Raw genomic sequence first — 72,089 nt, 5'->3', positions numbered from 1 at the left:
CGCAACGAAACATTCGAGACAAAAATAATTATTTGTAACTGGAACATTCTCAGCGGGCAATGAATGTACATGTATCCAGTGCCTGAGAAATAATCTCGTCCTTTTTCTTAACAATTAATAACTAATATACAGGGTGTTCGGCCACCTCTAGCAAAAATTTTAATGAGCGATAGTAGAGGCCAAAATGAGACGAAAATTAATAATACCAATTTGTTGATGGAAGCTTCGTTAAAAAGTTATTAACGTTTAAAGTGCCGCCCTTACTGAATTTTTTTCTCGAAAATGCGCAAGATTTCGGGGGTATGTGTATTCACCAAAAATGACTGTAATTGAACCCTACAACCGAAAATAATTTTTCCACAACGATTTGCAATTTTTTAATTTTCTCGAATAATTTCACACCTTCTCTATTTTTTTTTCTCGAAAGTGGGCAGGATTTCGTGGGTATGTCTAATGACAAAAACTGATTGTCATTGACCCCCGCAACCGAAAATAATTTTTCCACAACGATTTGCAATTTTTTTTCTCCGTTGAAAAATTTAGGCACCTAATTGGATTTTCAGTACAGGAATTTTTTTCTCGAAAGTGCGTACGATTTTGGAGGTATGTGTAATGATAAAAAATGATTGTAATTGATCCCCGCAAACGAAAATAATTTTTTTAGAACGATTTGAAAAATTTTTTTTCGCCGAAAAATTTCAGCACCTACTCGATTTTTTTTCTCGAAAGTAGATAGGATTTCGGAGGTATGTGTACTCACCAAAAATGATTGTAGTTGATCCCCGCAACCGAAAATAATTTTTCCAGAACGATTTGAAATTTTTGAATTTAATTGTTAATAACTTTTTAACGAAGCTTCCATCAACAAATTAGTATTCTTGATTTTCGTCTTATTTTGGCCTCTACTATCGCTCATTAAAATTTTTGCTAGAGGTGGCCGAACACCCTGTATAGTGTTTAATTAACCAACGAGAAGGACAATGCGGTATTACACGTGTTACAGTTAGCACATTCTGAGACTGATCTATAGATCGATACGAGATCCAATAGGTGTCGAGATCCAATAGATCGATTACCTACTCTGCTTTATCGACGCAAGTGAGACTTACGATTATGCTTTATCTTGGTACTCCTGACACCTCCCCGTAATCGTAAATCTCCCCTTTTTTTTTTTAATATGCGTACTCGCTTTAAACTAAGCTATATCTAACATCTTGTCTCGTAGGTATTTGAATTTAACACGGCCTGTCAGTTTTTGTAAGAATATCAGCAATTTGTTCGCTGGTAGGACAGTATTCTATTTCTATCAGCCCTTCAGTGTGTTTTTCGCGTATGAAGTGATACCTCACATCTATGTATGTGCTTACATCTTCTATGTATTATACCATTTTTGATGAGACTGATGGCACTTTGATTATCTGTTAATAGTTTAGCTTTTACCTTCTCGTTTGTTATTGTTTCTGCTACAGTTTTTAAATATAACAATTCTTTGCAGCATCCTGCTGCGGCTATGAATTCCGCTTCAGTTGTTGACGGGGGATACAATAGGCTGTTTTCGGGAGGACCAACTGATCAGATTTTTGTTATAAAAGATTATGTACCCTGTGGTACTTTTTACAAATATAGAGGGTGCTCCACGCGACTTGTGCAGCTCTGTAACATCCAAAATAGGGCGTTGCAGGGTGTTCGAAATAAAACCATTCAATATTTATAGGGTATATAGGATACATTGTACCGAGTAAAAAAGCTTTATTAAACATGGTTCGAAAGGTCAACCGTTTCTGAGATATAAACATTTTTGTTTGTTATTATCATGATTGACTTACCACTGAATTTTCGATGTTCACGGATTTTCCATGCGTCCAGCTTCCATCTTCTTTTCACATCACCGCGAACCCTCTCGAAAATTCCACATTTCTGTCGAATTGTTTGACAAAAATGGTGGAGTCGGTTACGTGATTCTTCTGAGTCATTTATCGGAGAGGAACACACTAGGCTTTTTAAATATCCCCATAAAAAGAAGTCCAAAGGGTTTAACACTAGATTTACGGAAGCCGTGAATTTGACGTGTGTCTGATTCCATATTTAAAATTGCAGAGCGCGTAAATGTTATTTTTTAACAACTTATGTTGAATTTGATTGATGCACTGAGTACATAGTCTAATTAAAAGAAAAATCGTATTTAAAGGTAATCGTCAACATGGAAGGTATCAATAAACATACATACGTGCGATCAATGACCGTAAATCTAGTAAAATATGTATAATTTTTCAGTCTTTCGGTTGAGCATCCCTGATTTATAAAGCAACCCTCACATTTAGAGTAAAGATGCAAATGGGTTAAATGCAATCCTGATAATATTAGACAAAAACGAATTCTTTCACCTATGCTTTCTAAAGGCCAGAAAATAGCGAGAATGGAATACGCCGGCGAAAACATCAGTAAAAATTTGGATTACGTAAGTCGATATTAAAAACTAATAAGCTAAGTTGGTAATAAAAATAATTTGAAAATCATAAGACTACTTTATTTTAAGTGTTAAACTTTCATAGAATTGGTTTCGAACACTTTTTCGAGCTACTGTATAATTGTCAGTGATTTGTCCTATCCGCTTCCAGTATTTGCTTCCAGTGTTTGCTTCCAGTAAATCGATGAAATCGACTCGACTTGTTGATCTCATCGCCGTTTCATCCAAACGAGATCAAATGGGTTCTTAAATGCGCAACAGATAACGTAATCATCGGCAGCTTATCGCCGTCACGTAATCGCATCCCTAATTAGCGGAGTAATTAGCTCGTTTAAAAGTTTCCCTAACTCGTTCGCGGAGTCGTTCGAAATTATATCGCGAATTCGTTATTAATTCGATTTAAGGGGGTAGCCTCATTGGAGACCTCAAAAAATCAATTTCTTATTTTATTTTATCGTTTGAAAGTATATATATTTAAGAATATACTGTTAAATTCTGAGAGATAAATGCCAAGTATTATGGATTATAGAACTTTTTTTGTATAGCTCACATTTTACAAGGAAGGAATTGATAAACTGCCAGGAAGATGGGAGAAGGTTACAGATAATAGTGGTGAATACATAATAAATTAATATAATTTGGTTATTTAATGAGAGCAAAATATATGTCTGATAAAAAAACGGAAGTTACTTGTGACTCAACCTGATGAAAGGAAAACTCGATTTTTTTAATCCCGAAAGGTAAAAAGGCCACTTAACCCTTTGCACTCCCGTGTGGAGCGTGACTCGACATCAGCTCTTATGTCAGGTGCTCCTTTGTCGAGTCCCGCGTCGACATTTTTTCAAGTTCAAACCAATAGAATTCATATGTATATCATTTCAGATATCATTTCTGATACATCTGGCAACGTATAACCATTACTGCTGGCTACTGCCAGCCTCTGCTGGCTACTGCCAGCCTCTGCTGGCTTCTGCTGGCCTCTGCTAACCTCTGCCAACATGTGCGGGCTTCTGCCTGCCTCTGCTGGCCCCTGCTGACCACTGCTGACCACACCTGATGCTTCCGACAACGTATAACGATTACAACTTGCCACTGCTTGCCATTGCTTGCCCCTGCTGGTCTCTGCTTGCCTCTGCAAGCCTCTGCTGTCCCCTGCTGACCCCTGCTGACCCCTGCTGACCACTGCTGATCTCTGCTGACCACTGCTGACCCTTGTTAACAACTTCTGCCATGATATATATGTATTAAAACATTGTATAATGTAAATCTTTGGCAATAAATGATATAATTACAAAGAATTCTATGTGTTCTCATCATTTTTTACCTTTATTTTCCTCTCCAGACCATTACCTTAGTTATAAGACTTCCTGAAACTCCTTGGTTTCCCTGAACCCCTTTGGAAGCCCTGAAACAGCTGGAAAGTCCTGAAACAACTAGAAAGTCCTGAAACTCAGAACTTTGCTAAAAATTCAAGGATTCCAAGAAATTCCAGGGCTTTCCAGCTGTTTCAGGGTTTCCAGTTGTTTCAGGGCTTCCAAAATTCCAAGGAGTTTCAGGGCTTCCCAGTTGTTTCAGGACTTTCCAGTCGTTTCAGGACTTTCCAGCTGTTTCAGGACTTTTTGGGAAATCGGCGAAATTTTCGAGCAAAAATTTCTTGACGAAAAAAATGAATTCTCGATTTTGCCAACAGGTACGAGAGTGACGGTTACAGAAAAAACAATTTTAAAGTTAATTTTTGATTTTGGCAGCAAGTACGAGAGCTGGACACTTTGGGAATCCAATTTTAACCGGAAAAACGGTCTCTTAAAACTAAGGCAATGATTTGGAGAGGAAAAGATAGGTAAAAATGATGAGAACATATAGAATTCTGTTAAATTATATCATTTATTGCCATAGATTTACATTATACAAGGCTTGAATACTTATACATCATGTCAGAAGTTGACAAAAAAGGTCAGCAGTGGTCAGCAGTGGTCGACAGGGGCCAACAGAGGCCAGCAGAGGTCAGTAGAGGCCAGCGGAGGCAGGCAGAAGTCATTAGTAATCGTTACACGTTGTCAGAAATATAAGCGATGGTCAGCAGAGGCCAGCAGAGGCTAGGAGAGGCTAGCAGTAGCCAGTCGTAGTCGTTATACGTTGTCAGAAGTATCAGGTGTGGTCAGCAGTGGTCAGCAGGGGCCAGCAGAGGCCAGCAGAGGGATGCAGAGACCAGCAGTAACAAGTAGTATTAGTTATACGTTGTCAGAAGCATCAGGGGTGGTCAGCAGAAGCCAGCGGAGGCTAGCCGTGGACAGCAGAGACCAGCAGTGACAAGCAGTAGCCAGTCGTAATCGTTATACGTTGTCAGAAATACCAGGATAGGTCAGCAGAGGTCAGTAGAAGCCAGCGGAGGTGGGCAGAAGTCATTAGTAATCGTTACACGTTGTCAGAAATATAAGCGATGGTCAGCAGAGGCCAGCAGAGGCTAGGAGCGGCTAGCAGTAGCCAGTCGTAGTCGTTATACGTTGTCAGTAGTATCAGGTGTGGTCAGCAGTGGTCAGCAGGGGCCAGCAGAGGCAGGCAGAAGCCCGGACATGTTGGCAGAGGTTAGCAGAGGCCAGCAGAAGCCAGCTGCAAACAGATGATGATGATGAATTACAGATTGACACCTCGTTGGTAGATAACAGCCTTAAAAGACTAAAAGTTTATTCACGATTTCGGAATCGTACCAAACATCAACTTCTTATTTCTCACATTCCCGGAAAATGAACTGGAACTAAAAGAGGAAGTAACAAATGGTTGCTACTGCACCTGTCGATGTGGTGCCAAAACATTGGGTACATGCGCACATATCGCAAGTGTTTTAAGGTTTTTAGGATTTGCTCGTCATCAAAGGCATGTTAAATATTCACTTGAAAGCGTTGGGAGCTGCTGGTAACAAAATTGAAATATAATTTGGAGCGCAAAGGGTTAAAGATCAGGATGATGAAAACTTTTTGATAACGAGAAAAGGGGAACCGTTCGATCCCTTCTGTTTGCCATCGAGCCGAGAGCGGTGTTCGCCGTTCGAATCGCGAGATCAAGGGAAATCGACGGCGCAGGCACGTTAGACGCGTGAAATCTAATCAAATAGTACACAACGCGGAGATGGACACGTGTGAATTCCACCGTGACTGCATACCCATAGACAACGAGGACTCGACCAACAACCCCCCATGCTCGACGGTGAATAGCAAGTCAAACACGAGTAGCGGTTTATCGTCGCGTTACCATGGTAATTATGCGACGGATATCGATAAACTATCATCGGACCGAGATAGGTAGATCGACGACAAGAAACATTTAATCGATTTCAAAACGACTCCCCTCGCGTCGTGGTTTCCATTCTCCGTACTCCGCGCTATTTTTAAATGCGCTGAGATATGAAATCTCCGTAGTTTATGATACCTAAATGCCCATCTTAAGGGCTGCCTATAAATAACGTCGAATTTTTACTTGATTTTTACCCTTTTTACCCCAGATAACAAACGTCAGGGAAAATATTCGAGATTTCTAAGGATCGAGTGTCTCAATAAGTTATAAACGGGAATAGATATATTAACATTTGTCGATAAATAAAGAAATTGCTTGAAACAAATAACAATTATAATTATACCTTGTATCCGTCACTGTGCCCTTTTTCCTATAAAGATAGTAAAAGAAGTAGTACTTTTTTAGAATATCAAATTTTTAAATAGAGGCCCTGAAAACATTTACGAAAATATAACATATCAGATTTCGCGATCTGATTATAGATATATAATAAAATTTTAGTTACGGTTCCAAATGTGCAAATAGGGAATTCTTTTATGGTAGGAAATATTTATAAAAACTAGACTGCGGATCGTTATGCAAATTCATGTTTTTTATTAATAGAATTAATGAAATGGAAGCATTGTAGAGGGTTGTTTCAACCCCTAAATATGATAATTCGTACCTTTAAGTATTTCTTATACAGGGTGTTCGGCCAACCCTGGGAAAAATTTTAATGGGAGATTCTGGAGGCCAAAATAAGACGAAAATCAAGAATACCAATTTGTTGATGGAGATTTTGTTAAAAAGTTATTAACGTCTAAAGTTCCGCCTGTACTGAATTTTTTTTCTCGAAAATGCGTAGGAATCCGGGGGTATGTCTATTCACCAAAAATGATTGTAATTGACTCCTGCAATGAAAAATAATTTTTTTAGAATGATTTGAAATATTTTAATTTCGTCGAAAAATTTGTCTACCTATTGGAATTTTTTTCTCATAAGTGCGTAGGATTTCGAGGGTATGTTTAATGATCAAAAATGATTATAATTGATATCCAAAACCGAAAATAATTTTTTCAGAACGATTTAACATTTTTGTTTTTGCCGAAAATTTGGGCATCTATTTGAATTTTTTTCTCGAAACTGTATAGGATTTCGTAGGTATGTCTATTGACCAAAAATGATTGTAACTGACTCCAGCAATGAAAAATAATTTTTTTAGAATGATTTGAAATATTTTAATTTCGTCGAAAAATTTGTCTACCTATTGGAATTTTTTTCTCATAAGTGCGTAGGATTTCGAGGGTATGTTTAATGATCAAAAATGATTATAATTGATATCCAAAACCGAAAATAATTTTTTCAGAACGATTTAACATTTTTGTTTTTGCCGAAAATTTGGGCATCCATTTGAATTTTTTTCTCGAAACTGTATAGGATTTCGTAGGTATGTCTATTGACCAAAAATGATTGTAATTGACCACTGCAACAAAAAATAATTTTTTTAGAACGATTTTAAATTTTTCTTAAAAATTCGTTTTTGATTTTTAGTCATTTTATTTGACGCCCTACAGAAAAGTTGTCTAATACTTTTTTGTAGGTACCCACGAGCTCTGATTCAGAAGAAAATTTCAATGAGATACCTTCACTATTGTGGAAGTTATGGCCGTTTGAAAATTAGACTAGTTTTAGGGGGTTTTTCTCACTTTCTAGTGCCAAAGAACAACTTTTTCAATATTGTTAGAATGTCTACATATTCTCCACTAAAATACGCGTCGTTTGCATTTTTAGAAATTAAAATCCTTCAATCCGTTCAGGAGTTATGACATTTCAAAGATTCGCATGAAATTTCAAGGAAGCCTCACATTAGATTTTCAGTAAAGAATTCTTTTCTCGAAAGTTCGTAGTATTTCGGGGTATTTCTATTGACCAAAAATGCTTGTAATTGACTCCTGTAATTAAATATAATTTTTTTTGTATGTTTTGAAATTTTTTAATTTCGTCTAAAAATTTCAGTATCTACTCGAATTTTTTTCTCGAAAGTGGATAGGATTTCGAAGGTATATGTATTCACCGAAAACGATTGTAATTGAGCCCCGTAACCAAAAATAATTTTTCCAGAACGATTTGAAATTGTTTAATTTAATTTGTTAATAACTTTTTAACTAAGCCTCCATCAACAAATTCGTATCCTGATTTTCGTCTTATTTTGGCCTCTAGAATCCCCCATTAAAATTTCTCCCAGGGGTGGCCGAACACCCTGCATAACAATAACCTTAATTTTTTATCGAAAATCAATTTGTTTTTAACTTTAAGCAACTGCAATCTCTTGTCAGTAAAATACTGACTAACCTCGATAGGAAACATGTTTTTGTTAGATCATCGAGGGGGTGCTGAAAAATCGTGGGGTCCAGTTTATGCTTTATCCTGTATAAAATATGATTTTAAATTTCTAACGAACAAAAGAAAGCCCAATGGATGAAAATCGTCGTTTTCTCCTCGTGAACTGTATGTGGATTCGATAGATTTAAATGTACGTTAACCCTAACGAGATCACCGATTGCTACGGATCGAGCTGTCCGGGGACATAAAAATCGGACGGAATCGTTCCGAGTGTCATGGCAGTTTCCCCTTTCGACGAAATTGCAAGCGGTCGAAGCGGCACGCCGATACTTTTCCCTCTATCCCCGGACTTCTTAATTGCCAGTGGCGAGTAAAGATAATTGGCATTTGGCAGAGAGTGATCCGCGATAGGAGACCGCCGGTAGCTTCTTCTCGGAAAGAATCCCTCTGTTTGTACGTTTTTCGTCTTGAATTTGCGCCGACGTCGTTGTTTCGTTTCGTCCAACGCCGATCGCAGATACGACGGGAGACGCCGTCTGTAAGACGACCATCCGTCGCCTTTCTTTTCTCCCGTACCAAAGAACGTCACCGTCTCTCTCTCGCACGCTTTGCCTTTACCCCGGAGGCCTTGATCGTTTCCTTCCTGCCTGGTCTCTATCGCCAAACGCAATAAACCCTTCTCGCGCGAGATAAGAGCATCGCGACGCGAGCCTCGTCTTCGTCGCGGCGCTATAATTAACGCGACCGTATGAAATTTTCTCTACGACGCATTTACGGCGCTCTTTCAACGATTTTTAACTCCCCAGTCTCGATTCGCGTTCCTCGAGTTCCTTCGATCGGCCATCTCTTAACTCGCGTACAAATCATATTTTAATTTCTAATTACGGACAATGTCACGCTGATTTGTTGCGGCGCTAACAAATTCCCACAAACCTATTTCAAAATGCAACATAGTTTTTATAGACACCGCCTTATAATAGTAATCTAGTTGAATCAACGTTGAGTGGATCCTAAATTGCGGATACTGCTTTGGGAAGCTTAAAAAATATGTCTGACAATTACGTCTGATCTCGTTTAAAGCACAGATTGTACTTTTACTGGATTTAACTGTTGAGGATAAAGCATTGCATCCGCATATTTTTAATAGAAATTTGTATCTAGTAGTGTGATCCTCTTCTTTGCTAAGGTCAGTACTACCTGAGGAGGACACTCGTTTATGGCATCCGCTCAGTTAGCAGAAAACCATTAAACTGTGAACAGCATTTCCGTTTTGTAAAACTATTACACCTTAATTAAATATATCTTAGATCGAAACTCTGATGTATTTATTTAACAAATAAATATTCAACATTAACACATTGACTTTTCTCTAACGTGGAAAGGACCCCAAATAAAGAAAGTATGCCAAATCGATTAAACGATGTAATGAGGCATAATGCTGGACCCAAGAGATACTAGAAAATTAACACAAAATAAAAAAGTTATTATATTATGCGATTTTTTGACGAAATGGTACGAATACTCTTGTGGATTGCTTTTGGATTACCAACCTTTTTATCAATTTATGTAGACTCTGGCTCATCGCCTCTGAGTCGCCTAGATTACTAGCCCTTATGGTCAAAGTCTACCCTTGCTCATTTAGTCAACAAGGACAGAGTTCACTTAGGTCATTCCATGACCTTTCCCTTTTCTTTAGCTTTAGTATATAAGATTTAGAAGGTATACAAGAACTATCATTATATTCTTGACCACGAGTATTCAACCCACGAGTTTCTAATTTCTTCAAACCGGACTTCAACATTGCTATTATGTACTATGCAGAGTTGTTGGATGATCAACCTCCTTATCAACGTATATTCTGGCTCATTGCCTCTTACAAGAAACCATCGCGAACGGTCCGGCTTCGATTTTGATGAAACTTTGTACACTTATAAAGCAGCCAAAAATAATCGACACGTAATTTCTTTTAGCTGCGGTAACTCGAGTTTAAGGGGTGAAACCACCCCTTGAAGTTTTGGCTCGAAACGGCTATCTCGAAAACGGAAAGACATACAAAAAAATTGTTAATGGGCGAGGTTGATGGTTTCTTATGTACAATAGCATGGTGTTAAAAAATTTAAAAAAATACAATTTGTTTATAACAAAAAAAAATTTATTAACTTAATTTTTCATTTTATTGAAATTTTCATAATGACAAAAAATGACGAGCATTTTATTCCAAATCCATTGGTATGCGATTTTTTAAAATTGCCTCCTACAGTTTTGCAGATTTTGATGATTTACATCTTGCGCGCACATCCATTATGGTAGTAGCCGTTCTAACTTTGATTTTAATGAAGCACTGTAGGCTTGCACTAAATCAAAGTTAGAACGGCTACTACCATAATGGATGTGCGCGCAAGATGTAAATCATCAAAATCTGCAAAACTGTAAGAGGCAATTTTAAAATATTACATACCAATGGATTTGGAAAAGTTCGGCCACCCTTGGGAAAAATTTTAATGGGAGATTCTAGAGGCCAAAATAAGACGAAACTCAAGAATATCAATTTGTTGATTGAGCCTTCGTTAAAAAGTTATTAAAAAATTAAATTAAAACATTTCAAATCCTCCAGGAAAAAATTATTTTCGGTTGCGGGGGCCAATTATAATCATTTTTGGTCAATACATATACCCACGAAATCCTACGCACTTTCGAGAAAAAAATTCCTAATCGAAAATGTAATTTATGGCCAGAAATGTTGTCCGAAAATTTCATGCGGATCTTTAAAATGTCATAACTTCTGAACGGATTGAAGGATTTTAATTTTCAAAAATGCAAACGACGCGTATTTTAATCAAGAATACGTAGAAATCGCAAAAATATGCAAAAAGTTGATCCTTGACCCCGCAAAATGAGAAAAACCCCATAAAAATGGTCCAATCTTCAAACAGCCATAATTCCTACAATAGTGAATATATTTCAATGAAACTTTTTTCTGAAGTAGAGCTCATGGGTACCTACCAAAAAGTATTAAACAACTTTTCTATAGGGCATCAAACAAAATTACTAAAAATGAAAAACGAATTTTTAAGAAAAATCGACAGGGCGTAGTGCCTAAATTTTTCAGCGAAAAAAAAAATTTCAAATCGTTCTAAAAAAATTATTTTCAGTTGCGGGAGTCAATTTCAATCATTTTTGGTCAATATATATACCCCCGAAATCCTACGCACTTATGAGAAAAAAATTCGAGAATGTGTGAAATTTTTCAACAAAATTAAAAAATTTCAAACCATTCTGAAAAAATTATTTTCGGTTGCAGGGGTCGATTACAATCATTTTTGGTCATTACACATTCCCCCGAAATCTTGGACATTTCGGAGAAAAAAATTCAGTACGGGCGGAACTTTAAACGTTAATAATTTCTTAACGAAGCCTCCATCAACAAATTGGTATTCTTGTATTTTTCCCGATTTTGTCCTCTAGAAGTAGTGCAAGCGTACAGTGCTTCATTAAAATCAAAGTTAGAACGGCTACTACCATAATGGATGTGCGCGCAAGATGTAAATCATCAAAACTGTAAGAGGCAATTTTAAAAAATCGCATACCAATGGATTTGGAATAAAATGCTCGTCATTTTTTGTCATTATGAAAATTTCAATAAAATGAAAAATTAAGTTAATAAATTTTTTTTTGTTATAAACAAATTGTATTTTTTTAAATTTTCTAACACCATGTTATTGTACATAAGAAACCATCAACCTCGCCCATTAACAATTTTTTTGTATGTCTTTCCGTTTTCGAGATAGCCGTTTCGAGCCAAAACTTCAAGGGGTGGTTTCACCCGTTAAACTCGAGTTACCGCAGCTAAAAAAAAATACGTGTCGATTATTTTTGGCTGCTTTATAAGTGTACAAAGTTTCATCAAAATCGAAGCCGGACCGTTCGCGATGGTTCCTTGTTAGTCACCTAGATGACAAGCCATAACTCATTTTGTCAACAAGGGTAGAGTTCGCCTAGGTCATACCATGCCCCTTTTTCCTTTCTTTAGCTTTAGTATATAAGATTTAGAAAGTATGCAAGAAGCAGCATTGCATTCTCGACTGTCTGACTGTCAGGCTCGTTGTAATGTCCGCCATTGTTCGCTTGAAATATACAGGGTGGTCCACGCAATTGTTTCAAGTCATAAGTCCGTTATTATTGCATTTACGAAAAAATGCCAAAGGAGAAAGATAAATGGTTCGAAGAGCACTACATCTGTAGACCTTTAAATTTTTTTTAGATGCAGCAGTGTATGTGCAATTAACAATTGCATCATTTCTTTAAATAGAAATGCATATTTTTTTTTACACAGATCGATTCTTCTGTTCATTCTACGTAAAAAATGATTAGGGTACCATAGCAAAAAAATTATTAGATCTCGAGATATTTTCAAAAAATGTCTTTATGTATATGTATATTATATTACATTACGTTTGCGTTGGATTAAATTTAAAAATATGGGTAACAGATGACATAATAGAATAATGGTTTTGGGTTTCTAAGGGTGTCAAATTTATCATCCCAATTAGCATGATTAACATTATTTAAGAAATAATATGTTTTTTCAAAATAAACTTTTTCATCACTTCATTAACCAGCAAATTTTCGCGTTACAAAATCTTAATGATTTAAAATATATTAGTAACAAGTTGCTTCAGAATGAAAAGATCATGTAAAAATGTAACTATTAAGGTAGCCAACTCGATTTTGTTGGAAGATGGACTTACGCCACTTTCAAAATAAGCGGCTCAAATATTGCCCAATACACATTCTTACAACCATCAGGGACTGAATGTAACATTTCAAGAAACGTCAGCCTTGAATAGTTCCGTAAAATATCTCCATATTGCGTTATTGCACGTAGTTTATGAAAAGTGTTTCGTCGATGATATTTCCAAAATTTTTTATTGCTCGTCGACGATCTAAAAATATTTTCTTTCCAGCCCGGGGGAGCAGAAAAAACGAAGGATGGAAGACACGTGAAAAGATTAGGGCCGAATGCGCGCGTGGCCTAATTTTTTCTTCGCAGCGTACGATATTGTTTTCAACGATCCGAAGCCACGATGCACCCAAATGTCGCAGGCGGCTACGTTCGAACGAGCAAACGCGTTGCAACGATATCCAGTTTGCAAATTACAATAATAGCCGAGGACATTGTAATCAGAACCGCAATTAGTCTCAGTCGGTACTGGTCGAGCGGAGAGCGGGGGTTTACATATTGTGTTCCAGAGTTATCATCGCGATTTTTCATTGCAACTTCCGATAGAGACGCGAGATGCCCATCCTTCGTGGTTACGCGATCGTAAACAATCATATTTCTGGTAGCTTTCACCGAAACACTGAATCTACTTTTTCTATTGCAATTAAGTACCCGATACGTTGAAATCGATACTATCTTGCAAAAAGTGTGAAAGAGAAATAATATTACGATTGCATGAGGACGGCAAATCGTATAACGAAATCCCCGGTCTTGTGAACAGAAGTAAGTCTACGATACATTACATCATAAAAAAGTGAAAGAATGAGGGAACACTTGCATACAAAGAACGATCAGGTCGACCAAAGAAATTGACTGGAAGAGAGGAGAAAGTTATCATTCGCGAATTAAAAAAGAATCCTACTATGTCCGCTCCTCAACTCGCAAATATGGTAGCTGATATGTTTCATAAAGAAGTTCACCCGGGATCATGTCGACGAATCTTACGAAACAATGATTTTCATGGCAGAGTACCGCGAAAGATATATTAATGCAGTAAATCGTAAAAAAAGATTGACTTTTGCGAAAACCTACATTAATAAAGATAATTCTTTTTGGGATAAAGTCATCTTTTCGGACGAGTCAAAGTTTAATGTCTTTGGCTCAGATGGTCAAAATTATGTGTGGAGAAAACCAAATACAGAATTGGAAATTCGACATTTACGTCAAACAGTGAAACACGGAGGTGGATCGGTCATGGTATGGCATTGGAAATTTAATATTTATTGACGGAATACTCGATAAATACAAGTATTTAAATATTTTAAAGAATAATCTTAAAGAAAGTGCCAGTAAACTAGGATTATTGGAAGATTTCCACTTCCAACAAAATAATGATCCGAAGCATACTGCTAGAATTGTAACAGAATGGATCGTATATAACACACCACAGATGTTAATTACTCCACCGCAAAGTCCAGACGTAAATCCGATTGAAAATTAATGGGCTGATATCGGAAAAAGATTAAATAAATTTCAAATAACATCAAAGCAAACACTGAAAAATAAAATTATAGAAATATGGAACTTCATTGAGTGTAGTTTCACAAAATCATTGGTTTATAGTATGGAACGTCGGCTAAGAGACATTATAACTGCTAAAGGTGGTCCAACAAAATATTAATATTAAATAATTTAATAATATTAGGTCGTCCCATATGTTCGTGCCGAGTTTTCTACTGCAACTTGAAGTAATATTTTAAACGTATGATGGAATTTTATGAAAAATAGTAAACCTCTTCTCGTTCAACAACTCCTTCCCCTTCTTTTGGCAAAGCCATTGTATCGTCGCTTCAAAACTTGCTGGATATTTTATTCAAATTTAGTTTAACGCTTTTCATTAAAACGTTGACATTTTCAAATTGTTTATCCACTAATAAGCCTGGATATTGTTATATTTGATATCTTATAAGATTCGGTTTTATTATATGCTAACAGAAATATTTACGCAACCAGGCTCTACCACGATCAAGAAAATTTTGTTCCATAAGTTAGTGTGGATTCCAAACTTCGAACTTTGACACAATATCTATTTGTTTCACATTTCTATGAATTGTTGATGTTACTATGTTTGAAATTTCAGAAATCACCTCAACTGACAAATTTTCTTTGTTTTTTATTTGATTACAAATTTTATCCTCATCAATTTCAGAATATTGAACGGCACGAACTTATGGGACGACCTAATACATGTAGCGTTCGAATACTTTTGTGAGTCACTTACCATGCGTGTTTCTAATAAATGTATCATAACTCCTATTTACGTTGTTGAATCTTTTTCAAATTTTACTGGCATAATCCTGAGACTTCCATCTTCCTATTGGCATCTACTTGTTTCAGCGAATTACTTTAATGTACATTATTTCGGCCATTCAAGTTTGCATATGGAAGCGTTCGAATACTTTCGTGAGCCACTGTATACTGTTTTCACGAAGGTGTTCGATAGAATTCATCCGTAAAAGTTTACAGTGATTTCAGTTTCGTCGATGAAGTAAAATTTCATAAAAATTTCTCCATAAAATATAAAAAGCAACAATCTGCCATGACTTTTTGCGAGAGAATAACTCGTGATCACTCCGAGTTGCAATGAGTTAACATTTCGCGAATCGATTTATTTTCATCTTTTTTCCTGGTCGTTCCGCGCGCTGGACCGAATGGTATTTTAATCGTTCGATAACAAGGGGTTATTCCCTGTTCGTCAACCAGCGCCAGTCGAGACAGAGTCGCGTGAAGAGCGCTTGAGAAGTCCCAGAAGGCTCCTGGCGTCCTTTTCTCTCGTGTATTTTCTCTTTCGACTCTCCGCGCCGAATTCCCCCTTTGTGTTAAGTGTCGATCCTTCGTCACCGTAAGGGATCCCTGTCGACGTGGTCGGGGGAAAAGAAGTCCTGCCGCGAGAAACTTTACTCCGACACCTCGACCCCGTCCACCATTTTTTCACCGATTCGTGTAATCGATGTTACGATCACGGTTTAGGTTCGATTTCCTATTCCGCGCCACGGATATTGTTATAAATACGCTCGATAAAATACACTCGCGAGTTATTTCCCGGAATAATTTGTATCGAAGTACAGTCGGTCCCATAAGTATTCGTACCCTCGTTGCTTGTTTGATTCTTTGATTTAGAAGGATAAACAAAGAAAGAAAGGCTCTCAAGTACAATATTTAATTCAATATTATGCTACCAAATATTGATCGATTTATATCGCATTTAGTCTCATTTTAATCAGAAAATCCCCCCCCACGTGATAGTAAAATTTTTATTAACAAAAAGTAAAAAATAAAAACCTTTCTTTTTGTACAGTAGTCACACTGACAGGGGCATTTAAACAAAGATGACGAAGGCAATCAAGATTTTTAAAGAGTCTAGCTGGTTCAAGGGGGATCCCCCTAGTGGTGGGGATACAAATGTATCATTGAGGACATTTATCGAGTTTTCACTTGTCATGAAAAATAGTGCAAAATTTGGTGTTATGACGAGTACATTCGTCGTGAATAATAAGTAGTGACAATTTTTCTCTACTTTCCATGACCTTCGATGACCTTATGTAATAGGTCGTTGAACTCGTTCTAAGATCCTCTATCATGACACCGAAGCGAAAACATACCGATCCATTTAAAAAAATGGCGGTGACCTTCAAACGTCCGAAGTACCTCCACCTGCGATAAAACTATCATCGCCACCAGATGGCCCCCCTCGTACTGTGCAATTCTATTTCAGCAAATATTCCCGTGAAACTTATAGTTTCTGAGATATCTGAAGTGCTAATAGTTATTGCCCCACCCTGTATTGTTGGAATCCGGGTGGTCAAGTAATGCTCCTTTTGTATAATCAGAGTTTATTCATGATCGTTGAACACACGCCGAACTCAACTACGAAGAATTTCCAATGGAAGTTGACTCTGGACAAGGCGTTAACACCCATAGACTTCTTGTGCAACTCTAAGGCCCTGGCCCTGCGGTCACGGGGGTATATATGTCTTAGCGATAGTAGGGGAGGAGGACCCTTAGACCTACTGACTAACGAGCCTTGTGAGTAACATCGATGACGTATCGATGTCTGGCCTATTGGTCATCCAAACAGTATATCGTATGTATACTCGTCAGAAACAGTTAACTGGTTAAACCGAACGTATTGCAGTGTATGGATACTATTTTCGTCAATTGTCCAAAATTATGCATTTGTTGATTGGACGAGGGTTGAAGCCAGTGCAGGATCGGTGAACTTGGCAGCGAGTCGGATTCGTCCCCTCTTCCGCGTTCGCGAATCGCGAATACCGCAGAGACGACCGAAACCTCGTAAATCTCTCGGCCGACCGGCCACCCGCGCTCGCCACGATCGAACGACGAAGAACGGTCGCGGAGAGCAGCGGAGAAAGGATGATAAAACGAGGAGAGGAGTGAGAGGGGGCGGGGGCAAGAGAGAAGAAGGCTCGAGGCGGGGACTTTTTGCTCGGTACACATGTGGCCAGCGGTGATTCGGGCCCGATAAAAGCTCGGCCACGCTGCTCCTCTCGGTCCGCGGTCGGAGGGAAAGGGTCCAGCGTGCTGCTGGATATCGCCCCCTCCGTGGAGGAACGGAGAAAAAGGGAATGCGACCGGACCTTGCGGCTCTCCGACCAGTTGAGCGAATCGCGTGTGCGATGGAGCGCACATCCGCGCGCCACGAAAGAACGAGACCGAGAGGAGGCTCGGGCGAGCGTGTGCCTTGGACACGTTGTGCACGTGTACCCGCTACGGCCACCAAAGAAATCATTCTTCCTCCCGCTCGAGACGTCGCCACGCGCTATCGAATCGTAAACCCCTTTCGTCGGCTCGCAACCAGTGATAATGGACGGCGGTGCACGCAACAAGGGTTGCTCCATCCTGACTTTTCAGGGGATTAGGTCTGGGGCCATTTGGGATCGATTTTTTAACCTTTTGAGACTGTTGGGGCTAGCGGTATTTCGTTGAATCCAATTACATCCCCCAAGGTCGGGCTCGCGTCTTCCGATAATCAATTAATATTTCGGATGGAGGATAGGGAGTCTCGTGAGATATTGAGCTTGATGATATTTATTTGCACACGTAGATTAAGACACTAAAGTAGGATGTGTTTGATGGTGTTTGATGTTGTTGGATTCCAGTAGAATTGACGACATTTTAGTTTCTTGAGACACTTGTGCAACTTGTATTAGGTTGACTGAGTAGTAGACTCTTTCTGACGATTCTTCAATATTGCAAGTTTTTATGTACTATTGTTGGAGATAGGTAGAGGTAGGGACGATGGTCAAGGGGCAGTGTGACTCAGTAAGGGTACGAGGTCCAGGATGAGTAATGATTAGAAATCGTGTTAGGATGTTTAGATGAGGATGAGTCTGTTGGATTCCAGTAGAATTAACAACACTGTATTTAAGAAGAGAAACTGGTACCACTATAAGATCGACCGAGTACTGGAATCTTATTGACGATTCTTCAATATTGCAAGATTTTATATACTATTGCTGGAGATAGGTAGTGGTAGGGACGATGGTCAAGGGGCAGTGTGATTGAGTAAGGGTGCGAGGTTCAGGATGAGTAAGAATTAGAAATCGTGATTAGGATGTTTAGATGAGGATGAGTCTGTTGGATTCCAATAGACTTAACAATACTTTATTTAAGAGGAGAAACTGGTACAACTATAAGATCGACTAAGTACTGGACTCTTTCTGCTAGTTCTTCAATATTGCAAGCTTTTATATACTATTGCTGAAGATAGGTAGAGGTAGAGACTATGGTCAAGGGATAGTGTGACTCAGGAAGAGTACGAAGTTTAGGATGAGTAAGAATTAAAAATCATGATTTGGATCTTTAGATGAGGATGAGTCTGTTGGATTCCAGTAGAATTGATAACACTTTAGTTTCTTGAGACACTTGTGCAACTTGTATTAGGTCGACTGAGTAGTAGACTCTTTCTGACGATTCTTCAATATTGCAAGTTTTTATGTACTATTGTTGGAGATAGGTAGAGGTAGGGACGATGGTCAAGGGGCAGTGTGACTCAGTAAGGGTACGAGGTCCAGGATGAGTAAGGATTAGAAATCGTGTTAGGATGTTGAGATGAGGATGAGTCTGTTGGATTCCAGTAGAATTAACAACACTGTATTTAAGAAGAGAAACTGGTACCACTATAAGATCGACTGAGTACTGGAATCTTATTGACGATTCTTCAATATTGCAAGATTTTATATACTATTGCTGGAGATAGGTAGTGGTAGGGACGATGGTCAAGGGGCAGTGTGATTGAGTAAGGGTGCGAGGTTCAGGATGAGTAAGAATTAGAAATCGTGATTAGGATGTTTAGATGAGGATGAGTCTATTGGATTCCAATAGACTTAACAATACTTTATTTAAGAGGAGAAACTGGTACAACTATAAGATCGACTAAGTACTGGACTCTTTCTGCTAGTTCTTCAATATTGCAAGCTTTTATATACTATTGCTGAAGATAGGTAGAGGTAGAGACTATGGTCAAGGGATAGTGTGACTCAGGAAGAGTACGAAGTTTAGGATGAGTAAGAATTAAAAATCATGATTTGGATGTTTAGATGAGGATGAGTCTGTTGGATTCCAGTAGAATTGATAACACTTTAGTTTCTTGAGACACTTGTGCAACTTGTATTAGGTCGATTGAGTAGTAGACTCTTTCTGACGATTCTTCAATATTGCAAGTTTTTATGTACTATTGTTGGAGATAGGTAGAGGTAGGGACGATAGTCAAGGGGCAGTGTGACTCAGTAAGGGTACGAGGTCCAGGATGAGTAAGGATTAGAAATCGTGTTAGGATGTTGAGATGAGGATGAGTCTGTTGGATTCCAGTAGAATTAACAACACTGAATTTAAGAAGAGAAACTGGTACCACTATAAGATCGACTGAGTACTGGAATCTTATTGACGATTCTTCAAGATTGCAAGATTTTATATACTATTGCTGGAGATAGGTAGTGGTAGGGACGATGGTCAAGGGGCAGTGTGATTGAGTAAGGGTGCGAGGTTCAGGATGAGTAAGAATTAGAAATCGTGATTAGGATGTTTAGATGAGGATGTGTCTGTTGGATTCCAATAGACTTAACAATACTTTATTTAAGAGGAGAAACTGATACAACTATAAGGTCGACTAAGTACTGGACTCTTTCTGCTAGTTCTTCAATATTGCAAGCTTTTATATACTATTGCTGAAGATAGGTAGAGGTAGAGACTATGGTCAAGGGATAGTGTGACTCAGGAAGAGTACGAAGTTTAGGATGAGTAAGAATTAAAAATCATGATTTGGATGTTTAGATGAGGATGAGTCTGTTGGATTCCAGTAGAATTGATAACACTTTAGTTTCTTGAGAAACTCGTGCAACTATAAGGTCGACTAAGTACTGGAATCTTATTGACGATTCTTCAATATTGCAAGATTTTATATACTATTGCTGGAGATAGGTAGTGGTAGGGACGATGGTCAAGGGGCAGTGTGATTGAGTAAGGATGCGAGGTTCAGGATGAGTAAGAATTAGAAATCGTGATTAGGATGTTTAGATGAGGATGAGTCTGTTGGATTCCAATAGACTTAACAATACTTTATTTAAGAGGAGAAACTGATACAACTATAAGGTCGACTAAGTACTGGACTCTTTCTGCTAGTTCTTCAATATTGCAAGCTTTTATATACTATTGCTGAAGATAGGTAGAGGTAGAGACTATGGTCAAGGGATAGTGTGACTCAGGAAGAGTACGAAGTTTAGGATGAGTAAGAATTAAAAATCATGATTTGGATCTTTAGATGAGGATGAGTCTGTTGGATTCCAGTAGAATTGATAACACTTTAGTTTCTTGAGAAACTCCTGCAACTATAAGGTCGACTAAGTACTGGACTCTTTCTGACGATTCTTCAGTATTGCAAGCTTTTATATACTATTGTTGGAGATAGGTAGAGGTAGGGACGATGGTCAAGGAGCAGTGTGACTCAGAAAGGGTACGAGGTTCAGGATGAGTAAGGATTAGAAATCGTGACTAGGTGTTTGGATGAGTAATGTTTGTGATGTGACTGAGTGGTGTTTGTATGGTTATGTTGGTCATCCAACGAATCTGTAATGTTTGTATGGTCGTGTTGATCATCCAACAATGTGGCTACATTCTAGTTGTTGCGAGAATGCGGGAATGAGTGTGTTTGGTAATGGTCGATGGTTGGCGTGTTGGAACGAAGTGTTTCAGAGAAAGCTTCGACGCCGTCTCCTCCCTTCCAAGCACCCTTGCCACGATGCCCTTGGAAGGGGGTGTATGTCACGTCGAAACGAATACGTCGCTATAAAAGCTTGCAATATTGAAGAATCGTCGGAAAGAGTCTAGTACTTAGTCGACCTAATACAAGTTGTACGAGTTTCTCAAGAAATTAAAGTGTTGTCAATTCTACTAGAAGCCAACATTGTTACATACTAGGCTTTTCGCTGAGGAGGGGATGCCAGTGACCCTTAGTACCTGATGAGTGGCTGTGGATGACCAGTTCTGAATGAGACATTTGTACACTTCATCCAGGCTTTTGTACTAACAAAACTGATTTAGTAATTTCGGACGCAGTGGTCTCGATACGCTTATCCGTATTGAGTCATCAGGTTGGTCATTCAACAGGTCCTATGTCGAGTTGGAGTTGACATTTTTCTTTGCCTCAGTACCTGCCGTTACTTTCTCAAGAAACAAATACAGCATTCCATTTAAGAAAATTAGGTTGACCTAAATCTCCTCCACCACTCCATCCACAATTTTTGTACAACTTTTCCAAGATATCCTGTTGTATTCACTTAAACAAGACACCCTGTTTTTTTTGTAACACACGTTTAGTGAAGCCTCTGAAGATATATACAACAATCTCAATAATATAGCAATAATCCTTAAACGTACAAAACAGGAACATACGGCTAATTATTACAGACTAAAGATTCTATTCGAGTACGCGTAGTCTACACTTTGGTTTACACGTATGGTTGCACTTATCGCGGAATAAAAGGAACATGGTAAAGTAAAACGAACTTGATCTATTACGTAAAATTTGTACAGAAAAGGGGCAGAAAAAGCTATACAATCGTGTCTAAATCTAAGATACCCTGTATATTATCAGTAAGATGCGCGTATGGACCGTTCGCAGAAGTGGTCGAGGAGCGACGATGATGGAAAGGGGTGAAAGCGAAGTGGTGAGAATCTGATTTCTGGAAGGCAATCGAGAAAAGTTGCGCGATGTAAACTCGCCGTGGGACACGAGAGGGTTACAAGTGGCTTGGAAAGTTTACGAGTTTCCCAGAAAATCGCGGTCCCGGACGTTTTTACGAGGTCGCTTTAACGTTCCTGCTCGTAAAGATTTCATTTTCGTCCGCGACGGTGCGTTTTCCAGTCGATAATGGGGAAAACTCGATCTGCGCCGAATACGGGGCCCATTTTCGAAACGCGTTTCCTGGCGCCTCCTAATTATTTATTTTTCCATACGGTATCACCCCCTTTACGACTGGCTTACGCCCTCGTCGCGTTATGCTTGTTCCGGGAATGGAAAACTCTGTTTACGTTTCATTTTTAAATAAATACGCAGAGAAATTTAAAAAAGACAGAAAAGAACAAGGACCACGACGACGATGATCGGTGATCTTGTTCGTAGATCCCAATTTTTCTGTGTGGAGCGTGACTCGACATCAGTTCTTATGTCAGGTGCTACTTTGTCGAGTTCCGCTCGACATTTTTTCAAGTTCAAACCAATAGAATTCAATTTCATTTTCGTACATTCCGAAAGAAAGCATAAGGTTTGTGCAGTTTGCTCAAACAGAGAAATACCTGAAGGAAGAAGGGAAATCAATCTTTTTTTTGCGAAACAAATTTCAAGAGATATCAAACACTTGAAAATTACAAAATACAACATCAGTGTAAATTAAGCAGATATTTCATTGAATTTGTTTGTTCCTCTATTTGTTTAAATGGCTTTATTTTTTAGTTAACGTCAATTTCAAATAAAACACTGGAAAGCGTTGGGAGCTGCTGGTAACAAAATTGAAATATAATTTGGACCGCAAAGGGTTAAAGATGACAAATATTCGGATGGCAATCTTCTGAGACCAGAGATGACGCTAATAGAGACCATCAAGACAATATAAATGTTGAGATTCTTATGGTTAAATAGAGAGAACTATAAAAACGGCCCTCTTCAGGGCCACATGGTGTGTAAAATTCGAACGAGCAACCTCTTCGTGGTGCACACTGGGTAATGCTAGTGTCGACGGTGCTTCATGTTTGTACATTGAAAAAGAGAGCCATTTTTTACCTTTTTGGCGTTTTTTTATTTTGTCAGAGGGTCACGGGGTCAAGGGGTAATATTTAAGGGCCCACAGTACTACTACCGAGTTTTAAGGGGTCAAATAAATGGGCAGTATACAGTGCTTTTTACACTCAAATATGCTCAAACGTGGTAGTCCAGAATAAGGCGCACTATTATTGACTTTTGACCCCCCCCCCCCGTATCTCGAAATCTGTTCAATTTACGAGCTTGGATCCATTGGAACTTTTCGTCAAGACATAACGAACTACATCATATCAAAGATTCAGCTAATTTAACCGGGGGGCCATTTTCCATAAGATCTGTCCTGTTCAGGTCGGTATGGCAGTCAGATTGGGCCACGAAAGTCCATAAAATGAAAACACAGGCGAGGTATACAAATAGACCTTTCCCCTTATGGACTCTGATGACCCGATCTGACTGCCATAGTTATTTTTTAAATAAATGATGAAAATAAAAAATAGAGGATTTTCGGTGTAGTTGTCAACGAGGTACGTCGAAATCTTTAAATAATCTTAATCGTAAAAGCGGGGTCCTTTGTTTCATTAACAACGAGCAATATTAATTTCTCTTTCTAAAATACGACGTTTCGTGTGCACCTACCTAATATTATAGTAACCTCTCGTGAACGAATCTATGAGTCACCGGACTTACGTATACGATCGAGGATCGAGGCCCACAGGCACGTTCCGGGTCACCGCGGGCGCTCGTAAAAAGACGAACGACTTGTTTCGTCTAATAGTTCAAAACATCGAGCAGCCCCGGTTCTACCGTGGCTGGGGCCCTTCACGATAAATTTTCTCGCGACCCTGTCAAAATAACGCCCGGACCGGCCACGGAGAGAGAAAGAATAAAGTTCTCGACGAGCATCGTTTTCGTGGTCGTCGAACGATCTGTCGGGTCGAAACTCGAGAATAAAACGTGCGTCGCGTTGTGCCCCAATTTGCCAAGGGGACTTTTACAAGCCATCACCCTGAAACGGGAAGAAATACGGTAGCCAAGCTGACGAATCTCGGGAATCGAACAAACACGTACGCCGTATACAAAATACCCCCAATTTTTCTCAAAATCTTTGATACAGTACAACGAAAGATCCTCCTAGGAAGGGTACCAGGTTGACACTCGACACAAATGGTTTTCTTTTAGTGGTCTATCAACTGACATACTCACTGATCAATTTGGCTTAAAGGCTCTTTTGACCATCTTATTGTTGGATCCCAGGTTGTAAGATCAAGAACAACACTTTACCAAAGAGACTGGTGGGTTTCTTAGATCGTTATGGCAAGTTCTGCACGTTGGTACAATCTTCAGAGATCTGACCTGAGTGCAAAAATGTGCGTCGTTTCTATATTTGAGGGTAGCAAAAGGCTGGAATTTGGAAGCTATGACTAGGATGTTTGTGTAAGGATGATTCTGATGATCTATGTTGGCTTATGAGTCAGTCATACAACATTATCCGGGCTGTACCCTTTCAAGTCTGATCCATCGTGAGCCATTGGCTTCCAGCAATCATTGATGACTTTTATTAAGAATTCTCTGTAGTAATTTGCTATTTTATGTACTTCTTAAAATTTATATTCGTTTTAAATGTAGCAAGTGATCCATTATCCAGGCTGTACCCTTTCAAATCTGATCCATCGTGCGCCATTGGAGAACACTTGCTGCGACCAAAACAGAAGACACACGGTTGCAGATGGCGGCTGTCAGCGAATCTCGCGAGCCTGAAAGCGAAAAGGACCGATCAGAGAAGCGTTTCTGGAAGGCACCGATCCCCGCGAACGAGATAATATCCTTTTGAAATCGCAGGTTCCGAGAAACGGATTCGATTCGTTTGGGAGAAAAGGTTAGGGAAAAGGACGTCATGCGTCCTTTGGTTGGATCCTCGAGGATACTCGTGGTCAATTCCCCGACCTGTCAGGATCGTGACGCACGAAGAGGGGCGAAAGTGGGCACGCATCCTCGACGAGCCGACCGGCCACGTAGACGGTCATGTACACCATCTAGAGTTTCTCTCTTGTCCGGCTGCGTTCCCTCAAAACTTTCATGGCTGTGGCTCGGCAGCAGGCCGTTTGGTTTTTCTTACGTTCGGTTCGTTTGACACTTGATAGCGCTCGAGCGTGGATAGCTTGGCCTCGCAGCGACACAGAGAACCCCCCGTTCCCGGGCTGTGCTTCTTCGCGCGAGATCGTTTGCTCCAACACTCGCGCGTACCCATCATCTTCTGCCTCTTCTTCTTCTTCCTCTGCTCCTGCTTCTTTCGAGCTCCTTCACGAGAAGTAGTTTCTTGCAGCTCGCTGCTCCCCCATTAGATAGGATCTTTCCCGTTTGATAAATCACTACCGGAAATTCCGGCAAAAAACCGCATCGCTCGTTCGCGCTCTAGATACATCGCCGGGCAACCGCCGGAATCCGCGGAGAGAAAGCTTCGCCTCGATTTTTCTTCGTTTTCCCCGACAATGCTCGCGATTGTGCCCCCCGTCCTTGCGCAATCGTGCGACGGGAACGTTTCCGCGAACGCGAGTTATCGTTTCGAGCCAGGATCTTAATACCGGTATCGTCGCAACGTTACGAAACATTGGCATTTCATTTCTGATTAAAAAAAAAAATCGATTCTCTGGCTGCTTGGTCCCCTTGAATTTAATTTATTTCCTTTACCTGTCCACTCGATTCTGCCGCAACTGTGATACCGGTATGATTATGATATCGGTATGATACGATTATGATACGATTATGATACAATTATGACACCGGTATTACAATACGATTATGATACAATTATGACACCGGTATTACAGTACGATTATGATACCGGTATTACCGGTACAATTATGATACCGGTATGATACGATTATGATACGATTATGATACCGGTATGATACAATTATGATACAATTATGATACAATTATGATACAATTATGACACCGATATTATAGTACGATTATGATACCGATATGATAGAATTATGATACGATTATGATACCGGTATGATACGAGTATGATACAAATATGATACCGGTATGATACGATTATGATACAATTATGATACCGGTATTACAGTACGATTATGACACCGGTATGATACGATTATGATACAATTATGACACCGATATTATAGTACGATTATGATACCGATATGATAGAATTATGATACGATTATGATACCGGTATGATACGATTATGATACAATTATGACACCGGTATTACAGTACGATTATGATACAATTATGATACCGGTATTACAATACGATTATGGTACCTGTATTACTAGTACGATTATGATACCGATATGATAGGATTATAACACCGGTATTACAGTTCTGGACAGAATTAAGTGGGCAGGTAAAGGAAATAAGTATAAATTAAATTTAAGAGGACCAGGCAGTCAGAAAATCGTTTTTTTTTTCGAATGTAATACTATTCAGAAATTAAATGCCAAAGTTTGATGACGTTGTGGTGAAAAATAAGGATTTGAAAAAATAAAAATAATTTGTATTTATTCGAGTGGTCATTTTAAGCTACCATATGATCGTGTAAGAGGGAAATTATTTATACCTGAGCGTGTTTTTTTAATGAGCTCTTACAAAAAGGCTCAATCTGAATGCCTGGTACCCTTAACTGAAGAAGTATAACTATTATGCACTTAAGTTTTATATATTTTATTACCACTCTGAATCTTTTTTGCACTTTACAAGTATATAGAAACGAAATTTAGAATTTTTTGTTTTTTATAAACCGCGATTCTAAAATTTCAAAAATTTATGAAGGAAAAGAATATACTTTTTCGCAATATTTTTATCAATTTTTGCGCAATGGAACCCTATTTTGAGTGTCGATGGCTTATCGTTTATGAAATATTAAAATTATTATTGACGTCTACTCGATGATAACTTACACGTATCAGAAATAAATGTGTAATATATAGATTTGAATCGTTTTGCTGAATCAATTTCTACACAATTTTTACAGTAATTTTTTAATTATCATAAATTTGGATAATTCGGTTCCTCCAAATAATGTCGTTGGTCTTCTATGTGGAAGGAATGAGGTCAATTATTTGTAATCCAATGTTGTTATTTAGGATAATAATGGAATATATATTTAACATATAGGAAACATAAATTTTCTGCTGTACACAACTCTCGCAAGACAATGGAACCGACGCGTGGATCCCCTCGCGTGCCAGTGCTGCCACCATTAAGCCTACTTCACACTACATTCACTCACCAGACATGCAACTAACAAAAATAACCCTACATTCTCAATATCTAACCAGATAGCAATTAAATTTAAACGCTCCACAGATAATAGAAACTCTCTGGAGCCATTTTGGTTTTCATCTAGAATATTATTGGCTTCCAGCAATCATTGAAGACTTTTATTAAGAATTGCCCGTAGTAATTTGCTATTTTATGTACCTCTTAAAATTTATATTTCTTTTAAATGTAGCAAATGAAAAAATAATGTAATTAGAAATTTATTTAATAAAAAATAAATCTACTTATTGTATGCTGGAAAGTTGGATATTATTGGCTTCGAGCAATCATTGAAGACTTTTATCAAGAATTGTCTGTAGTAATTTGCTATTTTATGTACCTCTTAAAATTTATATTCGTTTTAAATGTAGCAAATGAAAAAATAATTTAATTAAAAATAAATCTACTTATATGCTGGAAACTTGGAATAACATAAATTTTATGCGTATAATTTCTAATGTATGTACCGCCCAATACGTATCGATAGTTAAGGTCCCACGTGATCGATGATTTTTTTTCGCTGGTCTTTCATTAAGCAATCCAGTGGATCATCCTTCTCTCTCTCTCTCTCTCACTCGCTCACTCTTTCTCCCAGTTGGCCGAATCATAAATTTTGAGGCGCGTGCTGAGTCGCGCAACCGTTCGCTGGACAGAGGAGCTTTTGTGCGACCGATTTATTTATTCATCAACAATTACACACACCGCGACGGTGAACGAGAAATCACGCAGAGAAATGGTTCCCGGGTTCGCGACCCAACGATCCACGTCGATCGTTACCAACATCCAAGAAGAACCGTACAAAACGCATAATTATCTACACTGCGGAGCATAACTATAGCACCACTAATATTTTTAACATTTCCGACCTGTAAGAAAATAATTTGAAACAACCAATTATATGGTATGAAAAAGCATTGTAAATAATGGATTTTAGGTGAAATTCATTGTAGTTGTCTACTTATATGTCAAGATTTAATCGATAAACGTTTGACGATCGGTGCAAAACAATAGAACCAGTTCAAATTTAACGCACTTCAAGGGTTTCTGTTGGAATTGTTTTAGTAAACCCGGGAATTCTTAGTTAATTAATACAATGCCACGTGGCAGCTACCTTAATGAACAAGAGCAAGGTGCAATTTCAGCGTACAGAGAGACAAAAATGGAGATACGTGAAATCGCACGTAAACTCGAGCGAACTCATAAAGTTGTACTGAATTTTTTACGCGATCCTACTAAGTATGGGAAAAATAAGAAAGGGGGACCTAAGAAGAAGTTATCCCCTCGTACTGAAAGGCAAATTGCTAAAGTTGCGAGCAATACGTTAAAAAGCTGTAAACGAATTGTGAAGGAATGTGATCTCGGCGTATCTCGTTGGACTGTCCTACGTGTTCTTAAACATAATTCAAACCTTATAAGACAAAAAATGATGTCTGCACCTACACTTCTGAAACGTCAGAAAATAGCCAGGCTTGAATACGCACGAAAAAACATGAGCAGAAATTGGAATAATGTAAGTTAAGTTTAGACATTCATAAATCGAGATTTTAGCTTCATATTCGATATTCCTTATTTAACTTAGGTTATTTTCTCTGACGAAAAAAAATTCAATTTGGACGGTCCGGATGGATTTAATTCATATTGGAGGGACCTTCGTAAAGAACAAAAATACTTTTCGAAACGTAATTTCGGTGGAGGGACACTTATCGTGTGGGGTGCATTCTGCTCCTGTGGCAAGCTCAGATTAGCTTTTCCAACTACACGAATGAATAGTGCGGAGTATATTAGAATACTCGAAAATCATTTATTGCCTTTTATTCATGCAAACAGTCAACATTTCATGGACATATCAACAAGATAATACTCCAATCCATAAAAGCCGACAAACCACAGCATGGTTTGAAACGTTTGATGTCAATGTATTGAAATGGCCTGCATGCTCCCCAGACCAAAATCCAAATGAAAACCTATGGGGTATCATGGTACGGCATATTTATGGAAATAATCGACAATTTTCGAACATTTTGGAGCTAACAACAGCAGTTATTGAAGCGTGGAATCAAATTAGTGAAGAAACTTTGAAAAAACTCATTACAAGTATGAACAATCGTATTTTTGAATTAATACATAAAAAAGGAGGTCCTAGTCATTATTGAAACTGCTCACTTTAATAAACTGAATTAGAAATTTAACACTTTATAGCCATTTAACCTTATTATTACGTTCCAAATACATTGGTGCTATAGTTATGCACCATTGCAATATTTCATTTATTATCATACTTCATGTTAAATTAATGTTATTTATGTATTTTTTCCATTAATTATAATTTTTTTCTAGTCCTTTTCACATGGTATTATTAACATTTAGAAATCATTAGTTACAACTACAAAACTCTTGAAAATTATAGTGGTGCTATAGTTATGCTCCACAGTGTATATTCGAGGAACGTTCAATTTTCATGTAAACGCTTCGCGTCTCTCATCTTTGGTTCGAGACATTTTCGAATTTTTCGTTTCAACAGATCCATGCAGGCAATTCGTCTATTTCAATTTATAATCCACCGCTGAAGTTTATATATTCGATTGTAGGTCCGAGAGACACCGGTGGCCGATCTACATGAAATTTGGTGGAGAGGGAGGGGGAGAGGTACGGATCTCAAATATAAAATTTTAGCTTCGAACTTTTAATAGTTTCCGAAATATTGGGTCAAACTTGGCTGTTTTTCGTTTGGTTATTCTACAATATTTACGTTGGTTAACAAAATTAAAACTTGATATAAAAACCCATTTTCTATGGAACACCTTATAGAATATATTATTCAACATATCTGTATGTATTCATACATCATTATTCAACATTACTGTAAGTCATTGTATACCTGATACCGTGTCTTGATCATTTTTGGCCACCAAAATTAAAATGTAATGCAGCTTGAAAAAAAAACATAAACAATATCAATTTAAAGAAATGATACTTTATAATTCGTATGATACTAAAAAAATATGTTTACATCTTTACAATGGATTTTATTAAAATATTTTAAATAAAAACGAAGTTCTCCGCTCGTTGTCTCCTGTTTACACATAGATGCATTTTGTGTATTTACACGCCACCTAGATGAAAAGAGAAACAAAATTAGCTCAGTTTTTAACGCGTTAATATATAGATTGTAAACAAATTTCAAACCGTGCAAAAGAAGGTCTAAAAATGTATGTTTGATCTGTCCTCGTCAAAATCTCGTCTTCCATCCAGAATGAAAGGTTCAGTCGATCTCTAAATTATCTATCAAACACTTTCTAGCACGCCTGCAAAACACAAAGAATTATATTAGGTGTACAAATGAATAATTCGAATTATCTTAAGCAGCTATAAAATCAAGTTTAAAGTCAATTGATTTTCCCGCTCTTTTGCGGTCGTATAGTGTTGAAATTAGGGGTGTGCGGGATTCTCGAGTACGAGGTCTGTTAAAAAAATAACTATTTTTAAAAAATTTTGTTTATTTAATGTACAACTTATTGCTCTTTGTCTCCTTCAAAGTAACCAACACATCAATTTACTTTCTTCGAAAATAAACATCGAATGAGGCTGAAAAAATAGGATTATTCATTTGTACACCTAATATTAAATTATTCCCCCACCACTGACGCCACGCAACTTACGTTTAAAATTCTCTCTGTTATAATTAATAGCGTTGAAATTGTTCGAGGGGTCGATTTAAATTACTCATCTTACATATTCTGGGCGAATATAGATCCTTGACTTTCAACCGTGAAAGGTCCTAGAATCGTTTTCATCCCACTGGACGTTACTACGAGTTCCCAAGTGTCCCGGCGATCTCCAAACAAAATCAGCTTTCACAATGATCTCAGAATCAAATCCATCTGTCAAATCATTGTGAAAACCAGTTTCGTCTTAGTTACCTGCATCCGGGCGTCGATTCCAACGTATCGTATCCGGCGGCGATCTGCAATCAGATGGCGAAAAATCGGTTAGCGAATGTTACACGCTGAAACGATACCTGGCCTTTATGCAGGGCCAAATTTAGGACTCTGCGGGCCCAGGGATGAAGAACGATATCGAAAAGTCCCTCTTGACAAAGAATTTTTCTATTTTCTATTTTTTTTTTGGGGGGGGGGCGGGGGCGGGGGCGGGGTGCGATACTGGCACTATCGGCTTCGTAATAACACCATTTATCTATTTAAATATTTTATCTATTTTTTATCTATTTTTTAATTTTTTAAATCCTCTGTTTCCTACTTTCACCTGTCTCCTGTTCCTTACTCCAGTTTCTATTTTCTATTTTTTTGGGGTGCGATACTGGCACTATCGGCTTCGTAATAACACCATTTATCTATTTAAATATTTTATCTATTTTTTAATTTTTTAAATCCTCTGTTTCCTAGTTCCACCTGTCTCCTGTTCCTTGCTCCAGTTATTCCCCTCCTTTCTACTCTTTTAACTCCTTCTCCTACCCCTCATCATCTCCTTTTCCTCTTCTTAACTCTCCCGCAACCCTAACCTCGCCTACAACTAAAATTAAAGTTAACTTTAACCTATTATAAAAGACAATAAAACTAAAATAACACTACTTAATTACTAAGTATCACTACCCCATTAGGAACATACTCCTCTTCCTCCTCTTCCTCCTAACTTTCACCGCATGACAAAGAAGTTTGCCAACGTTTGGGGACATCGTTACAAGTAAAAGCGTTATCTTTAAAAACTTCCACGAAAATATTTTGGAAAACATTACAATTTCTTAATATTAACACCAATTCTATAATATAACTGTATGTAAATAAATTGCTTGGTAATTATTTGGAATCGTGGCTGACTCACCGATTTGGAAAACATTGAAATATCTTGTTGAGGATACGAACAACTTTTTTCTATAAAAAATTGTTGCAAGTCCATAAAATTAAATTCTAATATCACCGACATTAATTTGAGTGTGAAGAGGGGGTTCAAGGGGCGAAGTTTAACTTGTATGCACATATGTTTCTCCCTTCGACGATGACAATTAGGGAATATGTATGATCAAAATGTTCGTTTTAATTTGAAATTATAAATAACCACAAATTTGAGGTGCTTCGTCCCCCAAACTTCCCTTCAAATCAGTGCTAATAGTATTTTAGTTATCTTAAATTCCTCGAAATATCGTATATATTGTTAAACATATTTTTATTCAATAATTAAACTATGAAAATAGTCAAAAATTGTTGCAAGCCCATAAAATTGAATTCTAATATCACCGACATTAATTTGAGTGTGAAGGGGGGGTTCAAGGGGCGAAGTTTAACTTGTATGCACATATGTTTCTCCCTTCGACGATGACAATCAGGGAATATGTATGATCAAAATGTTCGTTTTAATTTGAAATTATAAATAACCACAAATTTGAGGTGCTTCGTCCCCCAAACTTCCCTTCAAATCAGTGCTAATAGTATTTTAGTTATCTTAAATTCCTCGAAATATCGTATATATTGTTAAACATATTTTTATTCAATAATTAAACTATGAAAATAGTCGCAAAACAATAGCTTGAAACTTAAATAGTTAGGTTAGACATAATAATTAATATGTGTTTCTATTTTATATACGAATTTATTTCCATACACATAATTAATATTATAATTGTAATTTATGTAATTGGAAAACGTGCTTAGAATAGTATTAAAATACTATTCAATTTGGTGAGGTGACCATGATTCTAAACAATTGCCAATTATTCTACTGCATAAACGGAACAAATTTAAAATTTCTTCGTAAATAATGAAAAAGTATGCCTTTTGGATAATTTTTTTCGAAGTCGAAGAATACAAAGAAAAGGATACAGTAATTTCAAAATCTCAATTTTAATTATCTTAAATCGCTTCAAGCAATTTCTTTATTCGTTGATAAATATGAAACGATCGCGAAAACATTTCTATTTCTATTTATGATTTCATGAATCCTCAAAATCTTAAACTTTACATGTGACTTTACTGTTACTCATAAGAGAAAGTAGTTACTTAACAAAAATAGTTGTTAAAATAACTAACGAAGGAATCTCACGATATTGAGAAATTAATTTTATTCTTGATAATAAGAAAGTGATACTATTAAACTGTTCCATTCTATTCATTCAAATTATAACTTAATCGTTTCGTTGTAATTCAATATTGTTATTACTAGACTATAGGAAATTTTAATTCTCAAAAAACTACAGAATGCACTTAACACGCAAGAATATAAGAAATACTTAAAGTAAGGTACGAATTATTATATCTAGGGGTTGAGACAACCCTCTACAAAGCTCCAATTTCAATAATTTTATTAACAAAAATATGAATTTGCATGAAGATTCGCAGTCTAGTTATTACATTATAATTACATTGGTGCTATAGTTGCGAACCTGTAAAACACTAATTTTGCGTTAAATAAATGTCCTTATTTCATTGCAATAATTTCATTTTACTATGACGTTTGGAACACTTAAATTTTAGAATAAGATTACGTATAAACTGTTGCATTTACACGACAATATTTGTACAAATATGTTATACAGGGTGTTCGGCCACCTCTAGCAAAAATTTTAATGAGCGATAGTAGAGGCCAAAATAAGACAAAAATCAAGAATACTAATTTGTTGGTGAAAGCTTCGTTAAAAAGTTATTAACGTTTAAAGTGCCGCTCTTACTGAATTTTTTTCTCGAAAATGCGCAAGATTTCGGGGGTATGTCTATTCACCAAAAATGACTGTAATTGAACCCTACAACCGAAAATAATTTTTCCACAAAGATTTGCAATTTTTTAATTTTCTCGAATAATTTCACACATTCTAGAATTTTTTTCTCGAAAGTGGGCAGGATTTCGTGGGTATGTCTAATGACAAAAACTGATTGTAATTGACCCCCGCAACCGAAAATAATTTTTCCACAACGATTTGCAATTTTTTTTCTCCGTTGAAAAATTTAGGCACCTGATTGGATTTTCAGTAAGGAATTTTTTTCTCGAAAGTGCGTACGATTTCGGAGGTATGTGTAATGATAAAAAATGATTGTAATTGATCCCCGCAACCGAAAATAATTTTTTTAAAACGATTTGAAAAATTTTTTTTCGCCGAAAAATTTCAGCACCTACTCGATTTTTTTTCTCGAAAGTAGATAGGATTTCGGAGGTATGTGTACTCACCAAAAATGATTGTAGTTGACCCCCGCAACCGAAAATAATTTTTCCAGAACGATTTGAAATTTTTGAATTTAATTGTTAATAACTTTTTAACGAAGCTTCCATCAACAAATTAGTATTCTTGATTTTCGTCTTATTTTGGCCTCTACTATCGCTCATTAAAATTTTTGCTAGAGGTGGCCGAACACCCTGTATAGGACTATCGAATCACAGCTATGTAATTGTATGTTAACGAATATCTGTGAGTCGTTAAATAAAAATGGCGAGCGGAGAAAATGAGAAACGATAGCAACAACGAGCCTAAATTTAGAAAATGAATTAATACTCCGAAACTCTTGAGAATTTTAGCGGTGATATGGTTATGCGCCGCAGCGTAGATCGTATACATATACGAGAGCGCAAGAACGAGGGAAAGAAACGAAAAGATGGCGTCGTCGAACGCGCTCAAAGTGGACCGCGACGTATGCATAATATTCCGCGAATATCTGAAAATAAACGAGCAGACGCGTGCCAGACGACGAAATTCACGATACAGGGATGCGTGACCGACTCCCCCGGCTTTCGTAACATCCTCGAGAGCGGTCTGGCAGCCTCCAACAGACCGCGATCGCATGTCTTCGTCGTGGAGCGTTTCATCCGTCAGACGGCTCGGATGCCGCGTGGACGAGCGTGGCGGATCACCGTGACCCGTAGGAATGCAAGGAACGATGATCCTTGATATTTAAACGATCATTGATCTACCACCAATGGATCGACCTGGGAGGTTTTCATCGTCTTCGCCGGAAGAACCTTATGAGGCGATTTGAAACGTTACGATCGATACGCGACCACGTACAATAGGTATACATGCTCGAAAGTTCACTACTTTCGCTCGTCGAAATCATCGTCGATCCCTTCGGGGCGAAAGCATGTCATAGGTCGATAATTAATGGTAAAAGTTATTAGGTTAATTAAAGCCTGCTGGACGAGTATAAAGATATACAGTATACAGGGATATACAGGCTGTTTGGCCGTCCTTGGGAAAAATTTTAATGGGAGATTCTAGAGGCCAAAATAAGACGAAAATCAAGAATATTAATTTCTTGATTGAGATCTCGTTAAAATGTTATTAAAAAATTTCAAATCGTATGGGAAAAATTATTTTCGGTTATGGGGGTCAATTACAATCATTTTTGGTCAATAGACATACCCCCGAAATCCTATCCATTTTCGAGAAAAAAATTCAATAAGTGGACAAATTTTTCGTCGAAATTAAAATATTCCAAATCGTTTAAAAAAAATTATCTTCAGTTGCGGGGGTCAGTTACAATCATTTTTGGTCATCAGACATACCCTCGAAATCCTATCCACTTTCGAGAAAAAAATTCGAGAATATGTGAAATTTTTCGGCAAAATTAAAAAACTTCAAATCATTCTGGAAAAATTATTTTCGGTTGTGGGGGTCAATTACAATCATTTTTGGTCATTAGACATACCCTCGAAATCCTACCTACTTTCGAGAAAAAAATTCGAGAATATGTGAAATTTTTCGGCAAAATTAAAATATTTCAAATCATTTAAAAAAAATTATTTTTGGTTGCGGGGGTTAATTGCAATCATTATTGGTGAACAGACATACCCCCGAAATCCTACGCACTTTCGAGAAAAAAATTTCGAGAATATGTAAAATTTTTCGGCAAAATTAAAAAACTTCAAATCGTTCTGGAAAAATTATTTTCGTTTACGGGGATCAATTACAATCATTTTTGGTGAATAGACATATGCCTGAAATCCTACGTACTTTCGAGAAAACAATTCTTTACCGAAAATCTGATGTGAGGTTAGAAATGGTTCCTCAAAATTTGATGTGTATTTTTAAAACATCATAATTCCTGAACGGATTGGAGGATTTTAATGTTTCAAAAGCCTAACAACGCGTATTTCGGTGAAGAATATGTAGAAATTCTAACAATATTAGAAAAGTTGTTCCTAGACTCTGTAAAGTGAGAAAAAGTCCATAAAAATGGTCCAATTTCGAAACGACTATAACTTCTGCAATAGTGGATATACTTGAATGAAATTTTTTTCTTAAATAGTGTTTATAGGTACCTACAGAAAAGTATTAGACAACATTTTCGTACAGCGTCAAACAAATTTATGAAAAATGAAAAGCAAATTGTTAAGAAAAATCAATATGGGCTGCTGAAATTTTTCGGCGAAATTGAAAAGTTTCAAATTATTCTAGAAAAATTATTTTTGGTCGCGGGGGTCTATTACAATCATTGTTGGTGATTAGACATACCCCCGAAATCCTACCCACTTTCTAGAAAAAAATTCGAGAAGGTGTGAAATTTTTCGACGGAAAAAAAAATTCCAAATCGTTCTGGAAAAATTATTTTCGGCTGCGGGGGTTAATTACAATCATTTTTGGTGAATAGACATACCCCTGAAATCCTACGTACTTTCGAGAAAAAAATTCTTTACCGAAAATATATTGTATGGCCAGAAATGGTTCCCCAAAATTGCCGTTCTACGGGCGAAGCTTTAAACGTTAATAACTTTTTAACGAGGCCTCCATCAACAAATTAGTATTCTTGATTTTCGTCTTATTTTGGACCCTAGAATCTTCCATTAAAATTTTTCCCAGGATTCCTATATAAGAACAAGATTTCCCTTAACTTTTATGTCGAACTAGACACGACGTCCTCAAAAAAATCGGTTTCTTTTTAAATTTCATTTTCCGAAGATATATTTCTACGGATGTACGACGACGAATTTGACTCGTCACAATCTCTTCACGCCAAGTTTCACATTGACGAAGCTATTTTAACATTGTAGCATTCGCTAGCTTTACAGTCTCTTGCAATAATCGAGGTTCCCCGTGGCGTAATATCGCCACAGATATTAAAAATCTGAAAACGTATTTTTCAATTGAAAAAAAATTTTTTTGAAACGTTTCTTCGTTACGACACTTCCTTTCCTCATAAGTCAAAATCTAAAAAGGCAAAACCGACCATTCGGAGTTTATTGCCAACTAAAGAGTGTCATTTTTCCACGGCGATACGTTCCCAGCGTCAGGGAGCACGATACCGCGGCTCATTAATAACGAGGCCATGATCGGCGAAGAAATCGAACGGATCGAATCGAGAGTTCAGTCGTTTCTCGAGTCGACGGTAACGATCACGGAACGTGAGGATCGGTCGACGTATACTATTTTGCACGTGCGCTATCGGTCGTCCGATAACGCGCTGACGGTTACACGAAACCCTGATAAAGATACGTCGCGACCCTGCGACCCCGTTGCGATTCCGTGGAAGTGGCCAAGACGAAGAAGACGAGCCTTCGACGTACGACGATTAACGGAAAGTACTTCGAAATGGCAGAGATCACGAGGAATCCGCGGTGCCCTCGCTCCGACCAACGCCAACCGTCTCTTTTTATCCGCGAAGTCGACCAAACCGAACAGCGACGGAAATTAAAAAAGATATACGACGCCCAGCGATATCGTAACGACACCGAACACGCAGAATGGATTCCCACTGATGACCACGCGTATGGAATCCTTCCGAGAATCGGGCCACTAGTTTTATCTAATTAACCAGGCGACTGCGACACGCTGTACTCCTCGATCGTAAAATTTAACGAGCCAAGATCGGCGTGGCTTCGTAACGATCGTTTGGCGACGAGGATCTCCGCGGCCAAGAACGGATTCTTTCGATGCTCCTTATCGCCCGAACGGAAACTTTAATCAGACCGTGGAGAAGTGGTGTAAAAACTGTCAATGAAAAACAGACGGTTCGGTTCGCTCGAGACTTTTTATCCATCTGGCAGGAGATATTTTTAATCGGATCAAGTCGCGTTATCGACAGACTACTGTTGCATCGACTACTGGTATTCGAAAGTAATACCGACGGTTGGTACGGTTATCGATCGTCGGTATTGCAGTCACGCATCGGATAAAGTAACACTCTTCCTTACCGCGCCAGAATACAGGGTTCTACGTTGTCGACGCGACGATCTTCGAAGCGACCCGATCGAACAAATAACCTGAAAATTGTTTTGCAAATTAACGACCAATACTTCACCGAATCAGATATTACCGCTAAACGTTAATATTCGGCCATCTTGTTGCATACGGTTCATTCTTTCCCAACGACCGTAACGTGTTTTCTGTTGCGTTGAAAATTTCCTGGAGAAGGAAAAACAATTTCGAAAATTGTCGGCGTTCGGGAGAAACGAGAATCCGAAGAAACCGAATGGGGGCTTCCTTAGCGAGATACAGGGCATAGTAAGAGGAAGAGGCGTAAAAGTCATTCAGACCAGCGTTGAGCCATTGATAGAGGCGACGAAGCGAGGTCAGCTATTTGTACGCGTGACAGACCCCTCCAGAGAATCTCGCGTGTGGACGTGGATGGAAACACACGCACTCGCGCGCCCGTTTCCGTACACGTTCCGCGGCGCTGCGTGTACGAATCTCGTTTTTAGAGCTTCGATACTCCGGCTCTGTACGAATAACCGAATAAAAAGACTTCCAGGGATTATCTGGGTCTCATTAGAGCTTGCTCGTGATTCACGATATTATTTTTGTCCCTCTTTGTACGGAAACATTTTGCGCACGGATCAAATCGTTTTGGTCCCTCGGGAATAATAAACGGTCGAAAAATATTAACGGAACAACGGATCGATTATATAAAATTATATAAAAGTCTAGCCTCGGTGGCGAGCCTGTCGCGAATCGCGTTTTTCCTCGTTCCTCTCTCTCTCGATCGTCGCGAAGCCGATCACGAGCGATCCAACCGCGCAAGGAAAGACAGATCTTTTCCACGCAAGACCGATCGCGAGGAACACCTTGACAAGGCTGCCACTCTTGGAATTCGCTTCTCTCCCCCGGCATACCGACAGAGTGAGTAATTGAGCGAGCGAGAAAAACGCATGCCGCGACATAAAGTGACGGAGACAGCGGACGAGCAAAATATTACCGACACCGCGAGGGACGGGGTGGAGTGGGGGAGGGAGGAAGAGCACTAGTACAGGACGCAGACGGAGACAGAGACAGAGACAGAGACAGAGATAGGAGAGACAGAGACGGAGAGAGAAGTTGCGAGGTTGCGCTGTGAATAACTACGCACGCCGAAAGAACCGTAAGAAGTTCGAAAAGTGTCACAAGACAGGACGAGACGCGACGATTCTTCTTTCCTTTTCCTCCTGGTTCGTGACCCGCCGCGAACTAGGCGAAAATAGGCCACCACCCAGCCGGACCTAACGACAAAGTCCGCTCACCGGAATCCGACGAAATTCGCGACACGTCCTTTTCCAGCGAAAAGCGTTTCGAAGCGTTTCTAGCGAATGCCAACCGCCGAGGCAAAGGCTATTTGCTCGTTTCACAAACGATGAGATCTCTCGCGGCGGGTTTAACATTCCTCGAACCATTGGATCTTATATTAGGTGGTAACGTATGAAATGTCAGTTTCTTTCGCTTACGTGTGGAACCGCGCTTTTACGCGTTGGTTAACTGGAACAACATAACCCCTTCGTGGGCGGACATTTTGGAACGCGAACGTTAGAGCAGAATAAAGACGTTAATGTAATGAATTGGTATGTATATTACTGGACAAATTTCCTACTGAAAGCTTGTAAAACTTCGAAGTTTCATAACTTTGTTAGAATATATTAAAAATAGTTGCGATAAAAACTGAATTAGAGGTTATGCTTTTTACATCTCCTTTAGCTAATTTAACACTAGATTTACGGAAGCCGTAAATTTGAACGCGTAAATATTATTTTTTAACAACTTATGTTGAATTTGATTAATGCAATGGCATGAATACATACTCCAATTAAAAGAAAAACCGTATTGTAACGTAGTTGTACATTATTCCATATTTGTCGGCTAAAAATCGGTAACGTAGACCAACCGTCATTTCAAAATGGACGTTACTGCTAGTCATACACGATTTATACAGGGCATTTACTCCAATGCATTATTAACCATTAGACAAAAATTTGTTGATTTTGTTATTATGAAATGATTAATTAAAGAAAAAGTCTCAACCTTAGATAGAATACGATCAATTCTCATCTCTATTGTACTTGAATCAGTGACAGTGATAAATTGAAACTTGAAAATATTTCAGTTTTGCTTATGGTTTCATTTGTTTATACCGACATAATCGTTTTTAAAACACGAAAATCAGGGACGCTGTTCCAATTTCTTCCCAATTTAAAATGTATTGTCGGTATCGTGTCGGTAACGTAGTTGTACATTATTCCATATTTGTCAGCTGAATATCGGTAACGTAGACCAACCGTCATTTCAAAATGGACGTTACTGCTAGTCATACAGATTTATACAAGGCATTTACTCCAATGCAATGCATTATTAACCATTAGACAAAAATTTATTGATTTTGTTATTATGAAATGATTAATTAAACAAAAAGTTTCAACCTTAGATAGAATACGATCAATTCTCATCTCTATTGTACTTGAATCAGTGACAATGATAAATTGAAACTTGAAAATATTTCAGTTTCGCTTATGGTTTCATTTGTTTATACTGACAATCGTTTTTAAAACACGAAAATTAGGGACGCTGTTCCAATTCCTTCCCAATTTAAAATGTATTATCTTACAGTATAGATATCGAAGTTTAAGCAAAGTTTATTAATTTTTAATGCGGCTAAATTAATTTTCTGATGTTTACCAAAAAAATTCGATAATTTCTTTAACAATTTCTTCGTATGTGACACGACTATTTTCATTTTCCTGATATTCAAAACAATAACAGTGATGAATTAATTAAAAATTGTTTCAGTTTTGCTTATTTAATTTTACAAGTTATAAATTATAACGTAGTTCTTTGTAATATAAATATTAAAATGTGAAGCTATACATTGAATACTCTCTTATTTGTAATATTGGTAGAAATCGGAAATCTAGTACCAACAAATAATATCCCCAATATTTTTGTATATTAGTAACACCAAAGTATAATGAAATAAAATAGCAAACCTGAAATTTACGATTGCTGTAACAGTATTAAATCGAAGTAAAATGGAAACAATCACATTCCGCGGAAAATTATACAAGAAATTGCTTATCGAATATTTCCTCGGTGTGTAATATTCAGTGAGATCAGACGCTTATTTTTGTCGCGTTACGAACGCGTTCTGTCCGTCAGTGCATTGGGCAGATCTTCGTCATTTTACGGAAAGAATTCAATTTTCATCGCGTGTTATCGGTCGATGCAGCAATGGTTCATTAGAATGACGTTTAATCGGTGAACCGTAAACTCCGTTTCATAAATTTCTCTGATCTTCATTCGATTCACGGGCATCCGTTGCGCCTCGAGCTTCATAGATTTTCTCAATTTATTCCAAAGCGTTTAGAAATTGTCATGGTGCTCGAGCAGAGATATCTTGCGAGTGCTTTAACAGATTGCCGTGGATCTGTGTCAATTATAGTCCTTGAATCTCCGGTTCTTCGTCCTCTGCGCAGATCTACTCCGCTCTTCGTTTTCGAGATCGTCGTCGCCGGAAGAAAATTTTTAAATAAATCGTCGAATCATTCGCGCTTCTTTATTCAAAAATATATGCTGAATAGAGTATGTTTATATTACCGGATTAAAATTTATAAAAACAGTAACTCGAATTTCATACGTTCGTTGTTCGATATTGCAAAGGATATACGAAACTCCGAAATTTTAGAAAGAGGGGATATGTTCATATTTTTTAAAAATGTTCGTCCAGTCGATTTGTGAATTAATAATAGGCGAAAACATGCGTCGAAGAAGTATGTACTTTGAATTGTTAACGTACGAATGAAAACAAAGGTTGCCCTGAGATTTTAAGTACGTTCACCTCACCGAAGATTTGTCTCGCGTAAAATTGATCGCGTTCCCATTTTCTGCTGCATGCTTTCATAGCACTTTCGAACTTTATTATTCGGTTACCTGAGAGTCAACACATCTTGGAACGTTCTCTATTCTTTCAGGATAGTATTTGCAGACATACGTATACACGGTGTTCTACACGGAAAAGTGAATGGAAAATATAAGAGTACAAATTGGTTTCGAGAACAATTTTGAAAATTTTTAAAATACCGATCTACCTCGATACGATTTTATCGTAGCATTTTGATTCCTTGAATTTTGGGCAAAAGTGATGTATTGAATTGATCAAATATTTAGAATATAATAACCCAATAATAAAGGATTTCATTTTTATGATTTAATTTTCCATACTTTGGAAGTAGCAAAACTGAATAAATCTTTTATTCGATTTTGTTAAAATAAAGTGTGATAAAGAACTATCCCATACAATCGATATATTCAGTGAAGTATACAGGGTGTTCAGCCACCCCTGGGAAAAATTTTAATGGGAGATTCTAGAGGCCAAAATAAGACGAAAATCAAGAATATCAACTTCTTGATTAAAGCTTCGTTAAAAAGTTATTAACAAAATTAAATTAAAAAATCTCAAATCGTTCTGGAAAAATTATTCTCGGTCACAGGGGTCAATTACAATCATTTTTTATGAATACACATATCTCCGAAATCCTACCCATTTTCGAGAAAAAAATTCGAGAAAGTATGAAATATTTCGACGAAAAAACGAAATTTCAAATCGTTCTGGAAAAATTATTTTTGGTTACAGGAGTCAATTACAATCATTTTTTGTGAATACACATATCTCTGAAATCCTACCCATTTTCGAGAAAAAAATTCGAGAAAGTGGGAAATTTTTCGACGAAAAAACGAAACTTCAAATCGTTCTGGAAAAATTATTCTCGGTCACAGGGGTCAATTACAATCATTTTTTATGAATACACATATCTCCGAAATCCTACCCATTTTCGAGAAAAAAATTCGAGAAAGTATGAAATATTTCGACGAAAAAACGAAATTTCAAATCGTTCTGGAAAAATTATTTTTGGTTACAGGAGTCAATTACAATCATTTTTTGTGAATACACATATCTCCGAAATCCTACCCATTTTCGAGAAAAAAATTCGAGAAAGTGTGAAATTTTTCGACGAAAAAACGAAACTTCAAATCGTTCTGGAAAAATTATTCTCGGTTGCGGGGGCCAATTACAATCATTTTTGGTCGATAGACATATCTCCGAAATCCTACCCACTTTCGAGAAAAAAATTCGAGAAGGTATGAAATTTTTCGACGAAAAAACGAAATTTCAAATCGTTCTGGAAAAATTATTTTTGGTTACAGGGGTCAATTGCAATCATTTTTTGTGAATACACATACCTCCGAAATCCTACTCACTTTCGAAAAAAAAATTCAGTACTGGCAAAACTTTAAACGTAAATAACTTTTTAACGAAGCCTCCATCAACAAACTGGTATTCTTGATTTTCGTCCTATTTTGGCCTCCGGAATCTCCCCTTACAATTTTTCCCAACACCTTGTATAATCCAATAAAAAATTTTATTTTTATGACTTCATTTTTCATCCTCCACTTTGGAAGTTGCAAAACTGAATAAATACTTTGTTAAGACAAAGTCTGACAAAGAACTATCCCATATAAAAAGTTTCTTTTTATCCCACGTAAAATAAGAATTTGTACAGATTGCTGAACAGCCATTTAATATTTATCCTTTTCGAGATATTTAAATAGTTTTGGTGAAGTTAACGAACACCCTGTAGACGCATATAGGCGTTTGCAGCACGCAGTTCACCGATCGACTGAATCCTTATAAGCGTCCGCAGTACCCTATGGGTTAAACGAAGTCAAGCAATTAATGGTGAACCTCGCTCGCGTCCAACCACCGACTACCTTGCGTCTTCAGTCGATGGGATTTCCTATACCAACGAGCCTGACAAAGTAAAATCCGGAATAACAATACTGCGCAAGTTACCACGTAGATTGAAGACAGAGACACCTAGGTGGTTCAAGTAAACGGACGATGTGGCTACCGAAAGCCGTGAAAGGGAAAAAGTCAGCCACGAAACGTAACGTTGCCAGAGGTTGGTGAACTTTCTACGAACGACTAGCTGGTTCGCATCGGCAGTTTGACCACATTACGAATCAACAGGGGCATATTGTCACGTAACGCGAGCCGAACAGCCTTCCTTTCGCGTGGTCGTTGATCCTGCTTTCGCGGATCCTTCGTTCGGGGCCGCTTTCAAGTTCGCCGATCGCTCCAAACTTCGCGCTCGTTTCGCGCACGTAAAATCGCCGCTCGGCGCTGTCGATTCTCGACACCAGACGCTCGAAAACTTTCGAACCCGAGGAATCGAGGAATCGATACACGATTCGCGATACTATCGAGACGGGAGTCGAACGACAGACGCGACGAAAACGTCCAAAGATGGCACCCCGTTAAAAAAGCCTCGAATAGCTTAAATCTGTTCCGAGTTAACAAAGTTTTATTTTATACAACGGGATACTTAACCGAGTTTTCTGTCAGTGAAGCGAGAGGAAATATAAATTAAATTTAACCAAAGTAGTATAACTATTATGCGCTTAAATTTTATACAGATTGTTCGGTCATCCCAGGGAAAAATTGCAATGGGGGATTCTAGAGGCGAAAATAAAACGAAAGTCAAGAATACCAATTTGTCGATGGAGGCTTTGTTAAAAAGTTATTATTGTTTAAAGATCCACCGTACTGAATTTTGTTCTCGAAAATCCGCAGGAATTCGGGGATATATCTATTCACCAAAAATGCTTGTAATTGACGCCTGCAATTAAATATAATTTTTTTAGTATGATTTGCAATTTTTTAATTTCGTCGACAAAATTTGTCTACCTATTGGAATTTTTTTCTCGAAAGTGGGTAGGATTTCGGGGGTATGTCTATTAACTAAAAATGCTTGTAATTGATATCTTCAACTAAATATAATTTTTTTAGTATGATTTGAAATTTTTTAATTTTGTCATAAAATTTCACACTTTCTCGAATTTTTTTCCCGAAAGTGGGCAGGATTTCGGGGGTATATGTATTCACCGAAAATGATTATAATTGACCCCCGCAATTAAAAATAATTTTTTCAGAACGATTTAACATTTTCTTTTTTTGCCGAAAAATTTGGGCATCTATTTGAATTTTTTTCTCGAAAGTGCGTAGAATTCCGGGGGTATGTCTATTAACCAAAAATGCTTTTAATTGATCTCTTCAACTAAATATAATTTTTTTAGTATGATTTGAAATTTCTTAATTTTGTCATCAAATTTCACACTTTCTTGAATTTTTTTCTCGAAAATGCACAGGATTTCGAGGATATGTCTATTAACCAAAAATGCTTGTAATTGATCTCTTCAATTAAATATAATTTTTTTAGTATGATTTGAAATTTTTTAATTTTGTCATAAAATTTCACACTTTCTCGAATTTTTTTCTCGAAAGTGCGTAGGATTCCGGGGGTATGTCTATTAACCAAAAATGCTTGTAATTGATCTCTTCAACTAAATATAATTTTTTTAGTATGATTTGAAATTTCTTAATTTTGTCATCAAATTTCACACTTTCTTGAATTTTTTTCTCGAAAATGCACAGGATTTCGAGGGTATGTCTATTGACCAAAAATGCTTGTAATTGATCTCTTCAATTAAATATAATTTTTTTAGTATGATTTGAAATTTTTTAATTTTGTCATCAAATTTCACACTTTCTTGAATTTTTTTCTCGAAAATGCACAGGATTTCGAGGGTATGTCTATTGACCAAAAATGCTTGTAATTGATCTCTTCAATTAAATATAATTTTTTTAGTATGATTTGAAATTTTTTAATTTTGTCATAAAATTTCACACATTCTTGAATTTTTTTCTCGAAAATGCGTAGGATTCCGGGGGTATGTCTATTAACCAAAAATGCTTGTAATCGACCCCTGCAATCAAAAATAATTTTTTTCAGAACGATTTAACATTTTCTTTTTTTGCCGAAAAATTTGGGCAACCGTTTGAATATTTTTCTCGAAAGTGGATAGGATTTCGAGGGTATATGTATTCACCGAAAATGATTGTAATCGACCCTTGCAAACGAAAACATTTATTCCAGAATGATTTGAAATTTTTGAATTTAATTGTTAATAACTTTTTAACGAAGCTTCCATTAACAAATTGGTATTCTTGATTTTCGTCTTGTTTTTGCCTCTAGTATCCCCCCAATTAAAATTTTTCCCAGTGGTGACCGAACACTGCTGAAGTGTGAATGGAAAAATGCGAAACACCCTGTATAATATGTAAAACTTAAGTGCACAATAGTTATACTACTTTGAATTTAATTCACACCTATTTTCCCTACACTGTCCACTTAATTTCATCGAAGGAAAATCTGCGACGGTTTGTTCGAGATCGCTGGCACGGAATCTTTCTAAAACTGTCGTGGAATCGTTTAGATTGGAAAAATAGATAATCCCAGGCTTTGTAGCCGATGGTGTAACATCGCAACAGCTGGTGCGGTCATCGCGTTCGGGACGCGCGGTTCCGTGGCGCTCGCGCGCGCAGAACGCGTCATCCTTCTATTCTCGGACGGGCTAATTGCTCTAATTAAGAGGATCGCGGCTCTGGAATAACTCGAGGGGTTTATATTTGTCCGTCGTCGCGGCGGAGGAGCACGGCGATGCACGCCGCGGGACATTTTTGCGCGTTTGCGTGGCCGTCGAGCGGCGAACTGGTCCCGCGGGAAACGTTTGTTCGTTCGAAATCGGTTTGGCGGTACGCGCGGGACCACGCCGTCCCACCACGACTTAGGAACTCGACGTTTCTGCCACCTTCCGTGACCTCCTTTCGCGATCTTCGGTGAAGTATAGTCGCCGGGTTTTGGCCGGGGAAGTTTCGAGAAGCTCGCGATCCGGTTGGCAACTGGAGAGGAACGTGGCGAGAGGAGACAAAGACGAAGACGAAGTTGAATCGCGGTCTATCTATCGGGACGACTGGTCGGAGGGGAGGAGCGAAAACCCGTGGTGGTGGGGCTTTGCGAAAAAGTAGGACCATCGGGGCTCTGGGACGAGGCTGCGCTATAATTTTTTCGAATAAAGTAAAAAGAGTCGATGTATTCGCGGCGATCGGCGGGATCGGGAATCCGGAACGCGGTCTCCCTGCGGATCAAACGAAGATAAACGGCTGAAAATCCTCGACCGTGCGGTATCGCTCGGGGCGAGAAACCGTGCAGAGACGGGCAGCATCGAGAGCGAAGAAAAAGTAGGGTGGCGAACAAGGGGCGCGTGGTAGATTTCGTAAAGTTTCGCGGAACGCGTGCAGGGACGTCTTCATCGCGTAACCAGGACCCGATACCGGCGACCAGTCGAACGAAGTAGCACCAGAAGAAGAAGAGGAGGAAAAGGACGAGGATAAGGATGAGGATGAGGAAGAAGAAGATGAGGACGAAGACGAAGGAGGGGAGAGAGAACAACTGGCGAGAACTCCCCTGGCGAAGAAGGAGAAGGAGAAGGAATAGAGGAGGAAAAGAGGAGGAGGAGGAGGAGGACGACCACCTATACAAGGACCTACGCGGTCAGTGGGAATGGAATGCAGGTACGAGTCCAGTCTCCGACTTTACTCTTGCCTCCTCGCCTCCTGACCAGCCTCCTCCACCTTCTCGTTCCCTTCTTGGTCCTCCTCTTCTTTACCCTTCGGTATCTCTAGGGAGCCGGGAGACCCACTGGTCACCGAATCACCATCGTGTTCCACCTACCGGCTTCACCACCTACTACCGCTTTGCTCTGCACTCGGTGCTTCTTCTACTACTAATAATACTATCACGGCTTTCGAGCCGGTCTTTTGCTTCCCACTTGCTACTATTCCCCCCCTGGCTGTCCTCTCGATCATCGCGACACGTTTGATGCATTGTGCACCGATCGATATCGCGACGAATCTAGGCGTTTCTTTCACAGACGAACTCAACGTTTTGGAACTACGAGCATCAAGATGGCATAGAGAAGAGATGGGTTGGTGAAGTTTCTGTTTCTACATGGAACGCGTGAAAACGGGACGACACGATAATTCGAGATCGAATTTGGCGATTAGGGTCGATTACCCAGCACATCGGTGGCGGTGGAAAGGGTCTGCGAGTGGAATGCGGTCGACGCACGGTCCTGCCGTGGGAGACAACCCAACAACCAGCGGCCTACTGTTAGCATCAACGCGTTGTTACGTTCGCGACTCGTTAATTTAATGCCTACGAACACCGACGCTGTATTTTCCAGCTTCTTCTTGCAACAGAGACTATGGAACGTTGCAATTTCAAATTTAACATTACGAAAACGCGAGTTAATATTATCAAGATGGCGACAAATTTCATGCAGTCCTACGCGTGCAGATATAGGCACTTTTACGTTTTACCCTCTCATTTTCTGACTTTCTCATTTCTGGATAATAACAATTAATCTTTGTATATTGAAAAAGACCAAAATCAGGAATAGAAATATTTATATTAAATAAATTACGCCCGTTCGATTTATATTTATTTCAATCAAAAATTCACCCACCCTGAAGCAGATCAGAAAATACAACGTGACGAATGATTCGACAATTCAGTTAATTCGCGAACGAACGTTGCTAGAAGGATTCTCTTATTTCTACGAACTTTGTCCCCGGAGTCGGCCTGAATGTATAACTTCTTTCTTTCCCGCGTCCATCATCGGCGAACTAAACCGAGACAAAAAATCTGGGCAAACAGCGTGAATAAAACGGCCCCCAGGGGTGAAGAGCAAAAGTTATTCGAAGACGTTTCTTTCTCGATCGTACCTTTTCCCTGCGCGTTACTTCACCCTACGGCCTACGGGAACGCATTCCAGCACGATCGCTCGTAGAAGGCTCGCGACGACGGTCTCGAGCCGTCAATCGGTTTCCTCGAGTGTCGTGGAAGTACGCCACGAGTATCATCGTGCGAACACCGCGTGGAATACCAAACGCGTACGTAGCCAAAGAATGCCAAGAAGCATCGGTTGGCTACGGTTGGTTAGATCGGTCGAGTCCTCCTGTCGGATCGCGACGTCTCACATTATTATCCCGCGACAGATCGAACGGTTCACGTTGCTCGACTCGTATGGTCGCAGGACCAACACCATCGAACATAATTCAACCGAATGCTTTGTAAATTTTATTCCCTTCAACAATTACCTCCCGCGTTCTAATGATTCACCGAGGGTATAGACGATGAAAGTGGTCACAAATTAAATGAAATTCAAAACCGATCAGCCATTCGATATATGTAAATAAAAACCAAATTGTGCCTAGTTCCAACACGATTTACCATTAAGCATTTGTTTAAGCGAATTCACTGTCTTTATGATGGCAACCAATATTTTTAGATTTTAAATTATAAGAAGATAATTTGTTACGAACTGTTACCATCGACCTAGACTATTAATTCGGAAGTTTATTGTCAACAATTGCAACGAATGAACAAATGCTTAACAGTAAATCGTTTATATTTTGTCGATAAAACAGAAGTGTTACCACAAATCTAGACTATTAATTCGAAAGTTTATTGTCAACAATTGCAACGAATGAACAAATGCTTAACAGTAAATTTATGTTTTGTCGATAAAAAAGGAAGTGTTATTTTAGGACAATGTGAGCCTTATGGTTTCAAATAAAACTAAGTACTCAAATTGGGATATTACAGAGCGTCCTCCATACTTTCTCGATTTTCCAAATTATTACCTTTTCGGATCGTTGCAAAATTATCTAAACGAAAACTGACGAAGAAGTTGAAGCTAGATTCCAAGAACATTTCTTATTAAATCGCCAAAATTTTACGAAGATGGTATAAAAAAAGAACGGTGAGAATAAATAATAGAGACGAACGATAATTATGTTACTGACTAAATAAATCATTTTTTATGAAAATAGTACAGTCGAATTTATTTAGTATATAAACACACGAACTTCTCGTTTTACTCAATAGTTTCATATAATTTTTTGGCATAAATCATTTAATATTGAGACTATCGACAATTATGGTGTATTCATTTGTACCACAGAAATTAAAACGATATATACTTGACGAAATGTATAATGTAATGGAAATAAATATATGTTCATTCTCTTTCAGAAAACCACGATAAATTTGCAAAAATCCAGTCATGTAAAAACAATTTTTATCAGAAATTACGAATCATTTTTACCACTTCTGAGTTATACAAATGGAAAATTAATAGCTTTGGTTACCAAATGAGCGTAAAAATATTAAAGACCAACATAAAGGTGAACCAATGGATCCTGTATGGCTCGATTCGCTGGGTGATTTGATTCGTCGCTACAGGAAATAAAGGTACGGTCCCAAACGATTCTTTCAACGTCCATTATTCGATAGCAGTAAACGAGCGGTCTCCATTTTGCGATCGCTGCGAGACCGATTTCAAGTAGCAGCAACGTTTCCGTCGATCAAGGTAGCAAGACGAGGAGTCACCGTTTCAAGGCTACGAATACCGATGCCGCCATTATAATATGATAATTCATCGATAATCCCGATGAATAATGGAGGACGGTTGGCGTTGTGTGCGTTATGTCATTGTCAATCTCGAAGCGTTACGATACACGAAAGAGGGCCCGCTTCATAATGGATTAGCTCCGATTCAAGTTCCGCGTGCGCAGCCGTTTCCTCGTTTTATCAAATCGTCCCGAATCGGGCTTCCCATCGACGGAACGTTGCAAAAGGATTCGAAAAAAGGGAACGTAACGTTCAATTTTCTCGATTACAACGCGAATTCACGATACTGTCCAATGGGAACGTAACAAAGAGACGCAGAAAGATCCCAAAGAGAAACATCGTAGACCCAGCGCCAGGCGTTCGAATTCGTAGCGAACAATAGTTTGTTACGAAGATCGATCATCGATATTCGCGATCGTTAGTACGGGTCACTGCATTCGGGTCGAAGGAAGTTGCAAAAGAATCGGCGTAATCGCAGTAGTTCTCAAACGCCTTCGATCGGTCACCTGTTGTTCGTGGGATTTTTCTTTCGCAACGCGACGATTTCAGAAGCGCTCGAAAAATCCACGAAAACGCAGGAAAAATCACGATGTAGCACGTGCCGTGATATCTAGATCCGAGAATAAAACGGAAAGCGAGACCTTGGCACGGATTTTCCGAGCAGTAATAGCAACCAGCAGCTACCGTTCCGTTTTTACGAGACGACCGCCGATCGTCTGGCGTTCCTCGAACAATAATAAAGCGGTACACTCCTCGTCCTGACTCTGACGCAGACGTATAGATCGATAGCATGCTCCGTTAAGGGGGGACTCTCGTCGTCTAACAGCGTTAAAGTCAAAGTTTCCCTCTTAATCCTTTTCGTAAAAAATTGAACCTTCTATTGTACCTGACTTTTAGGAGAGAGACTCTTAAACTATACGAAAATATTTTTTTATTATCTTTTATTAAATAGTAGTAAATGCTAGTACAATGCTGAATTATCTTTCCAGCTTTTTTTTTATATCAAAAAAATTGCAAATCTTTGGACCGAAAAACAAAAGTTTGTCTCCAAAATGCTGTAGCTTTTAAAATTTTCCATATTTTTCGTTCAAAATGGGTTCAGTACCAATGGAAAACAACCCGGCGTTTTTTATACCAAAAGAATTGCAATTTTTTATATAAAAAAAATGTTTTCTTCAAAACGCTACAGTTTGTTTAATTTCCCGTATTTTTTGTTTAAAACGGATTCATTTCCAGTGGAATCCAACGAGCTTTAAGAAAACTTTTACGCCGTTCGCCAACTATGGCTGGATCGTCGGATAGGATTAAAAGACTTAACTAGTGTTTAACAAAAGATAATAAAAAATGGACTAAAAAAATATTTTCGTATAGATCAAAACCGTATAATATTCTGCAAAAGTAAAATTTTGATTTTAACTCAAATTTGTTTCACTACTTATTTTTGTAACCTTGTTAGAACTCAAAAATTCTATCCAAAATTATTTTCCTCAACATCTTAAGTTGAGAATGAATATTTCTAGTATCACAGTGGTAAGTCCTGTCACCCATCTTTGTATGTCGTGGCAGTCAATGTGTTAAGAGTCTCTCTAGTACAATAGAACTTTAAATTCTCTACGAAAAAAAAATCAAAAAGAGAACTTTAATTCGAACGCTGGTAACTCGAATCAAAGTTTCCATCTTTGATCTCGTTTTTTCACGGATAATTCTGAAAATGCGCATGCGCGATCGGTTGGCAACATCTCCGCGATCCGCTGTACCGGCTGGCCATTGGTCGGTTCGCGGTGGAACGGCTAATCAAAGCGCAAGAAGGAGAAAGTGGTATCGAGGAAAAGTAGCCGGCGATTTATCGAGCGTGTCCTGGCAGAGAAAAGCGAACCTACGCACGATCAACTGTTCCGTGCTCCTTTATGCTCGTGTACGCGTACCATTCATGTGCATAGATATATATATATATATACATATATATCTATATATATGGATATATATGCATACGCGTGTACGTAGAGCGTCCATAGCCTCTCAGCGTGGGACCAAAGCGACTCAAAAAGTCGCACGGCGCGCAGCGGCTCTCAGACAACGAGCGTAGCTTCAATGCGCTCAACGAGCAAGCGAGGCGAACGAGCAAAGAGAATAAGATGAAACGGCTTCCACGAAATCCTGAATGCACCTTTCAACCGAGCCCGAGCTCGCGTTCGCGGTCGCGCGCGCGAGCATGCGTCGACCGTTTGAAAGAATTTGCCTCTCCGGGGTCTTCTATCTTCGATCCATCGAACTCGAGCGTCGACCGAGCGAAACCGGCTCCGCGAACTCCTCGATTCTCTTTCCCGTGCCGCAACGGGAAGAGAGGCTCGAGGAGCTTCACGGGGTGTCTCCCGGTTCCTCTAGATATCGGTAAGGTCGACACGCGGGTCTCGCTAGACGAGTTTCGCGGGCACAATAGATGGTTTCAGTCCGTTGTTACACCGGTGCGATCCGCTATAACGAGACCAGCAGCTGGAGCCTCGCCGCCGCTCCCCGCGTTCGTTCGGATGAGAGAAGAGGAAGAAGAAAGAAAAAAAAAACGCACGAGCAGAAGAAAGGAGAAAAACAAAACGGAAGGAGAGGGAAAGACGGAGGAGCAAAAAGGAGGACGGATAGAGCAGGAGATTCGAGGTTTCCAGCTCCCGTTCTAATCGCGGCGAAGAAAGAAGGACCGGGGGCCCTGAAAAAAAGGGGGCTCGGGATGGGCACGTGTCTCAAGCAGGACATCTGCTTCTGAAAAGGACCCACTGTTACGACCCCATTATATCGTTTACCTTAGCAGCGAACCGCATCCCTTCCTTCCACGCTCCTCGTCTTCCTTCCCCCTCCTTCGTGAACACCGTCTAAGACGAGCAGCTGCCCTTTTCCCTTGCAAACCGGACTACGCACCTGCCCTTCGAGTTAAGAGGGTGACCGTTAACCAGCTTCGTGGTAACCAACGTTCCGCGGGATCTATCGTCGATTTCCAGCAAGAGGAGAGGAGTGATATCGAGATTTGACGAGGAGGCCAGAGCCCCGCGCCGGAAGCGGAGTCGCGTATGATCGATGCGCGGTCGCGTTTCGGCGGTCTGAAACTGCGATCGCGCGCGCACGCCCGACCGTTTTAAATCGAAGAACCGCGCGCAGGAGAGAGCATCTCGGAAACGGCGAATCGGTCGCCGCGAGGGGTTGGTCAGCGGGATCGTAGGTGACGGAATGTAACGAGCGTCGCGGCGCTTCTATTTCTGGGGCGGCGGACGTCGACCCGCAGACGGCTCCCAGACTACACGCTAATAACCGCGCGAGAGGACCTCGGAGAGAGAAACGAACGCGAGCCACGGGTCTCTCGCTCGGTAAACACGTGCCCGGATCTTTCCGCGTCCAAGCTTCGCGAGAACTGGGTCGGGCCGGCCCGTCCGACCACGATCCCCCCCGGTTTTCACTGCACCGGTCAAATAGATGCAGAGTGATACTAAAATATACCGGCGGCGAGCTTGGACGCGGTTAGGATAGAGTCTCGAGTAGGCATACCGTGTCGTATCTTGCTTCTGGCACGCATGTGCTCGGCGCAGAAACGCAAAATGTCTCACCCGTGCAAGCTCGAGTCGCGGGAACCAGAACCAGAAACCAGAAACCAGAGGAACTCCGCTCCCGATCGGTGGCGGTGGCTCGAACGTCGTCGGTGAGATATCCCGATCGATCTGCAACAACAAGTAAAAAATACGATCGATGTAGCCGTGCGTGTGCATGGTCGCACATGCGATCGCGAACCGTTCCAGGTAAAAATCGATTCGAAGGAGGGGACGCCGATGAAGGGAAGCTTTAAAAGGGGCGGCACTGTCTCGCCGTCATTGGGATTCTAACCGAGCTCGTCCGCTTTTAAATGAACGACCCCTCTCGTGCAACGAAATCGCCTGCGTACGCGCGTGCATTATACGAACGTACGAATACCTTCTAGGTACGAAAGGAAGCGAACTTCCTTCCTACGTTCGATGTCACGCGCGCTCGCCGTTTATATAATCCATTCTGTGACGTCAGGTTTAATCCATTCATTACTGAACCAACTCTCGCTCCGTCTCTCTCTCTCTCTCTCTCTCTCTCTCTCTCTCTCTCTCTCACGCTTCCTCCGATCGGTTTCTCGAGTTTCGCAAAGTTCGGCGAGCCGCGCGTAGGCACACCGCGCGAGGATTTAAAGAGACTCGACGCAAAAGGACAAGAAAGCAGAAACTCCGTCGAGGCGAGCGATAGCGCGGCGACATTCGCTCCGCGATAGAAAAAACGGGAACGTTGACGGAACAGCGATTGGTTCTGCGTGGCGATATCTTCGCGCGTCCCGAACGGACAAAAGTTTTCCCGTCGCCAGCGAGTTCTGACGTAAACGCGGTCTCCGCCAGTCGATAAGAATTCTGACGCCACCATTCAGCCTAGAACGAGGGAAAGAGGAAGCCTAGCGCGAAGAGGAGAGAGGGGGGATCGCGCACCAGAATCGAATACCGATACGAGAAGTCACGATTACGAAATCGAAACGCGAACGACGAATCGGGCCTGGCGGAATTCAGCCCGCGACCGCCAGATAAACCAAATTCCAGCTCTTTTGTTTCCCGCGATGGGATCGTGCACACGTATCGTACCGTATCGACGTAACGTGCGTACCGCTAATCGCAAAGTACACACCGTGCACGAAAGATATCGAATAGAATCGCCTTCCCTGTTGTACTCTGGCTGCGAACGGTACAACCTGTATAAATAGACGTGGCCGCAAAAGTGTCACGAGTGTACCAACCGTATATATACGCGAACGCAGGAATGATTTCATTCCGCCGGGTTCGGATCGGGGTTCGCTGTCGCTGAATCTGAAAAGACCTGTTGCGCGTGCTGCTTTTCGTCGCTTCCTTTCACGGACGACGATGCACGGGCATGCCGAGAGCCACGACGACAATTTCCTACGAATGCACATATATGTACGCGCGCACGCTACAGGCATTTACGCAATCGAGGCATTCATGCTCCGTGCAGGTGGCGCTATGACGCAAACCTTTTATCAGTTATATTCGCGTTCTGGCCGATATTCGAGCGGTCGGTGTTAACGGTGAAAATAACACGCCTACGTTACCAATATCGCGAACAGCATCTTTTTCGCTCTTCGAGAAACACGATCGAATTCGACGAACTTGAAAACGGCGTTTCGACTCTCTATTTCTCTTTCTTCGATGACACATTTGTGCATAAAAAAAAGTGAAAAACGTCGAACCGCGACCGCGTGACTTTGCAGGCCAATTTTAGGTTACGGTTTTATCTTGGAAGCAACGTGGCCCCTGTCTCGACTGTCTGAGACGCAGCAGGAGAGGAGAAGTGACGTCAGAGGCGGAAACGGAACACGCATGCGCGAACGCGAAGGATCCGACGAGACGAGTGCGTGACCCAGTTACGATACGGCCAAAAACGAGAAGCTTCGCGGATCGTCCGATCGTTCGTTGCTTCGTCAGCTTATTTTCGAATGCTCCCGACGAGACACCGCTCGTTGTCCCAATTCCCTCTGCTAACTCTCTCGATCGAGGGGAGCCGAAAGGACGTTCGATGGTCGTGCCAATAATTACCCGCGATTAATCGCGCGCAGACGATTGCAGGATATTGTAAAATCAATAATTAATGTATCGCGTCGAACGGGATTTTCACACGTTCGAACTAACGGGGCTGGGTATCCTTTGTTGGCGATAAACGAGAGAATTGAGTATCTAGTTAACGTTTCAGCGAGCACTCGTAAAGTATTTACCCACGAATGTTACGCTATCGAGGAGGCCGGAGTTCGTTAACCCTTCTTAAATCGTGCGCGCGGCTCTCGCATATTTTTTACCGAACGATCGCCGCGCGTACGCGACAAAATAACAGATAAAACAGATTATACGCGGGGATCGAACGAGGGTAGACAAATAACTTGTCAACGTTCGTGTTTACCCTCGAACCTTGAACGGGTGACCATTGTTGCGGTGAACGTGTGGGAAAAAGTATTTACTACGAAGAGAACGAAGAGTCTGCAGTTCATTCATGGCGAGTCTCTGAATGGCGAGAGAAAGAGGGAACGATCTATGCACAGGACGTGGTATGCAGAGATACGCACACAGCCAAAGATACACGCGCACGCTGCAACGGCATAAATAAATACCGATGCTCCCCGTGCAACCATCGACGTAAGACAGACGATTATACGTCGTTCGCGCAAACGTAGTTTTAAATAATAAACTTCGATCGAATTGCAGGTGTTCCATTTCGAATACAGACGAAATCTACGTTATCGATCGTTAATCGAGCTTGTTGAACGAATATTGTTGTTCGCGATTCAGAGTTTCGGTCGTATCGATCGACGACGCGGAGCCAACCGCGAGCCATTTCGCTGCGTCGAATCGCAGTACGCAATACCGGCGATAAAAGAAGAAAATGAAAGACCGACGGAAGTCGGCTGGCACCGGTGCACGTCGGTGCATCGAACGTACGATTGGGAAGAGCCTGTACGCCGTATACCCATTATATAACCCGGCCCATATGCAAAGTACCCACACACTCGATACTACCGCTTAGATAAAGGATGTCTGTAAAAAGCCCACAGTGATGGCGCATTGTGAAGTGACCCGGCGGCTATAAAAAGCGCCGCTAAAGCGCTCGTAAAATGCGGCAAAAACTCGCCAACTAAAGCACGAACCGGAGAAGACGAAGACGTATCTACGTCTGGTCGGCGGCTACCGTCGTCAATTTCTCAGTCTTTCGTTCGTTCTCGGACCCTTTCGCCGTTTCATTTTATATTTCGTGGCTCGATGTTCGCGAAAGCGTCCGTTTCACGACGATCGAGACAACGAAATATGTGACATAACGCGACCGAGGCTGGTTTCTGTTTCAACGGCTCCGAACTGAGAACCACTGAGCCTCCAAGGAGTTCCCACGCTGCCTCGCGTCACACACTATAGCTATGTCGCGTTTAGATACGTCCCCGACGCTCGGTGTTGCTGGTCCAAGCAATAGGACTTCGTTGATTGGCTGATCTGAGAACCGATTACGAGAGAACAAACACGCTACTTCGCGTACAGGGCTATCGAGCTCTACACGCGTTCATGTTGAGCCACCGTGCGGCTAATCGCAATATCGCTGATTCCCCCGATCTTATTCGTAAATCTTCAATGCCCGAGCGATTGTTCTTTCGTCGATAATCGAAACGGTTTTCCCTGTCGAGGGACAAGATAGCGAATATTTATGTACTCTTAGCTCCGTTTTCGAGGCATTCTGAACACCTCGAACGCGTCTCGACCATATTTTTCCATTCTTATCGCGCGTTGGGCACACCAGGTACATCCATATGGAATTGGGCCTAACGCTCGACTGGGTAAAAGATTCGGTGCTTCTCTATCGCAATTAAGGCATTCTTTTCGAACTACGACACGTGGACATTTATACCCGCTGGTACCGCGTTCTTTAGCCTCGTGCTATCTGAACAGCGATACCGTGTCGCTACGACCGTCGCGACCCCGTTCCGAAAGGTAATTACAATCTCTAAGAAACTTTCCACCGTCGCAGCGGCAACGACGACGTTAGGTCTAGGTTAGAGTAGCTTTCAACAATTTTTTATACCTCTTGGATAACAACAGCGAAAAGATCATTTAATAAATGTAAGGAAGTTGACTTCCTCGAGACTAGTTTTTAAAGGCTCCTGCGCGCGCATGGGGGGAAGAGGAAGTCAGGTTTTCGGAAACACGTGCGATTGCTGTGAAAAGTGTAAAAGTGAGACGATCGAGAATAAACATCGAATGTAAGATTCTTTCGCAGAGAAGCTCTTCGCGTTGTTCTTGACTGGCCCCTTTTGGTATTCCCCATAATTGGAAAATTATAATATTATAAAATTATAATATTATAAAATTATAAAATTATAAAATTATAAAATTATAAAGTTATAAAATTATAACATTATATAAATAAAAAAAAATTTGTCTTTCTCATCAATGGATGTGGGAACAGTGAATCACTCGAGCAGAAAATTCTTTCTACATGCGAATAGAAGGAACTAGAAGAAAGAAAGAGGGATGTAAGGCAGAGAAGAGGAAGGGAGAAATATTCCCCGCGTGTGTGTGTGTGCGCGCGAGCTCGGCTGAGCAGCCAAAGTTGAACGAACCCACGCGCGGACCGAACCTTGCTAATTTTTTAAAGACCCACACCGTCGATCCGGTGTTGCTGCCATAGAGAGTATCAGCGGAGCAACGAGCGACCTACTATATAAATTATTCGTCGTTTCAAGGCTTTCTTTTCCTTCTCTCTTCATGCTTCGTAGGAACGAACGATCTCATTCATTTTTTGACGTGACATTAGTTTTGCGAGAGGCACGATCAAATTATGAAAGCTCAGACGCGTGTATGTGTATATGAAGGAATAAACCGGTGGGGTACTTGCGAGAGAAGTAAAAGTCGAACGTGTCCCTCTGTTGGCGAGTGCGGGGAGTAGTGTCGCCGCAACGAACTTGACGAAGATAACGGGCGCCAGGCGAGCGATATTCCACGCGTTTTGTGTAACGAGAAAATATTTGTACAGCTAACGATACGAATATTTGAGCAGCAATTAATGATCGTCTTTCGAGTATCGCCGAGAAGTACAACGTTCAACCGAGCGCGAGGATGGCATTCGACGCGGATGGTACCCTGGATCAAAGATCCACCGTCGATCCATGCCCACCCCGCTCGTCTGTTTACACCGAATGGGCTCGCAGTCGGTGTAATTCCGGCACGTGTAAAACTTTCAAGGACGAGGCGTGTCTCGGAGAGCGGGTTACGCAAGAGGAAAACGGAAGTGCTGCGGGAGACGTCGCGCGTTTCTCTAATTAGGTGGCACAAAGATTGAGCGACCGAGGGGGAAAGAGGAGGTGGCGGACGAGGAAGAGGGGGAGGAGAAGGGAGAGAGAGAGAGAGAGAAAGAGAAGGAAGAAAAAAGACAAGATTGGACTCGGAGGAGGGTGCAGTTTCGCAGGGTCACGTAGTCGCGACGCACGTGCGTAGGAGCCCGCAAGAATTCGCGCACGCGTTAACCGCATGACGTCAACGCGCGTCTCGGAACAGCTGACCGCATTCCGCGATAATTGTTTTGCATAACCGTGTGATGGCAAGGCGTCGGTTCCCGCGACGGAGAATAGGCGGTTTTCGGTGGGTTTCGAGGGCCTCGCGAACAACGGCGCGCGACGAGCCCCGGATAAACGGAGAAAGGAAGAGGGCAGCAGCCACGGATCCCGACAGACACCGGGAACAAGAGAGAGAGAGAGAGAGAGAGAGAATGAAAGAGTCGAGAGTCCGAGGAAGGAACGTGGAGGGGAGAAAATTCGAAAGGAGCCGCGGCGGACTTGGTGGGGGTCCTGTAAAACGACGACGGCCCTGTCCGGTCGTCAATAGTTTCGCGGCCAGCGTGTTGGCTTTTAAAGTTTAAAGAGCCAACCGCGCGACAGCGGTGCCGGGAGCAGCAGCGTCTAGGCACGCCAGCGGTTCTCAAATCGGTGGCAGACGCGTGCCTTACGGCGTGTCACGGTATCGTTCGTCAAGAACCGCTGACGGCCGATAGAATTTCGACGTAGCGCGCGGACGTGCCGGACAATCGGAACACGCGAAACCGTTCCCCGAGGTTCACCTTGGGTTGAACGACGGGGCGGAGGGACAAAGTCCTGAACCCGCGATTCCCACGAAGAGGGAACGGAACGGGTGGACGCACGAAGAAACGGCAGAACTCCCGAGTCGCCGATGAAATATCTCGCTCGGGAAGGTTGTTAAGGAATGCTACGGGACGAGGAGCCACGGGGATATTTGCGCCATATAAGGTCTTGTTTAGCAGCGGCTCGCCGCGAGTCCCATACGAACTGCCGGCCCGCTCGTCCGCGAACCTCGCGACGTCGTTCTTTCGAGAAATCTTAATCGCCACCGAGCCAAGGAATTTCGTATATAGCGCGACACACCGACAATTTCAATAATAGAAAAAGGCAAAGTACCCGTCGCGTTCGCGATCTGCACGCAGACGGCCCTGGGAGTTTTACAATCCGAGTGGTACGCCCCGGGACTGTGTGTCGCACATAGTTGTCGCGTGACGTTAGCAAAAAAAACAACGCCACCGACACACGGAGAGGACAAGTCCGCCCGCGGTCGCGCGCGCGCGCGCGCGTTCGCTACCGAGCCGACGCGATCGCGATACAAAGAAGATTGGTCATCCGTTGGGCGGATAATATCGTGGTTTTGCGAAAACTCACGCGCCATCGTTTCTTTTTTTTTCATTGGATAATTTCTCTGCTCCAAAAACGCAAACAATTTATAAATAGAATTTTTTAACCGGGAACAAAACAAGATCCCGAAGATTGGTTCGCGCGACCGAATTTCTCGCCCGTTCCTGAATCGCTATCGCGCTGGACTCTGAACCGAAACTACTCAGTTACTTAACAAGGAGCCGCAAGAGAGAGAGAGGAAAAAAAAATGAACATAAATCTCGAAGCGTCGTATCGCTCGCCAATATTCTTATTCACGAAAGTCGAAGCGAACTGGCCGCGTCAACCGGTCGGACAGATAAGAAAAAAATTTACGGTTACACGATACTGGAACAGAGGGAATGAATGAAGGCGACGAGATACGCGCTGTATTTCAATAATACTGAAATTAATGCCACGCATTCGACGATACCGCGACGCCGTTCGGCCGATAAAACGCGTCTCCGTTGCTCCGGCCGTTTCCTCGCGTAAACTCGTCTATTCCACCGCGGCGCGATAGGAGCTGTTTCGCCTTCTTGCCTAGAGTTTAGAGTGCATTCGCACCGGAGGAGCCCGTGCATCGGCACGATAGAACACGAAGCTCGAACAAAGCTCGTTTCGCGTGTACGCGCGGCACACCAATGCGCGCGCACTCGGAATAGAGTATGTACAGTAAGCGCAGCAGACCGTCTCGTCTCGTCTCGACCGTCTCGTCTCGTCGTGGCTCAGACCTTAATGACGTCATTATCTCTAATTAGAATTCCCATAGTGGCAGCGGCCGTCTCTACCGACACCCCGTTATACCAACCAGGTACTGTTTCCCCTCACCGTTTTACATGCCGAGCAGAAACAAGCAGAATCGACGAAAAACGCGGAAGAGGATCGCGCTGCACGAACTATACCGCGCGTCCCATTTTTTCCAAGAACCGTACAACGCGACGATGCTTCTCGATTACTTTCGACTCACTGGAAATTCCCTGCCGGATACAGTCGACGATTATTTAACGCCTGCCACGAAGCAATTATATATCAATATCCTACGCATATTTTAAAAACGTTGAATCATAACCTATGATTCACAGTCGAGAAGAATCGAGGCGTTTCGACGTGTCCACGGTTAGCCCATAAATCCATATTTCCTTCGCGAGAGAAAAGTGCAGAGGAGAGAACCGCGTACCGCTAAACGGTAAAAAAGCTTGTCGGTGGGGTTCCCCGGGTATATATCTGCACGCTACGTTTCCGGCGCACATTTCCGCGCACGTTGAATAACAGTCGCATAACAGGGCGTCGCGGTGACACAACTCCGCTCGGCTAAGTTTGTTTCTCTCGCCCCGACAATGCGGGAGAAGAGACAGAGACGAATGTGAAAAACGGATATAAAAAAAAAAAAAAAACCGGAGCAAGCGTGTATGCACGATTCCACCGGTACCGCTACCCACCGTCGAGGTATCGTCGCGCCCACCTCCCCCTCGCCACCACATTGTCTCGTTTCACTCTTTCTTGCGGCCCCTTGCATCATACTTTCTTTCTTCGTCCTGATACCGTGACGTCAAGCCAGATACCTGTTGCATGCGACGTGGTATAGAGCGAGACGCGTCGGTGCCTTCGACGGAGCTATCGCGTACAGCCGATAAAGGATCGAACGAGACGGATGCAAAAGGAGAAGACAGAGACGATATTTAAGCGAGCCACGCGTGATTCGAATTGGCGGTGGTCCTATTTTTACGTCGTTTCTATTTATCAGTTTTCCGGGAAGGAGAGAATCGCTGGAAACGTCAACGGTTTTCCGACAGAGGGAACGCCAATACCGTGTGCAGACGCTGTCCTCCTACGAAGATCGGTATCAACGAAAATAGACGAAGCTAGGAGCTGATTCGTTTGGAAGCGCGCCAATAATGCGCCGTGGCGCCATGGAAAAATTTCTACGCCGCGGCGGACCTTACGATTTCGGCGATTTTTCCGCGTTTAAATACGCGTCTTTCCGCCACGCCGGCGACGAATCTCCGTTAAACTATTGCCAGCTTTCCCCGATAATCCGGATCTCTCTCTTGTAACCCAAACAGATGGAAAAAAACTACGCGTTCTAGCCTCTACGAGGGAGCTCTCGTACGGTCTCGCAATTTGGAAGAGAAATTATCGCTTCTAAAATTGATAAAAGGCAAATAGACATACGGGCAACGATAAACAGAGACAGTGTTCTCGATGACTTTCTCGCCCAGTGGCGCTCGCTCGATAAGTTTATCGTGCTTTATTTGTCGCGTCCGCCTCGTACAACTGCGTGCCAGTACCGCCACGAACGTTTCGAAAATTTCTATCGCCGGATAGACGAGGTCGCCGAAAAATTGTCGAGGAAACAACGAGATTCCCGAACGAGTTCCGTAATTTTCGATCGTACGGCCAGAAACGGGGATTGAGAACCACGGTCCTAGATCGCCGGTCGCTGCCGGCACACAAATAGAATGGTCGGACCTTAACGCGTACTTTTGCGCCTTTATGTAACTTGCCCAAATTTATGGTCGTTATCTATTTAATAATACGTGCGGATCTACTTACGCCATTTGCGAGAGATCAAACGACTTTGCGCGCGCATGCGCGTACACAGCGAAACGCGCATGTGCGTGGGTACCCCAATACGTGTCCGGTGTAAAATTACGCGCGATTTCGTCGCTTCTTCGCGGACGTTTAATTTTTTACTCGGTCGTGGATCACCGATCGACGATCGCCTCGTTCGAGGAAAAGTTCGCGCGCGGAAGCTGCTCTCCTCTGCCTCCCACTTTACTGCCGCCACCGGTTCATTCACCGACGCGCGAAATAGGGATGAACAGCGACCACACGTTTCCGATCGACTCGCTTGAAAGCGGACGCCGCTAGTAGAACCGTTTCGCCTTTTCCTCGTGAGTCTGCAAATTCCACGATATGCTGGCGAGATTAACGCTTTAATCATCGACGATGCGCGTATGCGTCACTCAAACTTCATTATCGTTAATCGACGCCCAGGATCCGCGTCAAAGCGGGTACAGATTATCCGACAGACCGACCATTACGACCCAACGAGAATCGTGCACTTCGTTCGCGAAAAAAAAAAAGAAAAAAAAGAAGCGGACATAGAGGAACGACTACCTTCGAAGGAAAATAGAGCTAGGATAGGAATTTCGATGAGAAGGATATCGTTCGACGCGCTGGCGAGAGAATCGTGAGATGACGGTATCGACGTAGCATAGCAAACAGCGTTCTATTTCGCAACGTACTGTTTACGCAGCAACGACTTTATGAGACGAGTCTCGACCTATCGTCGTGACGGCGATGTATCCAGCGAGTTTTACCTTCACCGTGCAGATCTTGGCCGATTTTTCGATTTTTCGTGCGTCTCGGGAAGACACGCTAAGGACAGCGAGGAATCCCTCGATATCGTATCGGTTTTACGGTTTCTTTTTAACGAACGCAATCAAAGCTCTCGACACGTACCTTTTCTCTCTTTTCGTAGTTCGCAAAGACCGCGGACATCTCGACGGTACTGTCGATATCTTCGGTGATCGATGAAGAGTGAAAAAAAAAAATAGAAAAATGGTGCACGAGAAAGCGAATTCGTGATAGGAAACGACACTGAGTTCAACGAAATAGTCGGTGGACGAGATACACGCAATGAAGTAATCGTGGTCTTGGGCGAGCAAGTTCCGGTAAAATCCAACCGATCGACTAGGTACGGAGAGAAAATCCCACAACGAACAATAAACACTTAAGCATGTCCCGAGATGCACGGGTGTATCTCTTCCAGCAACTACAAAGGCACACCAAAAGGCACTGTCGAATCGCGGAAGCGCGAGGCTCGTCGAAACTCTAGTGACGTAAGGGGCCGCAAACTGTCAAAATTACACCGTATATGACCGACTGGCAGACGGACGAGGACTGAGTAGAGCAGCCGATCGCTCGTGGATTCCCTGTTCTGTCTCTCTCTTTCTCCCCCTTCCCAAACTCTCCGCGACCCCCACCCCTCTCGTGCCCCGTTCCTTCGAGTCTGTCTCGCTCGCGCGACGAGCCGCTCGTTTTTCTTTCGTTCTCCCCACGTAGCACGCTGCCCGTCTCGTTCTCTCTGTTCGACCTTCTCCTCGTGCCGTCCTCTCTTTTCGTCCATCCGCCACCTTCGCGATATCGTGAAGCGTGCGCGAAGACGAAGGGAGGGGGAAGCCACGAGGTCGGAAAACACGGAAATTACGGGCTGAAAAGATGGGGCATTATCGAGCGTAAGTGGATCGACCAAAACTCACTCTCGAATACAGCAATGATCGATGCACTTCACCCAAACTCGGTGTTCCTGCGAACGTGTATCGACCAAAAAAAAGAAAAAAATCGATGGAAAATTTGCGATTATTTATTTATTTATTTGCGATGGACGCGGTACGTGTCGGTATCAAATTTGAATTTCTCGAACGTTATTAATTAGCATTGAGAACGCTGTAACGCGTAGTTTCAATGACCGCGACTATAAAACCGTAGAGTCGTATTTTTCGTCAAATCTCCTGAATGTGGCGCGCTCTAATGGCAGTGAGACGAGACGAGACGGCTCAGCCGTTTCATAAAATGGCTGACACCCTTGTTCCTCGTCTTAGACTTTGCCTCTATATATTGCTGCTCTAGGCTGTCAGGCGTCACGCCTAGCGCACATGCAATGAAAATCCCTTCAACGGACCGTATGCTATCCTGTTCTCGACTCTCTGTAACGCTCTAGTGGAGGGTTTCGCGTTTCCCTCGCGGTCCTTCTGCCCTCTGAATCACAGTTTTCCACGAAAACAAGCTACGTTCTAAAGAAACGCTACGCACGTACAACTTGATCACCCAAGGCCGCGTATAATACAATAATCAAAGTCGGATTTGATTTTCAACGAACCTTCGATATCACACGTTTGTAGCCAGCCTAAAGAGAACTCGTCGTTTCTACTCTACGCGTGGAAACGTGACTTTAGATTCTTCCACACACGAAACGTTCCAGTGTGCTGGGTCAACGAAATGCGGCAGCGATTTGCGTAAAGTCAATGTCGAGGTGAATTTGGTTTTATACGCGGACCATAAAAATCTCATGCATTATGAACGAGGCGCTTTCGAAATTACGTATGTTTTCCTAGGCGTGCGCGCGCTTCGAGATACGTCTCGCGCGGAATACGCCGTGGGTCCGATTTCCCGAAAGCGCGACAAGCGATATCGTAGGTCAATTGCGTAACAAGAATTCCGTAGCGGCGATGCGTCGATCGCTATCGCGTTTAAACGTGTACGCGCTCGCGTGCAAGGTAGACACGATTCCTACTATTACGGCTACGAACACACAATCGCGCAAAGAGGCCGCGTGACGTTTGCGCGGTGAATGCAAATGCTTAATGGCCGATAGTATGGTACTAATTACTCGATCGAGTACGATTACGTTCCGATGGAAACGGAGTAAAATAGAATTCTCTGCAAACAAAGACTTCTGCTCGGTCCCGAAAACTCGATCGATCGATCGATATATTTTCTCGAGACGCTCGTCCGGTGGAGGAGGCGACGCGACAGGGTAACGCCGACTCCTCGAAATATCGCAGACGTATAAAATTGTCGTGCTGGCATATACAAATAGAAAATAGAAATGAGTTTAGAAATAGAGTGGCCAGTCGTCGCCCTAGAATTCGATCGGACGCGGCCCATCGCGACACTCTTTCGGGCTATTCGGAACGCGTCTAGTCTCGACGGAAACAAATATTCCTCTCCGTGAACGCGGAGGAAGCAAATGGCGAACGGTCTCGATAGAAACACCAACGTTATCCAGCACCGATATCGGCAATTTTCGCGACGCGTCCGTGCTCGTTACGCCGCGAATTCGAAGGTACGTACCTAATTGAACCATGAATAATACATTAGACATCGACGCGATTAAAAGCACCCTGTAGATGGCCTGCAGACGTAGTTACACTTCCTTGAATGCGGCATCCTGCCGGAAAAATGTTGACCGGGTAATTGACCAGTCGCGGTCGGCGCCCACCACTGCTGGAACGGACAATACTAGTTCGCCCGCGACTTCCTTCCTACGTGGAACGAGCGAGTAAACGCGAGTACTACTGCCATCGCGTAGGAACTACTGCGCTCGGTAGTGGTTTCATTCATAAAGTCACGCGTTTAGCATGGAAACGTTTGCACGCGTTAACGAGGGAAACGCTTCGTGCGCCGTCGAGACCTTAAATCTTGCCCGCCTTATTTCCGCCAACGACGCTCCCCGAGCCTTCGACATCCTCTTTAACCGTATTCCCGTGAATCGAAACGCGTTCGAATAAATTTTACATACTCGCGAAACAGATATTAACAACGAGTTATTTAAATCATTACGAAAAGAAAACGATTATTATCTTGATTATTATCTTTTATTCGTACGCGACGACGATTCTCAAAAACAACCATTTTGTTTTCTAACGAAAATCCATGTACGTACGACAACAACCTACATAGAATTCCGGCGAGTAAACGTAATACGTGCAGTCTTGGATCCCGGTTTTCAAAGTGCGGTGACCCTTCAGGCTTGGGCGGAACTCCTTCACTTCCGGTGCTGTTCCGTCGGTGCTATTTCTATATATAAACCCACACGCTTTTGTTGGCGTACACCTACAGTACAAACGTGCCTATGTGCCACTGCCAAATGCTTCTGCGAAGTAGGGGACTCTGTCGTTACACGGAACCACAATTCGTTTGATCGGTACCAAAGAATTTTCCTTCACGCTGTTTCGTTACTTTCGATCAATCGATATCTATAAAAAATAAATTACTATGGAAGAAAACGATCGATTCGATGTAATTTATACGCGACAAAATATGGAAATCCATCTCGAACAGACTCGTAGGAAATCATCTGCGAGATACAAGTTTCCAGATACGTTTTCGATAAATCGTATTCGAGAAGAAAGCTTAGAAATTGCTATTTCCTTCTGTTTCCGATCGACTATAATCTCGATAACACGGGAAATCGTACATTTTTTACACGAAAGAAAATTGCAGATGGCGAGAAACGTAATCGGAATAAAACGGGATAAAAAAAAATGTATTAATTTGAAGTCATACTCACTCGGAAGACTTTCGGCGCAGTAATAATATCCGTTCTTGATATCCAAATTTTATTACGTGGACCGTCGATGGTGGTTATTCGAGAATAGTTGACACGACGCCGCGTATCGGTCTCTTCGTTTATCCGTTTAATTGGCATAGGTTTGTTGCAAGATAGCGTTGTACAATTGACATCTTCCTACGACTTCCGGCACTAGCTGTAGGTCGGTGATTACTTTTTGTCGAAAGTTCGTTGGCACGTGGGAATGGTGGGAGGGCACAGGAGGCAAAAGGTTGGACGCATTGTCGCGGCGAGCCAAACTGTACCCGCTATACGATTCCAGGAAAAAAAAAACACTGGAAAAGACAACAATTTTTTACGAATCGTTTATCGAAAACAAAAACGACTCCGCGTCTCGTTTGGGTTCAACGGCGACGTTCCGACACGTGACAAATGAAGCGAGTTAAAACGGCATGTCAGCTCGACGTAAAATGTCAGAGGGAAAGCAAAAGGCCGGAAGAGTGAGAGGAATCGTGGTAAACAGGTCGCAACGTCCTAAAAGATACACCGTGGCAACTGTTATGTAATAACGAGCACAGGTTATGCACCGCGGGGGTGGTGAGAGGATGACATGGTCAAAATGGAGGGGGGGATATAACGAGACGGTAAGCGAGTATCAAAAGGGCAATGTCCAAGGGTGAAAAGTACTTGTCCACAGAGTTCGAGAACATAGATTTTTATTTCTCCGTAAAATGCTCGAAAGATTCAAGGGAGAACGAAGAACCGAACGAAGCGAGATAGGGGAAAACCCGATGCGCGTTTTGAACGACGAACGATTCCAAAAGCGGGTCCGCGTTGCGAAAACCACAGAACAGGAAGTCGAGATCTTTCGTCACAGTATACCAGGAGCACTGTCGTCGCGAACGACAAGTTAATTTTGCGTGGTCCCGTTCGCGCGTCACGACGAAACTCGTCATCGTGTCGCGTCGTGTCGCGTCGAGTCGAATCGAGTCGAGTCGAGACGAGTCGAGTCGAGTCGAGTCGAGTCGAGCCGCACGTGCGCCGCCGCGTCGGAGACGCGCAGGGCAAAGTACATCGTGAGACTGCTGACGGGTGCAGCACCGGTGCTCCTCCGGCTTTCCGATGCAACGCGTTGCCCCTATTTCCTCGTTCTTCCCCCTTCCTCTTCCACTCGACCGACCGTGCGCACAACGACGGCAAACGCACCACGTGACCATCCCCTTAACTTCGCCAGAGACCGATTACCGCACCACCGTGTGGTCTTTCCTTCCTTCCTTCCTTCCTTCCGATATCCCTTTCTTCTATCGCTCTTCCTCAATTTTATCGCTACCTTATGACCTCTGACCACTCGACTCCTCTTCCGGTCGCCTCGACGTTCACGTTCGCCCAAAGTTTTCAGCCCATCTCTCTCCGACTTTCTACCGGTTTTTCCTCTCCCGTTTCGCCACGAGGGATATATCCATTTTTCTCGAACAAAGTGCCGTCTCTCTCTTCTTTCATCCGCGCGGCAGACACATCCCGTGTCCCTCTTTGTCTGACGTCGGGAAAGGAAACTCGCGTCTCTGTTTCGCAGGAATGTTCGCCAGCCTTCCTCTCCGAACGTCCTAGCTCTCTTTCTCGCCCGTTGGATTCTGTCGAGCACTGCGTCATTTCTGTACAGCGTATGATTCCTTCTCTCTTTCTCCCTCTGTCCGTCGTTCGTTCGTTCGGTCTTGCTCTATCCTGGACGCCGATGCGTCCCTCTCGGTCGTCATCCCCACCAGATTCGGGTCGACTCGTTGCACCGGGAAACCGAGCAGTGCAACCGTCCTTGTCGCTCGGCTCCATTCATGCCTCGACTCTCTTTGGGTTATGCAACTTCGGCGCGAGGGGAGAGACGACGGGTTGCGTCGTCGGATGCGTTGATACTGCATGCTCGTTTTACCGAATCTTACCTTATGGAGAACTTGGGTAACTTACCGATCCACGCACGATGCGCATCGCAAGCGTCTTTCTCCACTATCAGGGATAGTGACAACTGATGACTATCGCTATTAGGATGGCCAAAAAATTCGTACGGCTCTTAACGTGCAAATAGCCAATTCTTTTATAGCAGGAAATATTTCCATTCGATAAGAAATTTTACGTCTTAATGTATTCCCATCTTTCAATGACACAGCCATTCGTACCCATTGGCGAGGTAAAAGTACATACGTAGAAATACGCCAATAATAACGTTTAGGTCCTTGTAAACTAGCAAAATCACAGCTGTTTTACAGTGAAGCATAATAAAACTCAACTAAACATCGATTGCTATTACTTCTGTTGTATTAGGGGCATCCAAATAGTTTCGTAATTCCCATAAAAAGCTAAACAAACGTTATTCAATAACCTCTTCGAGATTTCGTCCATTGCGGGGATTTTAAATAAAATAAAAATGTTTAATATGTGGAATGCCAGCACGCATTTTGTATCTTCTGATACATATTATGTTGAAATATAATCTACGACAGATAAGTTGAGGCATATTGTAGGATTTAACGAAAAAGAATTGTATTTGGGAACAAATGTACAAATAATATAACTAAATGAACGAATTTGAAACACAACAAACACACAATCTTTTTACACAAATCAAAATCTCATTAATTATCCACACAAATTCAAATCACGTCTGTCTCTTTCAATCACTCGTCACTCTCTCCCCGTTGTCTCGCTGTCCCTGGTAACCCCTTCTTTTTTAACAAAACACTCTCAATCCTTTTGCACATAACTTAACATTACTCCAAACTACAGCGTGACACAAACATTCAACACAAATATCCTACAATATAATCATGTTTAATGGGTTTATCTTGCCGAAGGTCACCGGCGACCTCCGTGGCGTTGAAATGCATTTCTTTGAGCTCGCGCTATTTTCTTATTTCCCGCTACTATCAGTTGTCCCGCATTGCTTATTCGAGTTGTTGAGCAACTGTTTCGCTTGTTTATTATTTTCGAGCGGATCCACCAATCAGGTAAGACCATCGTTACACTTTTATACGCTACACAAATTTTTACATTTCATATTTTCTATTTAATTTTTTGGTCAGCCCTCAAAATTAATACAACTTCGAATGAAGATTGTGCGGCAAGCAATTCATCCGATGATAGTGAAAGCTCGCTGAAAAACCACGTTATAAGTTTGAAAAAATGCTGGGATAAGTACTGGGAACAGTACGACGATTTTGGGGAATATGTTATGGAATAAGTTAAAAGAAACTAGTTAGGAAAAAGTCTTCTTGCAAAAAGAATCGATTGTTGAATCCATTCTAAATTGAAGTGACTAGAATCGATGCAGCATGAAATCGAACTGTGAAGAATCGATTTATGAAATCGTTCACGATACCACTTCGGTATACTATCTATTAATATTGAAATATCAATGGATTATCGTGTTTTATATAAACTTCGAAATTTTTAAATCGAATTTGCATATTTATAATTTACGTTCGAAATATGGCAAATAAAACAATTAATAATTAACAAAGTTTGTGATTGTAACCAGCACTAGTGAGGATGAAATACTTCCAAACAGTATAAAATTATAAAATTATTAAAGTAAAGTAATAATGGGTCATTCCACGCCAAATCGATCACTTTTTTCCCCTCGATGTTTGAGATTTTGTTTAAAATTTAATATTAAGTAAACCATACGCTATTAAGGGCAATTTAAGTCATATTGCTGGTTTCGAGTTTGTTTAAAATATACAGGTCTCTAAAGTTAATGATTTTTGGAATTTTTTATCTCGAAAACTATTTCGAGAAAATTTATAA

At 41.1% G+C, this 72,089-nt stretch overlaps 1 protein-coding gene across 2 annotated transcripts; it reads right to left on the bottom strand.

Annotated features, from left to right (window-relative positions):
* Positions 1–30,486: 30,486 nt before the first annotated feature.
* On the bottom strand, positions 30,487–68,727 carry LOC122397395. Of its 2 annotated transcripts, XM_043396531.1 has the most exons (4): positions 68,295–68,727; positions 54,558–54,668; positions 31,344–31,387; positions 30,487–30,728 (listed from the first exon to the last, which is right to left on the bottom strand). In XM_043396531.1, the coding sequence occupies exons 1-4, from the start codon at positions 68,430–68,432 to the stop codon at positions 30,686–30,688; spliced, it is 336 nt and encodes a 111-aa protein (XP_043252466.1). In that variant the 5' UTR covers positions 68,433–68,727; the 3' UTR covers positions 30,487–30,685. The 2 variants fall into 2 exon arrangements, 1 of the variants encoding a protein (XP_043252466.1); XR_006259106.1 differs by lacking the exons at positions 30,487–30,728; positions 31,344–31,387; positions 68,295–68,727 and adding an exon at positions 64,682–65,099 and having other exon boundaries at positions 53,197–54,668.
* Positions 68,728–72,089: the final 3,362 nt, after the last annotated feature.

This window comes from Colletes gigas, unplaced genomic scaffold (genome assembly GCF_013123115.1).
Source record: "Colletes gigas isolate AHSC1104 unplaced genomic scaffold, ASM1312311v1 Colletes_gigas_Sc00009, whole genome shotgun sequence".
NCBI lineage: Eukaryota > Metazoa > Arthropoda > Insecta > Hymenoptera > Colletidae > Colletes > Colletes gigas.
Note: the sequence above shows the minus strand (reverse complement) of the source record. Positions and strands in the feature narration are given on the sequence as shown.

What these genes read in the sequence shown, in the direction of transcription:
- LOC122397395 (XM_043396531.1), bottom strand. Translation starts at nt 68,432, where the DNA reads ATGCCAATTAAACGGATAAACGAAGAGACCGATACGCGGCGTCGTGTC. An exon ending in CTGCGCCGAAAGTCTTCCGA is followed by an intron (nt 54,669 to 68,294) that starts GTGAGTATGACT and finishes TTGTTGTTGCAG; the next exon opens with ATCGATCGGGATATCTCACC. An exon ending in CGCGACTCGAGCTTGCACGG is followed by an intron (nt 31,388 to 54,557) that starts GTGAGACATTTT and finishes ATCTGATTGCAG; the next exon opens with ATCGCCGCCGGATACGATAC.